This window comes from Vipera ursinii (genome assembly GCF_947247035.1).
Source record: "Vipera ursinii genome assembly, chromosome: 3".
NCBI lineage: Eukaryota > Metazoa > Chordata > Lepidosauria > Squamata > Viperidae > Vipera > Vipera ursinii.
Window position 1 is genome coordinate 23,367,278 of NC_139516.1, and position 66,035 is coordinate 23,433,312.

Below are 66,035 nucleotides of genomic sequence, written 5' to 3' on the forward strand. Positions count from 1 at the left end.
TTATCGTTACAATTATAATAAAGCATTGAACAATATCAATGAAATAATAATTTGGGATATATTTGCTGTTTGATAACAAACATTTGAGTTTTAAAACACTGGTTATATGATCAAATACTGTATAATGGTCAAAATAGGAGAAATGGAAAATATGAAGTGGTAAATTGACAAAGCACTCTGTAACTCATACATACTATGAACTTGTCTCACACATACACTGTTGATTCCTCTGTAGTCAACTATTGTCAATTCTAAATTGGCAGCATTCATCCAAGAACATAGGCAAATATCATTTTTAGTATGTGTCAGAAGGATTTCCAACTTAATTTTTATAGGGGATAAATTTAAAAAGTTCTACATTTAGAATGTGGTTTCATACAGCAAAGTGTAGCTGCACTAAGATAGTCCTTTTCTTTTACCTTTAAAAAAAGTATGACTAATCCAGCCCAAATGTTATTAAATGATAAATGGAATTGCAAGGGATTAGTATCACTGCAACAAACAAACCTAGGCAGATATCCATTTTATCTTAAACTTGTCTTTAACTGAAAGATACTTTGTCCTACATTGGGCTGTTTTCTGTGGTCCTTTTTAGTGAAGCAGTTTCTCTAATATATAATTAGAATTAGAATACACACACACACACACACACACACACACACATATATATATATATATATATATATATATATATATATATATATATATATATATATATATATATATATATACATATACATATATATATATATACATATATATATATAAAATGTGTGTGTGTGTAGATCTAGAGTCTCGGGTTTCTTCCCGCGTTCCTTTCATCTTCAGAAAGTTGTGGCGACGTTTCGACGAAATCCCATCCGTCATCATCAGGCCGGAGTGTTCCTCCTGCTGCTTCCAGGAGCAATGCGTGGTCTGGCTGTTCCTTTCCTTCCAACTGCCGGTGGGGCTGTGTTCTGACTGGGTGGAGGCGTGGCTGCTTTCTGATTGGGTGGGGGTGTCCTCCGACTGGGTGGAGGCGTGGTTGTCTTCTGATTGAGTGGAGGCGTGGCTGTCTTCTGATTGGGTGGATGCGTGTTTGTCTTCTGATTGGGTGGGGTGTGTTCTGAATGGGTGGGGTTTTTTGTTGTGTTGTAATATCCTGAGTGTTGTGATTTGGTGTCCTGAGGAGTGGGCTGTGTAGTGGCCTCCAGAGCTTTGGTTTGGCTCTGAGTTCAAGGACCTGCTATGTATCTCTGGTATGGGTCAGTCAGGTTCGTGTGTGCGTTCTTCTGCTTGGGTGATGGCACTTTTGCTTGACTTGTTCTGTCTTCTGTGTGGGAGAGTTTTTGTTCTGGGTGTGGATGAGTCTTGCTGGGGCTGGTGGCATTTGGGGTTGTTTGTTGGTTTTTTAAATCCTTGTTTGCTGAAATTCGTTTCTCTATCAATGCTGGTTTCCAAATGGCATGTAGGCGGGAGGTGTCGTCTCGCTTGTTCATACTGTCTGGGTGTTTTTCTATTTCAATGGCTTCTCTGATTATTCTGCTGTTGAGATGTTCTATTTTGGCGATTGTTTTTGTACCTTCAAAAATATATGTATATGTATATATGTATATATATATATGTTTTCTGAGGTTTATATATATGGTCAGGCACTTGGTAATCAGGCCTCTTTTACGAATGTTTGCAGCAACCCATGGTCACATGACTGCATTTTACAACAGTTTTACTGCAAGCTGGCATTTATTTCTGGTTTTCAGAAAAACCAGAAAACCTCACCCGTATGCTTAAAAAAGGGCATAAAATTGAGTTGGTCATATGACTGACCCATTTTAAGCCTATCATGACTTACAGTTGTGATGAGCAGGTTCCATTATGGTTATAAGTTGTCTATCTGTGTTCCTCAAAATATGTGATTTTTTCAATTGTATTCCATAACATAATTCCACAATTTAAAGTTTTACCGTACTTTGTTTTGCAAACTAATAGTTTCCATATATAACATGCAGCATTAAATCAGATATTCATACAGATCCATAATTAAGAAAGGTTTCCAAGATTTCAGTGCAATCACTGGCACTGTCAGGTTGTTGTTTTTTCCTGAAGTTCCAGCTGACCAAAGCTAAAATAAACACATAATAATAGAACTACATATGTGGAAAATTAAATCTATCTTTCCCAATAAGCAATTTATATAGTGAAACTCTCAAAGGATGTTCCTGTCAAAAAATATTACTTAACAGCATATAAATTCACTTACAATTATGTGAAGGAATAAAAATAGGAAGAACTTTTGAAATATAAATGAAACTCAGATTTAAATTCATGTAATCAAATGGTCTTCCCTCTAACTCTCAGAGGAATGCTAGATTATTTAAAACTTGTTTGTGTAAAATTGGGATATGCTAAAATTAGAGGTAAAAAAGGAATATTTATATTAAGATAAATAAATGAAATAGAGTAAAATCTAAAGCATAAACCCCAATTAGTTTTATGTCTTCTGTATATAATAGCTTCAGTCATTCCTTTTAAATATACTATAATTCAAGGAAGTGAATATACCTAATACTCTTGCTACTTACTGTATTTATCCTCAGCAACAGCCCTGTGAGGTGATAAGATATATCTTTAGCAGGATTTTTTTTTTCAGTTTTACTGCATGCATTTTTAAAACTATATGGATGGACGAGAAATTTGTTCCATCCCAAATTTTATATAAATATATTCATTTTGAATTTCTGAATGCAAGGACATACTGAAATCTTACTTTTCCAAGTTTTCACTGCAATTCACATCTTAAGACATCTTAAGAAAAATCCTTACAAATAAATATACATATTACTGGAAGAATATGTTGGAACAAATGGCGTTTAATCAGAGAATATTAACAATGAATATTCTTTAGCATCTTTTGAGCATCTTCTCATGATAAATGACTCCAATACAGAGGAACAGACTCATGTTTGTTCCTTAAAGATTCTGGGAAGTGTGGTTCTATGCAGGCAATAAGGGCCCTCCATAAATCCTCAAAGGAGAGGTCATGTCTATTAAATCAGTTTATATCATAAGACTATCCTTCACAATGAAATGAACAACTTTATAAAGATATTGGTTACCAGTTTGCTTCCGGGTCCAATTCAAAATGGTCATTACCTGTCATGGATCCAGGATATCTGAGGAACCATTTCACCCCAATGGGATTAGCCTGCCCCAGTTGTTTCAGGAGAATGTGTTTACTTCAGACCCATCATTATCTGCTAAGGAATTTCAGCTAGCATGATTGCGGATAGAACATTCTACTTTTGGAGGTGAGGTCTGTTCCCACCTTCCTGACCTTCCAGAAGGGTCTAAAAATTTGTTTTTGCCTGTTGGCTTGGTGTCCTGATGGGAGCATTCCTTGCTGGAGATGGTTGACACAATAAGAAGTCCTCAATCCTGTGTGCCATCCGTCTCCTTGGTCTTAGTTCTTATGTAGCATTTTAAATTGTAATTGTTTCCATATTTATCTTTTTTACCATTTGTAGGCCTCCTTGAGTCACCTTATTGGTGAGATGGGTAGCACATAATTAAATAAATAAATAAGTAAATAAGTAAATAAATATAGTGAATGAGATTATTATTGGGTTTATTCACACTTTGCAGCAGTTTATGCTAACTTGTGGTTCAACTTGGTTTGCCACATAAAAGGATATCCTTTCTGGAACAAACACTAGCTCATACAGCATTTGCTTTGCAGCTGCACATTAAAACATCTGGACTGACTTCATTGATGTAACTCAAGATAATAATCCTTACAACCTCCAACTACAATTTATATCAAAATTGTATTCTTTTACAGAATAAGCAAAGACTCATAGTTTGACTCATGGTGTTTTTATAGATATATTTATATAATTTATTTCACACCAATACTTTACTATTGTCTTCTCAATTTTTTTTATATTCCCATTTTATTCTTCAAATCTGGCATTTATTGATTGTCTTCCGTCTAAGTATTGCTTAGGTCCAATCTTGCCTAAGGTTAATGCTCAGGGTTGATATACTGTATGTCAATGAATATATATATATTTATGAAATTTAATATTTGGTTTCTGGATTATACAAAATTATTAATTACTTGTAGGGCATAGGCTAAACTCTGTCATGGTGGATTTTACATGGTGGTACATTTAATAAAAGGCCTCAAGGAGTACGTCTCTTGGATTATTGATTTTAACAGGTCTTATAGCCTGAAACTAGTTGTGAGTACAATAATCTGATAGAAAATCTGTTAAATTTATGGTGAGTTACTTTGAACTAAATAGACATACAGTCCTAAACCCTAAGAATTAAAAGGCCATTATCTGCATAACAACCGCTTGGACAGATTGAGAACTAAGGCTGAGATAAATCTGTCAGCTTTAGCTCTTTATCCCAGAGAAGACCTATTATAAACATAGAAGACAGAAGCTTCTCTAGATACCGTATCTATTTAGAGAACCTATATACCCTAGCTTTTCTTAGATGTGCTGGATTATAGCTGTCATCATCTTCAAACACTGCAACGGTGTCTGCTGGGCCTTGTAACCCAAGGCATCTGAATGGCAATAGGTTATCTGGTGACCATGAAACCAGGTTTTTCATCAGTGGGATACAAAATGCTTTACTCATTTCTTTCCAAGATCCTTTGATTCTTCTTCTGTCCTTGGGCATGGTTTCCTTTTCAATCCTCTTTAATTTCTCTGGTTTCCCTTGAATTTGAATATATTTTATTTATAAATAGGTGTAGAAGCAGAATTCAGGATTTGTAAAGAAACTGGAAAGGGTGAAAATCCCATATGAGAGACATACACATAAATATGCACACGAAGATAAGTACCTGACCACCAGAAGTAATTCAAGGCAGAAGAAAAGTTTATGCATGCACTCTAAGCCAAAATGTATTCAGATATTCCTTGATTCTGGTGTTTTTAGTACAGGTGATAAAAATGACTGGATGTTTGTAATGTGCAACAAAACTCAGTCCAGTACATAATATTTGTACTAAGAATCATATGTAACAAAACCTCACATGTTTTAAAATATACTTATTCAGAATGTGAAAAGGGTGTTAATTACTACTTTTCTATATTGTAAAAGCTATACAGGAAAAAAATGTGGGTAGGAATCAGTTGTGATATACAGCATGAACTTGGAAAGAGCTGAAGTTCATGGGAGTTCCTTTATTTGTCACACCAACACAACCTATCCCAATCAGTGTCCTTCCAAATATATCCTAGGTATTAGAAGCCCTACTGATGGATGGATTATGTGCCATCAAAAGGTACATCCCATCAGTTCTGTAATTGAGTTCATCCATAATGCTGCAGAAGTCCCATAATCTTTGTCAAATATAGCTAAACTTTGTGGACTGAGAACTTTGGGAAATGAACACATTTGATCAGTTTGGCAAAGTCTAAACTACCTGAAAAGATGTTTACTTTAGGTCCCACTGACAGTGCTAGATCAAATAGAAAAATGCTTTCAGTTTCATTCATACAGAGGAGTTTAGAAAATAAATTAAGAAACCCTGTACAATTCTAGAGTTTAGTAACTGCATATCTAATTGTGATTCAGTAATTGTTTAGAATTTGAAACTTTCTATAGTAGATACAACTTCTGATTCAAATCTGGTGTTACTTTAGCATTTTGAGTCACAGATGGTTGGTCTAAAAATCTATTTACTAAGAACTAAATGCCTTAAGGATTTTTATCATGCTTTATTTATTAATTTATTAAATTTATATACTGCTGATCTTGCTTATAATATTCTTTTTCCCTTTGCTCAAAGAATTTTTCAGAACTTCGAAGTGCTGACACTAGACATTTGTAAGCTGTCCTGTACAGAAATAAAATTAAGTCAGGGATTCAAAAGGGTGGCCATCTTACTGTTTTAAGGGCAATTTTCCACTGTGTACATTATAACGGAGTCCACATTCTGCAACTTCTATAGATAATTAATTTATAGCCTTAATGCTTTACCTTATGAATAATCTACCATGTGATGTCAACACTTGAGTGAAATGCCTGAATATAACCTAGCTAGATTAGTATATATTCTTGCCACATAAAGCAAAATGTATGGAGAGTTTTCTAACAATGTATTCCAAAACTAGAATTGTTCAGCTCTTTCAGTGGCAATTAAGAGAAAGATTGCTGGCTTATATATTTTTAATCATGTCTTCAGAGAATAAAAATCTCCATGTTGCCATTTGGCAAAACCTCTTTCCATAGTGATACCCTCATGGGTGCTGTTTTATTTCTGTTTACTAAGAGATGGAGAACTGTAGAGTGAAGGGAGTGTCCTACTTTCCTATAGACAAAGTGAAATTCATTTTCTCTCAGGTCAAGGATTGGGGAAAAGAAATTCATTTCTTATTTACAAAGATGAAACTCCTTAGTTTAATCTGGGAACTTAATGTGAGGACTCTTTGAAGGGAATCACTGGGATCTAGTAGAGAAGCCCGAAATCTGCCAGGCTTCAATAATGCAGTTTCTAAAACCTGGATAATCTCATGAAAGTGAACAACAGCACTCGTCTGAGACAGAAAATATCGAAATGCAAGACAGAATGGAAGAGAAAGTGACATGATTAATTCTAGTTTGGAGGTGAGCATTTTATGTTGTTCTTCTCCTAGGAGCCAGAGATAGTATTGTTGATGACATCGTGGTATCACAATATTGGGCAGAGGCAACATTTTGGGCCCATGTTCAGTCTTAAAGGGGTTGTGGGGTGGGGGGGGAGGACAAAAGCCTTCAGTGAAATTTAGCCTGAATGATAGTGATTTTTAAGGATGAAATGACAAAATTCCAAGCCACCTTAGAGAAAGTGGATAAATGGAGTACCAAGCTTGGGAGGGCCTATCATGATCTATTTAAAGTAGTAGGAGTGGTCCATTACGAATGGCAGTGTTTCCTAGTAGTAGACGCTGTTGCATACTTAGATAATTGGTGCCTGCTGAAAACTTTTTAAACTAAATTTCAGGGATTTCAATGAGAATTTTCTGCATACAAAATACTGTATTTGTTCTTCCACTACTGTAGACTTCAGTAAAGATCTACAGACCTATGGGTCAGAGGCTGGTATTTCTGAGATGCATATGTAAATAAGCACACTCAAATGGTATGCAAATCTGTTTCCCCTTACTATCTTTTAGGTGACACATTTCCTTTTGGAAAGAGTAGTGTATAATTGGCTAACCTATTTGAGGCTTAACCAAAATACAACTCAGATATTCTTTCTAAAAATTACAAATGTGGGTCTAGAGCAGGGGTTCCCAACCAGGGGTGGTCTAACCCCCTGGGGATGCAAGATGATATGCCAGGGGGTACAAAAACTTGGGTTTTCAAAATTATAGTATATATGCATAATTTGTTGCCGTTATTTCAAACTTTTGTAAGGGGGGGCTAGAATATATCAGAAGCGTTCTAGGGGTGCTGGGTATAGAAGAGGTTGGGAATCGCTGGTCTAGAGACTAAGTAAAGTGTTGTGTATGTAAATAGTTAGCAATAAGCCATGGAAGAGATTGCAAACACAGTGCAGCTTTGCAAGGTTTAAAGCGGGAAAATAAGGTGCATTCATTGGACGCCACAACCAAGGAGCGGGAAAAGAGACTGTTTGTATTGGTTACAGTTCAAACGCTTTCTCTATAAAAAGATTGCAACATTTGACAGTTGACAGTTGACTTTGTGTATTCAATAAACTCGTTCAGTGTTAACCACTCTGGGTCCTCGTCAATTCGAACCAAACAACTGGCGACGAAGGTGGGATTGACAGAAGACCAAAGATTAGGAAGAATTGTCGTGAAGGCGGCAAATTCAGAGCGAGTCATAGTCAACCGAGCGGCCGCGGCAGAATAGGAAAAAATTCTCCGAATGGCGCAAATCGGGTCACTGAAGGAATTCGACCCTAACTTCCCCGAAGATTGGGAAGAATACATCGGTCAGGTCGAAGGATTCCTGTTAGTGAACAGAATCACTGACGACCGGAAAAAAGCGGCGGCACTTTTGACAATCTGCGGCACACCGGTCTACAGAGTTGCTGTCGGGCTGTGCCAGCCACAACCAGTCTCCAGCGTGCCCTATGCCGACCTCCTCGCAAAATTAAAAGTTCACTTTACTCCCCGAAGGTCCGAACTCTTTTGGCGGCGCATCTTTGAAAAGAGAAATCAGAGACCGGGGGAGTCCATACAGAAATTCGTCGCTGCCGTCAGGGAAGCCGCAGTACGTTGCAAATACGATAATTTAGAAATTAGAATTCGGGACAGAGTCGTGCTGGGCTTACGTGATGAACAATTACAAAATAGAATAATCGCCAAACCTACCGGCGATTTACAGGAAGTGCTAGACGAACTCCTAACGTATGAGTCAACTGGGTATCGCGACCCCCCCCGCAGTAGCATGGCGGCAGCACCCGAAATTAACCAAGAGGGCTATGTGGACTGCGGGGAGGTGGATCAGCAGTGGGAGGAAGAGATCGCCGAAGTCTCCAGGCGATTCGGAAAGATGGCACCAAGACAACTCAGAAGCGAGGGGCCTGAACCTGGCCGCCGGCAACAACCCGCAACACCGCAAAGACCACCGACCGGGGCACAACGACCGTGGCGGGACACCGCAACCAGACCGCGCGACAACGAAACCCAGAACCGATGTGGCAGCTGCGGCGGCAACCATCCCCGCGCTTCCTGCCGATTCCGTACCGCCAAGTGCAGGGCTTGCGGCAAGACCGGCCACATCCAGGCCATCTGCAGAAACCGCGTTCGGGACACCCGTCTGAACGAAGTCGATGTGTGGCCAGAGGGTAAGGTAACCCCCAATGCTAGTGGCAAGGAGACCCCTAAAACCCGGGTGAAATTTCCAAACCTAAGGGAGGTGGCCCGAGTCAATCGGAGACGGCGGGGAAGGGGTCACAATTTTCCGGACGGAAAATTAAAAATCACAGTCCTTCTGCAAGGGGTCCCTTGCAGAATGGAAATCGACTCAGGGGCTTCAGTGTCGATAATTTCCACTGAAACCCTTGAGAAAATCGAACAACTAAGCAGAAAAAGAATTCCACTTAGTCCAACAAATATTCAATTAATGGACTTCCAAAAAAAGTCCAATAATCGTAAAAGGAAAGACCAGCCTTAGAGTAAACTTTAAGGGGTTTAAGGGGGTCTTAGATTTGATAGTTACGGAGGGGAATAGGACCAGCTTAATAGGGCTTAATTGGTTTCCTGCCCTGGGAATTTGGATTGGGGGAATAAATTCAGTGATTAGAAATAAGACCCTCGAATCCGTCTGCAAAGAATTTGCAGACGTATTCGATGGATCTCTAGGCAAGTACAAAGGGCCCCCCATTAATTTTAACCTAGACCCCTCAGTAAATCCAATCAGGCTAAAGGCCCGGAGGGTACCTTTTGCCTTAAAAGAAAAAATCGAGGCCGAGCTCGACCGGCTTGTAGGCCTCGGAGTTTTAGAACCTGTTGAGGGCGGTTTGTGGGAGACGCCGATTGTCACACCCCTCAAACCCAATGGGGATGTGAGAATCTGCGCCGACTACAAGGCCACCCTCAACATTGGAATGAAAAAGCATGCTTACCCGGTCCCGATGGTGAAGCAGGTCCTCGCCACGATCCAGGACGCCGCCATCTTCGCCAAGCTCGACTTGGCGCATGCGTACTTACAGTTGACTGTTTCCAAGGAGGCTGCAGAGGCACAGACAATTGTTACCCACAAGGGGGCGTTCCGAGTCCACAGACTGCAATTTGGAATTGCAGCAGCTCCAGGCATCTTCCAAGAAGTGATGGAGAGGACCTTAAAGGGCATACCTGGAGTATGCCCTTACTTTGATGATGTCCTAATAGCTGGAAAAGATGAAGGAATGTTAGTAGAGCGGCTGGAACAGGTACTGGGCAGATTTAGAAAGGCTGGATTAAAATTAAAAAAGGAAAAATGTAGCATAGGGGTTAAATCCACTGATTTTTTGGGGTTCAGGATTGACAAAAGTGGAGTCCATCCTACCCCTGAAAAAATTAAAGCAATAAAAGGGGCTCCTGAACCAAGGAACAAGGCGGAGCTACAGGCCTTCCTAGGCTTGGTAAATTTTTATCACACTTTTGTGCCACATAAGGCTGCCATTGCAGAACCACTGCACAGGCTTTTAGATAAGAAGACCCCTTGGCATTGGCAAGACAAGCACCAAGCGAGTTTCCAGACCTTAAAAGACATCCTTTCCAGTAGTTCAACTGTAACCCACTTTATAGAAAATAGACCAATCTACCTGGCGTGCGATGCTTCGCCTTATGGCGTTGGGGCAGTAATCAGCCATTTAGACGCCCAGGGAATGCAAAGACCCATTGCTTACTACTCCCGCACACTAACCAAGGCAGAGCGGAACTGTGCTCAAATAGACAGGGAAGCTTTAGCCATAGTGGCAGGAGTTAAAAAGTTCCACGACTACCTGTATGGCAGGAACTTTACAATACTGACAGACCACAAACCCCTGCTGGGACTGTTTACCACAGATAAACAGACTCCCCAAATTATGTCTCCCAGGATGCTGAGATGGTCCATTTTCCTCTCAGCATATTCATTTTCCCTCCAATACCGACCAGGTAAGGACATGGGTCATGCAGACGCTCTTAGCAGATTGCCCCTTAGCACAACAGAGGAGGACCCTGCCCCAGTGGGACAAGTAATGTCCCTACAAGATATTCCTGATTTGCCCCTAACTGCTAAAGACATAGCTGAGGCAACCAATAAGGACCTCATCTTAAGGAGAGTAATGGCCTGGGTCATGAGCGGTTGGCCCAACGCCAACCCGGACGTAAAATACAGTCCATTTTTCAGAAGGAAAGATGAACTATCAGTTCATATGGGTTGCTTACTCTGGGGAACTCGTGTAGTAATTCCGGAAATCCACAAATCAGCTATTCTATTTGAATTGCATGAGGGACACCCCGGAATAGTAAGGATGAAGGCCCTGGCTAGGAGTCACTTGTGGTGGCCAGGATTGGACCACGACATTGAGGAATGCGTTGCCAATTGCCATCTGTGCCAACGTTCCAGGCCTGAACAACAGCACATCCGCACACATAAATGGGAGCTAGCTAGGAATCCTTGGTCCAGGATTCATATTGATTTCGCTGGACCTTTCCAGGGGTTAACGTTCCTTGTAGTGGTCGACAGCTACTCTAGATGGCTAGAAGTAGTACCGGTCAGTTCAGTAACGGCAGGCAGAACAATACAGGCATTAAGGGGCCTTTTTGCCACTCATGGGTTGCCGGATTTAATAGTGTCTGATAATGGGCCACAATTCACATCTATTGAATTTCAGGATTTCCTCAAGGCCAACTCGATTAAGCACAAGACTTCTGCACCCTTCCACCCCTCCACCAACGGATTGGCTGAAAGGAATGTGAGGACCACGAAGGACGCGCTTAAAAGAATCATTCGAGGTGACTGGCATCAGAGACTAGCTGAGTTCTTGTTGGCTCAACACACAACCCCTTGTTCGGCTACAGGGAAAAGTCCAGCTGAAATGAGGTGGGGCAGGAAAATATTGACCAAGTTGGACAGATTACACCCTGACAGACTCCAACCAAACATTGAATTAGACATTCCTAACAGGACATTTGAAGTGGGGGACTTGATTTGGGCCAGGAACTACGCCCAAGGGGACAAATGGATTCCAGGGGTGGTAACTGAAATCTTAGGTCCCCTATTATACATCATTGAGGGGGAAGGGAATAGGATCTGTAAAAGACACATAGACCAGCTGAGGAAAAGATCTAGTGGGTGTGTGCCTGTTGAGGGGGACCAAAGCTCAGTAAGGGGAAACAGTACAGACAACATTAGGCCAGGAAGCGGTGTAGAGGTTGGGCAAGATGACACATTCCCTGATGCCCAACAACAACAATTCAGTCCAATTGATTGGGAAATACCCCTGCGAAGTAGGCCAGTGACCAATGAATCCCAAACACAACCTAATACACAAGACAGTACATCTGAAGCCAGTAACCCAGAGCCCAGGTCTAGTAGTAACCAGCAGCCAAGCAGTCAACCAGGAAGAAGTGTCCCTAATAGCCAAAGTAACAGATACCCGTCCAGAATACATAGGCCACCAAAATACCTAATGGATTTTGTAAAGAAATGACACCAACTGGGGGGTAAGGGGTGTTGTGTATGTAAATAGTTAGCAATAAGCCATGGAAGAGATTGCAAACACAGTGCAGCTTTGCAAGGTTTAAAGCGGGAAAATAAGGTGCATTCATTGGACGCCACAACCAAGGAGCGGGAAAAGAGACTGTTTGTATTGGTTACAGTTCAAACGCTTTCTCTATAAAAAGGTTGCAACATTTGACAGTTGACAGTTGACTTTGTGTATTCAATAAACTCGTTCAGTGTTAACCACTCTGGGTCCTCGTCAATTCGAACCAAACATAAAGAGTCTGGAAATTAAATCATATGATGAATGGCTAACATAACTCGGTATGGTTAGTCTAATGAAGAGAAGGCTTAGGGGAAACATGACAGCACTCGTCCAATACTTGAAGAGCTGTCACAGGGAAGAGGGGGTCAATTTATTCTTCATAACACCTGAGGACAGGACAAAAAACAATGGGTAGAAGCTTGTCAAAGGGAGATCCAACTTGGAAATAAAGATAATTTTCCAGACAGTGAGAATGATTAATCAATGGAACAGCTTGCCTCCTGGAGTTGTGAGTGCTATTACTGAAGGTTTTCAACAAAAGATTGCACATATATTTGTTTTGGATGATATAAAGACTCCTGCTTCAGGCAGGGGATTGGGTTAGATGACCTTTAATGTCCCTTCCAGCCCTATGATTTTATGAAATGACTTCTAATTTGAGGGGGGGGGTTATCTGTAAGAGAGGGATTGCAAGGAACATTCTGACTAAACTGTATACACAATTGCAGGAGCAAAACTGTTGTTCTGTCTTTATGATAATTTTCAGCATTGAAACTATCTGTCTTACAAGATCTGACAGGATGGGTATGATATGGGTCTTCTCTATAAAACAATGTCATAGCAGAACCCAGGAGGCATGTCTTTCCTATTATGATGCTATCCTTTGTAATACCCATCCCACTCCAGTTTTTGAAAGCTTTTCTTCTGGGCATGAGTGGTGAAGAAGCCATCTGTATTGGTTCATAGGGAGGGATTGTAGACTAGTATAGAATTTAAGGAAAATGACTTTGATGTAAATATGCAAAGTCTGTCTCCAGAGCAATAGAAGTGAAACGCCTGCCTCCAGAAGCTGTGAATGCTCCAACACTGGAAGTTTTTAAGAAGAGACTGGACAGCCATTTGTCCGAAATGGTATAGGGTTTCCTGCCTGAGCAGGGGGTTGGACTAGATGACCTCCAAGGTCCCTTCCAACTTTATTATTATTATTATAATTCACAACTGGCAGATAATACAGGTAGTCCCCGATGTAGGACCACAATTGAGCCCCAAATTTTTGTTGTTAAGTGAGACATTTGTTAAGTGAGTTATGCTGCATTTTATGACCTTTCTTGCCACAGTTGTTAAATGAATCATTGCAGGTGATAATTTAGTAATATGGTTGTTAAGTGAATCTGGCTTCCCCTTTGATTTTGCTTGTCAAAAGGTTGCAAAAGATGATCACATGACCTTAGGACATAGCAATGGTCATAAGTATGAACCAATCGCCAAGCATTTGAATTTTGCAAATGACTCTGTTCTGAACTGCAGAGTTTCAAGAGTCATGCGTGAACTTCAGGTGGCCTGACCATAGAAGTTGTTGGAGCTTATCTGCCAGGACATTTGAATGGGATGTACACAGAGAAAGGTCCACTCTCTGTGTCTGAAGTGGGATCAACAGGGCTAGGTTGATGAGGAAGGCAGTTCTGCAAACATATTTGCCCCAAAGCCAGGACAAGGCCTAATTAGAGTCCTGTTTTCCTCCTTTGGAACCAAGTCTTTGGTTGCCATGGCGCTCCCTTTATTCTGCAAAAGGCCCTCTGGAAAGAGCAGGGCCTCAGACTGACACTAGATCCTGCAATAATCAGGCCCCAGGTAAGGGTAGAAAATAAGCCTGGAACAGAGGGCATGCATTGCCAAGGGCACTCCAAAGCAGAGGCTGGAAGAATAACATGCCCTGCTGGAGAAAATAGTCAGGGGAATTTTAGAATGAAATGTCCGTTTTATTCTATATCTGTGCCACCCTTGCTGCATTTACTAACAGCAGCAATCTGGGAAAACACTGGTATTTGTGTACTTGTTTGGTCCCTATTTTTACTTCAGGGGAATCTCAGAAAAATTATCTTGATGTGGGTTGCTGCAATAATTCTTGGGGTTTAAACCCCTCTTGAGTTCATGAATTAAATTTGTCATTGGGAGAGAACCTTGTCTTAAGCCCTTATGGACAATAAGGCGGAATGTAATATGCATCGTGCACCTTTCATACATTTTGTTGCTACAATTTGTTCTGAATTACTAATGCTTTCCTGAATGATTGTCTTTTATTTATCACATACATGTCTAGTAAAAGAAAAGTAGTTTATTTTAGTAAAGAAGGCAAACTGGTATAGAAAAACGCACACACATATAAACGCACACACATACACAGAGAGAAAGAGACCTAACCCTACACATGACAATGTTAAACATGCTTTTGATAAAGGGTGTTTAAAACAATGACTTAAATTTTTGAGGGCAGAGCAGAAGAAAAAGTTTATTTGTTCAGGAGTGTCTTAAAGAGTCTTTTAGCATCACTCAGCAATTAATATAATAACTGTCTTATCATTTTACAGTGGCACAAAAATGTGGGTGATTCAAGAAGACATTATTAGCTGGGTTCGTGCCAGGGTGAATATTACCAGGGTAAAGTCATAATAACTATTTTACTCAGTCTCAGGAACAGAGCAACTATGACTATTTCCCTAGATGAGTAATTATTTTTAGTTTTGTTCTTGGAAAAAATGAAGATAGATTTCAAAGTCCAATGATTTGGTTGCCTACATTATGGTCTAGCAAGTGGACTTAAGCATGGTGAACTGTAACATATTATGGATCCTACCTATTAAAATGGATGTAACTGCTATGACCAAAATAACTATTATTTTTAAGTTGATGTAAGTTTTCCACATTCCCATTCACTGCAGTAAATCCAAGAGCTGAGTTGACCAAGTTAACATTTAGAATGTCTGAAAACAGAAAGGGAACTTTTGTCAAACAATGTCAGAAGTGCCATGTCGACAAGAATGGAGACATGTTAGATACAGAAGGTGTTTGTCTTCACTGCAAAACTGAGGAAAAAGAGGAGCACCCAAACATTCAGAACAGCAGAAGGTAAGGCAGAGTAAAAGAATAGGCTTAGATTATCTTACAGAAATGATTACAAAAAGGAAGGTGATAGCTAGCGATCATTAGAAAGCCTTTAAAATAAACAAGCAATAAACAAAAAAATCCATAGACAGGTTGCCTTTCATAGCGGTTGACAACACTGAGACAAATATTGATATTCAAAGGCATTAATTTATAACTCTAAATCAGGTGTGGACAACCGACCAACAGCATGCAGTCCCAAAGTCCTCTTTTTGCTGTTCCTGAAAGGAAGTAAAAAAAAATCAGGATATTAAAATTTTGTGCCAAGTCCCTAAATAATTTCCACCGATTTTGGGTGGAAAATGAGTAAAGGAGATGTTATTGCAATTTTTTTCTTTTTCCTTCAACAGCATATGAAGTTGTCATCTAGCAATTTTTAATTTCTATTTCTATTTCTTTATATCCAGTATTTCTCTTAATCCATTCTGTTAGTTAGTTAAGAAGTTGCCAGTATCCTATATGGTCATAGCACATTCCTTTCTGAATTTTGATCCACTAAATTGCTCCATATGCCTTCCTAGTTAATTGCTTTTTGGTCCTCGTTCAGAATCTTTAATAAGCAGATGTGATGAACTATCCTGATACTCTGCCAAAGGATATAGGTACATTTGGGCCAAAATTCCCATCCCCATCCCTACATTATGTTATTATTCCAATCCTTATTGCCCTTGGTAGATGGGTAAAAATATGGTCCCTGTCAACTAAAAGTTTGCTTTTCTCCTCTAATACAGTATACTCCTATATACTGTCTCTAAATACAAGCAATATTTTTTTGGTGGTGGTGGGGAGGAGAAATAGTTATTTTCTAGCCATGTTAATTTCTTGAAATCCTTTGGAATGACATACAATGCTGAATTCAAAGACTCTTCTGTCTGATTCAGGAGTGGTCTTATTTAAGGACGTCGAAAGAATCTTGATAAATGAGGCTAAATGTTGATTTGTGAACTCAGGGTTCATGATAGAGAGAAAAGTATCTACAGTTTCTTTGTTGACCAGGATCTAGGGCAAATGATATGCTCTTTGCAAGAATTTGAATTAATATTGACAAAACATGATGAGGAGGAGTAGCAGGAGGAGGAGCAGGAGGAAGAGGTGATTTTGGAGTAAACTCATTTCATATTGCAAATCGATTGATATAAGGTGGCTTCCTGTAAGATTTTCAAGTGACGATTTTCATTTTGTTAAGTTGTTAAATTGAGCCAAAAATAACTAAAATTAATCAGATCTTAATTGTTTAGTAGCTTATTTTCTTCAGATATCTTCTGAGAATCTTGCTTTGCTTAAGATTTCCAATCTTTGGATTCGACAATCTTTGGTTTCATTTTCTGGGATCTACTTTCTTTCTACCAATTTTGTTTGTTATCATCTCAAACCTCAGGAAAACGTGTTTAACACATGACACTAGATATGTAGATTTTCTTCCTTCTCTACTTCTGACATTACCAAGTCCTATGCATACATACAGTATTTCTGCTCAAAAACAAAAACATATTATCATTTCATATGGTAATCTATTTTCAAAACAGTTCCATACAGTTCAACCAGCTCATTTATTCTGCTTGTCAAGAGTAATCAAAACTGTTTTATGAAACATTGAGATTGAGTCAACATTCCACATATATTATAGTATTGGTTGTAGGGAGGAGAAAACAGTAATGCAAGACTGCCGTCTGCTGGCCAAACATGCAAGGAATCTAACATGTGAAAACTTACAACCACAATTTTAAAATCAAAAGCAGGATTTCAAAGTTGAGTCCAACATTTATCCTCTTAAAGAGTTATTTAAGAAGTAACAAACTTTCTATCCATCTCATAAAAATGCTGCTTCCAATAATATAGTCTATCAAAAGAAATGCATTAGTCTTTAAGATGCCATTAGTTTCTTGTTTTTCAAGTAACACATTGTCAATTACCACATATTTTAATATTTTTAAAACTATTGATAACTATTTAACTCTTAATATAATTAATATCTAGATAAAAGTACAATAACTTTTTAATACTACATTTTATAGTACCTTGAGAAGAAAGTGGGATGAGGCTTATCAATTTCATGAATCTATTTCTCTTCTCTGCAATTATTGATTTAAAAATGTGAATAATAATAATATAACAATTCAAAATTTGAATAAACTAAGTGCACATGAATATTAAGCTTGCAATTATTCTATTATAGCTTCTGAGACTACAATAAAACTATGTTAATCTTAAAGGTAAAGGTTCCCCCGCACATGCGTGCTAGTCGTTTCCGACTCCAGGGGCCGGTGCTCATCTCCGTTTCAAAGCCGAAGAGCCAGCGCTTTTCCGAGGATGTCTCCGTGGTCATGTGGCCGGCATGACTAGACGCCAAAGGCGCACGAAACGCTGTTACCTTCCCACCGTAGTGGTCCCTATTTTTCTACTTGCATTTTTACGTGCTTTCAAACTGCTAGGTTGGCAGAAGCTGGGACGAGTAACAGGCGCTCACTCTGCTATGCGGCACTCAGGATTTGACCCGCCAAACTGCCGACCTTCTGATCGACAAGCTCAGTGTCCTAACCCACTGAGCCACCGCGTCCCTATGTTAATCTTACCTATTGTGATTTTTTTGAAAAATAAATAAATAAATGTAATTGTAGGTAATAACAACTTTGAGTCTGTGGTTTTGCTTTTATTTGTAGTTTTATCCTACTTGAGTTCAGTGAATCATTTGCATTCCTTATTTTGAGCTCTGTACCTTCCTTTCAGTCTAAATGAAAATATTTTCCTTCTACCTGCAGGCTCATTATTTTTGTGAATTGTAGGTATGAATCATTTAATCTCCAAAATATTTCTTTGCATTCCTGTCCTATTCACTTCCTTTTGATGCCTAACTGGTGTTTCTAGGGCAAGAAGTTTTTTATTTCTTTTCCTGAACTATTTTATTGTCTTCTTTGCCAAGAGTGTTCATCTGTATTGTACTGACTCACAAGGGAGAAAAAATTGTGAAAGCATTTGAATTCTACAATGTGAGCACCTTATCTGAATTGTAGAGCCTTCTAAGTGCTCAGACATATATCTGAAATGTTGCTTTTTATATCACTGGTGGTGGCCAAGCAGAAAATGTAGAGTTTGAGGAAATTTCTACCAAAGACCTTGAACTTATATTTAGCCTCAATCATAAATATCTCATACTTGCCACATTTGCCTAACTAGTATAGCTGGGTAAAACCAGGCTATTAATTACTATAAGCTGCTTTTCAGATGTTTATGGATGTATTTTTCTTCCATGCATATATTTAAAATGACATTTGTTTGGATCTGAATGGCTATTTGAATTATTTATGTTCTGCTTTAGAAATAATAATTCTTCACTGTCTTCCTCCATGGATAGTTTCCCCAGAAACTCAAAACAGTACAGCTAGGGGAATAGCATTTTATTGCAAACTCAGAGATGAAACTTACTTCTAGTAGGTTGTTTACCTCTGACTACTGACTAAGCTATCATTTTACATTATAGTATAACACTTTGGGTTCAGTCTTGGTGACGTTCCCTCTCAGCTTTTCTAGAGATTAAATAGAAATCTTGCTTTACATTTTCCACAGCACATGGTAAGAGGCCATATATTGACATTCTCTAGTACTATTCTGAGAAACTATAGTTCCCAACACATTTCCCTTCACTGAAAGCCAGTACATAAATCTGTGACTGTAAAAGAGAATGCATTACAATAGTAGCTGTTTCTAATTATCCTTGGTAACATGTAAAGAAACCAACAAACTATTTCATGGTACTTGTACTTGAATAGAATATAAATGTTTGGCAAGCTGATCTTAATTTAATTGGGTCCTAAGACAGTTGCAAAATATTTTAATATTTCAGTTCTACATGAAAAGTTTTAATTTTGGAAATTTACTGACATGATAGGATGCTGTCACTCATAATGGTCTAACACAGTATCATCTTAATAAGCTGATAAACAATAACATAGCATAAGGAAACTCATAAATGACTTAGATGAGGGAATGGAAGGGGAACTTATCAAATTTGCAGATGATACTAAGCTAGCAGGAAGAGCCAACACCCTATAGGCTCAAGATCCAGATAGATCTTGACAGACTTAAACAATATCTAAAAAATGAAATTCATTGTAGAGAAAAGTAAAGTCTTATAGGCAAGAAAAACCAAAAGTACACATATAGATCGGGTGAAACCAGGCTTAATAGCAGTAACTGTGAGATGGATCTTGGAGTCTTAGTGGACAATCAATTAAATATGAGCCAACAGTGTGCGGTGACAGCCAAAAAAGCCAATGCAATCCTAAATTGCATTAACAGAGGGATTCAGTCAAGATCATGTGAGGTACTAATACCACTCTCTAAAGCCTTAGTAAGACCACACCTAGAATACTGCAACCAGTTTTGGTCTCCACACTATAAAAAAAGATGTTGAGACTCTAGAAAAAGTGCAGAGAAGAGCAACAAAAGATGATTAGGAGACTGGAGGCTAAAACATATGAAGAATGGTTACAGGAACTGGGCATGGCTAGTCTAGTGAAGAGAAGGACCAGGGGAGACATTATAGCAGTGTTCCAATATTTGAGCGGCTGTCACAGAGAGGAGGGAATCAACCTATTTTCCAAAGCACCTGAAGGCCAGTCAAGGAATAATGGATGGAAACTGATCAAGGAGAGATTCAACCTAGAAATAAGGAGAAATTTTCTGAAAGTGAGATCAACCAATGGAACAGTTTGCCTCCAGAGGTTGTGGAAGTTTCATCACTGGAAGTTTTCAAGAAGAGACTGCACTGCCATCTGTCAGAAATGGTGTAGGGTCTCCTGATGGGGTGGGGGTGGGTGGGTGGACTAGATGACCTACAAAATCCCTTCCAACTCTTATTATTCTAATTCTAGGGGAAAAGATAGGAAGTAGGATATAATGCTGACATTCTATCCTTTTTCCTCCCAGCAAGTTTTTTTGAGATTTTTTTTTAATTTACTGTATATTCCATTTTTTATATCAGTCATATCTTGTGTCTATCTAGGTAATTTCATGTGATTAATATATTTTAATAAGAATGTAACCTATACTCAATATCTTACTATTGTACACATATCTGCTACCTAGGGAGTCTGCCACATACAATGTTGGTGAGATGATGGAGACTGAGCCTGCATATGTTGACTTCATCAGCTGTGATCGGACTGGTCGGAGAAATGCAATTCATGATCTTCAGGGAGATGCAGCTGCCATTAAATTGGAGAAACTAACAAACACCATGGATATTTCTGTTGCAGATGAAGGTGAACTTCTTTGTTCATTCAGAGCTTTTCAAGGAGCAAGTGTCATTCAGGAAGCTCAGATGTAAATGTTATAATTCATATTGTGCTTGTTTGAATGTTTATGCAATCTGTGTATTATGCATTATCATATTTGCTGGCATGTCATTATCATGATTATCAGGAGGTTTCTGAGCCAATTATTCAAATTCCAAGGAGCATGCCACATCTTCCTACCTTTATATAAAGGGCCTATTATATGTTTTGTCACCTGTTCAGTGAAAGATTCTGTTCCTCTGTGGTTTCTTTTGTCAGTATCCCTTCTTTGACATTCCGAGTAATATTATTCTATTCTTCCTTGTGATGATAATATATTGGTTTTTATCTAGTTAGATTTTTTTTCTGTGCCCAATATTTAAATCTTTTAAAACTAAGCAATCTAATTCACATATCTTGTACTGGACTTCTCCCATTATCATATAAACTCATGTATGATAACTTGATCAATTTGCACCAGGCAGGCAATTCAGTATCCAATCTCCACAGTTATGAGAATTTCTAAATAAGAGTTCGCTCTGTTTTGTAGATAAAAGTCCTATACTGAATTAGCCAGTTTGGAATAAAATACTTCTCCCAAATGCAAATAACTGTAGGCAAATAACATTTATGTTCATTTTTTTCCCTGGATGCATTTGTTAGATCAAAAAAAAACTTCCACTTTTTTTTGGGCAGAAAATCAAGGAAAGGAAGCTGCTTGTGAAAAGGACCGTGGACTGATTCCTGAAAGGAAGAATGATAGCTCAAACTTCTGATTTAGGATGCAGAAGGTGGAAGCCTGGATAACAATACTTGATAGTACTGTATATGCTAAGAAATCAAACTGCAACAGAAAGATCTTTACTTAGAGATCTCTTCAGAAGCCATCTGGATGTCATAGTCACTTTGTGAGGCAAGTAACTGGTACCTCCAGTTCTTTCTATAATGCTATAAAATAAGATGCGTTCTGGTAACCTGAGCCACTTAGAGAGCCTTAAACAGCTATTTTATGTACAGATAAATAACATTTCCATAATATGTACTTCAGATTTTATTGTAAAATGTGCATTTTGCGCACTTAGTAAATTTAAACTATTTATTTCTATCTCTTGTAGATTTTTAGATGGTTTGTTGTGTCGTCCACAATAAATATATCAAAGCCCAGACCCAGTTGATCTTTTAAGCTGTGAACATGGGAATTATAGGATATAATATACCAGACATTTCACCAGTATGAACCTCATTAAACTGTTGAGCTTAATGCTGGCAACAGTGCTCTTGTATTGCTCTAGTTCAGTTCACCATATTCTGTTTTACACAAATACTATTGAAATGTCACCATTTCTACTATGGGTGTCACCAAGTGATTCAATATTTCTGAACAGGTACACTTTAACATTTGGTTTGCTTAGCTTTCAAAAAAAGAAGAAAAAAAGGTGATACAAGCTAAGGCATAACATTTGGTGTATACAATTCATCAGTGCATTTTTTCTAAAAAAAAAAAAAAAAAAAGTGCCGGATCTCACACGTCATACAACCCGCCTTGCCTACCCTACAAGTTTCCATCCAAAAAAAGGTGCCGGAACTCCGTTCTGGGCATTCTATGACAAAAAAAGCCCTGCAATTCATATAACTCTGATAGATTTGCATCCGCTGTTAATAGCAATTTCTTTTTAGGTAAAAGTACATTTCTCATGAGCTGAGGTTGACTTCTGGTGACAACATAGATTCACGTGTGCTGCTTTCTTTAGAATGATCCTTACATTTTCTTCCAGCATTTCTTGTGAATGTAATGCAAATCTATAAATTTGTTTTTCAGCAATTAAAATTGAGTATAATGCATTTTGCTGTTTCCTACATTTATCTCTGTAGGTTTGCAAAGTACTTTCCTGGTTTTATAATATGACATTAAAAATCAATATAACAAATATTTTTAAAGATTGGCATAGCATTTTGCAGGAACAAATACAGAAAATATAGAAATGTACACTACTGTAGAAATATATAAAACCAAAGTACTAGTTCTGTCTATCCACAGAATATGCCAGAGTTCTCAAATAAACATCAGAATGCACAACTGTATGCAGATATGAATATCAATTTAGCAGTGTAAAAATTGACAAGTTAAACACAATACCTATTTAAAACTGGCATAATGTACTCCCAGAGAAGGGTATAAAAAGATTCAGGCCTCAAAAATTTTTATTTGTGACTTCAATTAGAAAAATAGAGCAAAAGCTTATCAGATTTACAAATAATACAAATTTGTCAAGAAAGCTAATGCCCTAGAAGTCAGAAATAAAATTCAAGGTAAACTCGTCAGGGTAGAGAAATGGACTGGAAATAATAGAATTTAGAGAGACAAAAGCAAAATTCTTATTTAGAGAAAAAGTGATCAAGTGCAGAGATTCAGGTGCACAAAACGTTTCTCGGTAATATTACATAAGAAAACCTTAGATTACTATCAGAATACAAATAGTATGAGCCAGCAGTCTGATGTAGCTGCAAAAAAAGAAATTGTTGTTTTAGGCTATATCAACAGAATCAAAATATTTCATTGAAGAGAATGCTACCTAACCTGCTTCCAAATACTTTTTTGTAAAGTTAGACATTGTACAAAAACAGGCAGGTTTGACTGTGATAGCAAAAAATCAGGAGTCTAGTAGCATCTTTTCCAACTTACAATTTTTATTAGGCTCTCTATGCATTTAATAAAATGAGACATAGCTTATAAAAGCTTAAGCCTTGTTAGAAAATATGCTATACTGTAAATTATTATGTCACTGAGAGCAATATAAAAATTTAGGCCTCTTCTGGCTTAATGGAAGATTCTTTTGTTTCTTGTTTTACTAAAAACAATGAAACATCTATATATTTTCTAGTGAAAGTTGAAACTAAGACCCACACCCTCCTTTTCATTTTTTTAAAGTTTATTTTATTTGCAGAATCATAGCTGATTTTGGTTTGAATGCTTTTTTTCTGATATGCCAGATAAATGAAATATACCTTTAAGTGAAAATGGACTTTATTTCATTAAATGAAGAGTTATGTTCTGCTCTTTCCTCCAAATAATTCTGAAGATATATTGTGTTACACAGAAAGAACATGGATTACAACATTAAAACCATTTACAAACTGTATATCTTTACTGGTACTACAAAAATATTAAAACAATTGTTTTATATAATCCTGAATATGGATGATATGCCCATTGACATTAAGAACATTTTATTTAACATTCATATAAACCAGTATTTACTGGCTTGCTGCTTTCTGAAATAAGTAGTATGCATAACTAAGTGTATACCTTGCACACATATGACACTAATGTAAAAACTATTCCTCAGAGACAAACTTTAATGTTTAAAATTTCATTATTAGTAGTTACCAACAACATGGTATCATAAACATGTTTGAATTCTTCAGCATTGATTACAAACTTAAAAAAATACTACTAAATCAAATCAAATCACAACCATTTCTATAGACAAAATAAGTAATAACTGTCAGTTTGTGTTTGGAGACAAGTTCTAACAAATTACAAGAAACACAACATAACTAATGAAAGATACAGAGCAAATTATGAGAAATACAAGAAGGACTTAGATTCAATGCTTTAACCCCCCAATCAGTCTTGTTGAGTTATATAAAAATATTACAAATTAAATGTTTTAAGTTCTGGCAGCAATGTTAGATTTCTACTTTCATTTTTTTTTTCAAAACTTGGCTTAATTTTTCAAGCAATCTCTATTATTCACTTATTCAGCACACTTTCATAATGTCCTAAGCACAAGTCCTCAAATCTAGAAATGTGAAACCCAGAAAGTAAATAAAGTCATGTTTTGTTGATTGGGGGGGGGGAGAATGAAGCAAATTAATGTTAAGTGACTAGATTTGTCTCTCTGAATTGAAATATGCTAAATGTGCAGCTGCTCCTGAAATAGCAGTTGAGTGTTTAGCTTCCACTCTCTTTATTCTCAAGAATTACTGTGCTTTGATGTTGCAATGGTTACTCACTTGCAACATTCATGTTGTTGCTACTTACAAGGAATAGAGAAACAAATAACAGTGTGATTTGCATATAAGAGGTACTTGAGATCTAAGCCCCTTAGAACTTGTATTTTGGATTTTCTCCAACAAAAAATGTAAATCAATCTAAGAGACAAATTTCATAATACACCAGCTTCAACTCTGAATGTGCAAGACACTGACACTGTAATATAAAATCATGGAGCTAAGGTCCTGAGTAGATAAATGGGGACTTCAAAGATAGCTTATTTTTTAAAAAAAATAATAATTAAACATGCAAAATAAAAAAGTTACAATTACTAAAGGCATCTAGCATATTTATTGGGAATGAGAATTCTTGGCTTGATATTGCTATGATTTAGACTTGCATTTGGTACTGTATTTTCCTGTTCAAACTACGTATTTGGTTACAGCTTTCCTTAGATTCCAGTTAAAGTGAAGCATTTATACTTAAACCATTTTGTTTTTTCAGTTTCCTTAGGGAACAAATTCCAGCAAAATAGCCAGTTTGGTACTAGCTATTTAGTCTAATCTTTTCGGTGTTATTCCAGTTAAAACAAGGTAACCATCAGATAATGTTACCTTTCTGTTAATCTCAACAATAAAAACAAAACAAAACAAAGTGTCAGTATGCTTTAGTTAATTCACATAATTCCCAGTTAAACTAAACAGTATAGTACAGATAAGAAACAAGGCAAATGGCTCAGAAAATAGGTGGGAATAAAACTTTAAATCTGTATTTCTATAAAATCCTTATATGAATAGAAATTCTATAACATTCTATTTTTTAAAATACTGTTTTTCCCATGGCACATCTCCAGCATAAGACATTTTAACCAAGGCTGGTTTTTGAAAAGGCAAATGTTGAATCAGCATTACAAGAATTTCTCTCACACAACTTTCTCTAGAGTCTAGTTCAAACACTCTATTTTTACATTTTGATATCACTGAAATGAATGAAATGGGGAAAAAACATGAACTGCTATTTAGTGTAAGTAAAATAAAGTACAGAAATAAAATCAGCCTATAATCAAATGATAAGGTAACATGTTTGTTTTTCTAAATATAATTTTCTAAAAAAATACAATGGTAAAAATACTTATGATCTTTCTTCCTTTTTGATAATACAGGAGTGCACAGAAGACATCCCTTGTAGGTATATTAGTGAGGCAGATTATGTTTTTAAAAATGATTTTAAAAATGTCTGAGATAGGCTTTGTGTGCTGTTGCATATAAACAGTTCATTTGACCTACTGGTAAGTTTTGAAATAATAGATGGCCTTGCAGACTTGGTTTACCTGAGATGGAACTTAAATGAATGTAATTGCAATAAATGTATTCCTATTTCCAACCTCTAGATGTCTGAGCAGCTTATATTCCATCTTTAAAATAATAAAATTAAACTCACAGTAGCTACCATAAAGAATACTGTTTTGTACATGCCCTGTTCTATGGTTATTAGAGTAAACAAGGCAGTAATACTAAGTTTGCACATTGTCTTCCAAGAAGAAAAATAAGCATAACATTGGTCAAGAAAAAAGCCGATGCCCCGTACAGAAGAGTTCAGAATTCTTTGCTTTTTACCATCCCATAGGCTTCATATAGCTTGTACAGAAGCTCCTTTTTATCTTGCTCTTTCAAGAAGCTGGACTTTGCTGCATTTATATTCTGAAAAAAGAAGAAGAAACTTGAAGGCATGCTTGATCATATTCCACTAATGTGGGCTGTACCATTTTAATTAAATGGCTGACAATGTTTTATCTTTGAAAATGAAAAGAATGTGTTTTTACAAAAGTATAAAATGGAGTTAACAAACATAATGATGCCACAGATGGGTTTTTAGGCAAGCACTTTTCCAATTTAAAGCTCATTCAAGGTTGCTCAAATACTGAGATAAATTTATAAATATATTAGGCCACATGCTACAGATTTGACTGCTTTTATATTGGGGCAAAGCCAATAAGCAACCCAGTACAAATTTATAGACTGATAATGCTCTTTACTGCTATCAAAGATCATTTAAGCAATTAGAAGATTCACTGGCAGTAGCCCAAAACAATAGAAAGCTTGAAGGTCCTATTACTCAGCAAAATGCTCTAAGGCTGCAGTAATGCAAACTCAATAACAGTGAGGTCATGGGATAGTAAACTACAAATTTTCCAATCATATTTTGGTTGAGCTGTGGTGGCGCAATGGTTAGAATGAAGTACTGAAGGCTAATTCTGCCGACTGCCAACAGTCGATCTTGACCAGTTCAAGGGTGACTCAGCCTTCCGAGGTTGGTAAAATGAGGACCCAAATTGTTGGGGCCACATGCTGACTCTGTAAACTGCTTAGAGAGGGCTGTAAAGCACTATGAAGTGGTATATAAGTCTAAGAGCTATTGCTATTGCTATTTTAGCCTATTGTGTTCACAACTCCTATGCATATGCTTATAGTTCAGTGTGTTGTACCAACCCAGAAACTTGAGTTAACTGATTTAAACCAAAGATATGGTGTTAACAAGTTACATCTTTTTAATTTCGAAAGCAATTAAATTGGGGTCAAACTTAGTTTTTCACCTATTGTAGAAAGCCATGTAAATTGCAAAGAGCCATGGAAGAAACTATATCAATAATTAATTTTCTTGCTGAAAAAACAATCCAATATACCGAAACCAAATCTCTGTGAATATGCACAGATTTGTGAGAAATAAGATATGATTGCTAGGATAGAAGAAAAATTTGAGGGTTATCAATGAAAATATTTTAAGGAAGCAAAAAAAAAAAATTCCACCTGCAGATCAAGTAAAAAGACATGGAAAATGACCACAATAAAGTATAATATATTGTGAAATTAACAAGAAACAGTAGCTTATGCATGAACCTACATAATTTTATTAGCATTATTTTTTAATTAATTCCAATTTCTTAAGTATTTCTGATTAGGAATGCAAAGTGCAGAGAAGAGCAACAAAGATGATCAGGGGACTGGAGGCTAAAATATGTAAAGAACCGTTGCTGGAATTGGGTATATCTAGTTTAATGAAAAGAATGACTAGGGGTGACATTATAGCAGTGTTCCAATATCTCAGGGGTTGCCACAAAGAAGAGTCAAGCTATTTTCCAAAGTGCCTGAAGACAGGACAAGACACAATGGACAGAAACTAATCAAGGAGAGAAGCATCCTAGAACTAAGAAAAAAATTACTGACAGAACAATTAATCAGTGGAACAACTTGCTTCCAGTAGTTGTGAACGCTCCAACATTGGAAGTTTTTAAGAAGAAATTGGACAACCATTTGTCTGAAATTGTATAGGGTTTCCTGCTTGAGCAGGGAATTGGACTAGAAGATCTCCAAGGTCTATCCTATCCTATCCTATCCTATCCTATCCTATCCTATCCTATCCATAAATATATTCCAGAGAGATGTAAGGGTTTTATTTTAATCTAAATTTTCAGCTGACAGAGTTTGTAAAAACATGCAGGTTCATATGGCATATGGAGATGGCTATTTACTAAGAAACATCTTGCCAAAATGGGCATATAATTACATAAGAAGCCATTACTTGAAGGATGCATTTAAATGGTAATAAGAATATTAGCATTTTTCTACAAATGGAGTACCTAGGATGTTCCTTCTGTTCTCCACAGTAAGGTCTTGATGTGACCACCATGTTTGAAGCCTATATTTCCATTTCTAAAAAACTTGAAAAAATTAACCATGACTATGCCTATAATTTCAATTTATTTGGAAGATTTTACTTTAACACAAATTGATCAAAACAAGTTGTACATTACAAGGGCAAAATATTGCCAATATGAAAAGCAGTCCAACTTACCAATTTCTTGAATTCCTCTTCTGTAAATTTCATTTGATCCTGAGCTATTCTATAGTCTGTGTCAATCGTAGATCTGAAAACGAGTGGATCATCTGAATTCAAGGAATAATTTGCACCATCCTTCATAAATCTGGAAAGACAAAAATGGAAGTTAAATGATTTATTATCCATAGATAGAAATATAGAATAGCCAACTTTCCTACTGCATTTTGTTACACATTTACCAAAATCTAAAATCGTGCTGCTAGCTTTTCAAAATATTTTATAACAGAGTTTAGTGCAAATTAAGAAAGTAATCCAAAGGAATCATAAATGAGCTAAAGTATGATTTATGTGAAATAGTTATAGTAATAGCAATAAAACTTACCTTATTACAGGATGTTCTTCAAAGCTGGTTTTACATGCTCCAGTGAGATGACTGGACCAAGGACAGAGCTATATATTAAAGCACAGAGAAAATAAAGATGCTCACTATAGATCTCATTTGAAGTGTTTATGTGAATAAATATTTATTAAAATAATAAATTGAAAATGCTACTTCAGAAAGAATGTTTTCTATAAAAAGCTCGTAACAGCTGAGAGAAATTCAGACCAAATAATCTATTTTTCTTGTTTATCCTGAAATATTCCTTATAAAATTGTCTGAACTTCATGTAAAGTATACATATGAACTGAAAAATGCACATGATGCATTTGTTATTAGTAATCTGTACCTCTATAGTCAATTTATACAGTCTCCTCATAGAAAGATTATGGAGTAAACTAAGCTATCAAATTAAGAATGAATTGTTGTCAGTTGAAAAAGAATAATTAAATGCCAGTTAAAGAATAGTTAATTCAAAGATTTGAGATCATTCAGATACAGACCAAGAACCAAATCATGTTTGTCAAAAGAGTACATTTACAGTTATTTACAGTAAAATGCAATAGTATGGATATGACAGCCATCTTATCATTCTAGTTATATATGATGGCTCTAATATATAGATTTGTCTCTTGGAATCAAACTTTAAACATTGATACACTTCAGTGATATTCCCAAAAGCAAAACAATAAGACATAAAATGTTTACAGGTTTTGTTTTTTTTAAAAAAATTGCTTCATTAAGCAATCAAGTTTACACATAGGACAGTATATTTATAACCTGCACTGTGACAAATAAGGATCAGGCTCGCATTATGTATATCTTGTAATGTACAGTTGCATCCAAAAGTTTATACATGCCTGTCAAGTTGTACACTTCAATGAATCCCTAAATGAACAAAAACTGACACACCCTTTACATTAATAATGTATACAATGGGACTTGGGTATTCAACTGCTTTGAAAATCATCAAATTTGGTACTCAGTGCATTTTGACGTGAAAATGTTATCCCAATACTCCTAGTTTCTTGGGTACTTGACGCACAAGTTAGAACTGGTTGGTGTCAGCTGCCTTATGACTCACTACATTATTCTTTATGAGAAAAAAATTGTTTGGTACTGTTTTGGTATTCATTGCACCTCCCAGAATCAATTAACAATGAGTACTGAGGTACCACAGTAGAATTACATGCAACATACTTTGCATTTAACAATTGCATTTTCTGTGCAATTGTTTTCCTGTAGCTTACTGCAAGGCTAACAAATCAATCGCCTTTGGGCACCTTAAAAATATTATAGTTAAAAAGAAAAGAAGTGCATCCACCTGGAACAATGTCCAAATTTGTCCACTTGCCACTTTCACTATTTCCTTATTTTTTCTTATTTCTTATTTGTCCACATATAAAGAGTGGATTGTGAAACTATTGGAACGGGCAAAGACGATAGAACTGACTACTTTGATGAAAGATAAAAGTTTATTTAGCTTTGTTTCTACCTAGAGACCACTTTTGAAGTTTTTGCTTGAGAAAGATAAAAATGAAGTTTTAGTTTTAGGATTTGATAATTAGATTTATTATGATTACAGAAATATTGGTAATTATAATTATTAGATATATAGCGTCAACTCTAGAACCTGGCTGCAGCCATCTTGCTGTTTCTAGGTTGCCTCAAGAATGGGAAGGGGTGCTCAGGATTTCTGCTAGTGTAAACATTTTACTGTTCCCGTGGGAACCAAGGTCATTTCTGTCGGTTAGGTGGGGGCGTATTTGATTAGAAAGTCCGCCAAACTATTTATTGGTGAACGTAGCTGATTACATAGCATTGGGGTGGGAAGTTTAACTTTGTAATAGTGTTTCTCTTTGGAGGAGATTTCAGATTTGGTTTCACTTTTGACCGTGCTGATACTATGTAACCAATTAGCATGCTCTTGATGAAATCTCTAGCCTCGGAGTTCTAATTTGTTTCATCTCATCTATCAGAACCTTGACATATAGATTGTATATTTTTAAGGTTTATGCTTAAATTTAGAATAAGAATTTATTTTCTTCTGTAGTTTTGGGGGGAGTTGGATAATTTAGTTTCTATACTGTTTATATGATGTTTTTGTTATAATTTATTTATTTATTTATTTATTTATTTATTTATTTATTCGGTTTATATACCGCCCTATTCCCAAAGGACTCAGGGCGGTTTACAAGGCAAAATTTAAAAACAATCCAATATAAAATTAAAATAAATTAAAATAAATTAAATTAAGTCTAGCCACAAAAATTAAATCACAATTTAAAAACATTAAACCCCTCAGTCCAGACCAGATAGCTCAAAGAGCCAGGTTTTTAGGTCCCGGCGAAATGAATGAAGGTTGGGGGCAGTCCGGAGTTCCGTTGGCAGTTGATTCCATAGGGCAGGCGTGCCCACGGAGAACACCCTCCCCCTGTGGATCGCCCATCGGCAATCCTTGACCGGCGGTACCCTGAGGAGGCCCTCCCTGTGGGAGCGCACAGGACGATGGGAAATTGACGCTGGCAGCAGGTGCTCCCTTAGATAACCCGGGCCCTTAATTTAGAGTTAAGAGGTTACTCTATTATATATTTTTACTGAAGAAATCATTTTTTTCTGTTCTTTTTCTTTTGTCACTTTTTAATTTTTTCCCCTTTAATCCCTTCCCCTTTCTTTTAATCTTTTCTTTTTTAATTTGTATTTTATCTTTTTTTTGAAACTTAATAAAGTTGCTTTAAAAAACATTACAGGCTTGGAAGTTTTTTCTTTTAGGAAGACTGTTGTGCATGCTCTACTGCAAAATAAAGCTCATACTAATTCACAGTAAAACCACAAGATTTTATTTCAAATTTCCTCCATCAAGCTCCAGCATTTCTAAGAAAAGCCAAAAAAAAGCACAGAAAAGCAGACTGATTAGTGTTCTGACTCAGTATAAACTATTTATAGTTTTGTTTGTCCTTAACAGTTGTTAAGGAAGTACATACAGAAGATATTCTATTACCTCAAAATGTATATTTTGTTTCAACAACTGTTTGTAAAGTTGTTCATCTTCAAAGATGTGGTAGCCATGGCCAATTCGTTCTGCCTTAAGAACGTTGACTGCCTATAGTGATATAATGGGGGAAAATATGAAGAAAGGACTATTTGCAGATTAGGTTACTTACACCATTGACAAATCAATTCTAAAACAACGAAGTTAGGTGATATTTAATGAATATCTAGCACAAAAAAATTAAATAAAGTACAGTGTAAACACATTTATAGCAATTCAAGAGTATGGTTTAGGAATGTGGATGCCTTAGATTTACATACTACTTCTTTCCCATACTCATTTTTTTCAGACCAAACCTGAATTTCTCTTATACAGAAATTCTCAAATGATAGTTTATATTTCAGACTATAACCTCAAACCATTTTTGCACAAACCACTTAAGAGAAACACAGCAAAGCTAGTGAACACCGCAAAGCTTAAGTAGTTTAAAACTAAGAGAAATCATTAACTGATTTCAAGAAAAAAGTCCAACATTGTAAGTAATGAGATCTCCCTTTATCTGTACTAGTAGGGCTTGGGCATTTATAGTGTGCTTTGCCTGTGTAGCTAGATCTTTCTGATTCGTATTTAGAAAAGAATTGAGCTATAGTGTTCTGTAAGTGTACACCTCTGTATAACAGAAAATGATGGCAATATCTTACATTGTTTGCAGTATGATCGTAGAAAATCAGATTGATATTTTTTAAAAAATATTTTTTTAACAGAAAGTAGAATAATGGATGGAAATGGAAGGAGATGAGAATGAAGAGGTAATTACTTAATGATTAAGAAACAATTTGGGGCAAAGATTCAATTTGTTGGAAGACAAGATGTTTTGCAAAACTATCCTAATTACTGCTGCTATAAAAATCACCAAAAGGGTACTTAAATTACCTCTTCTTTCCTTTTACCTCCTTACCTAAAAAAATTGAAAACAAAGTTTTTTTTGTTAAAAAAAAATCACAAGATTTTATAATTTTTTATATTAGTTCTGGCTAGCAGCTTTCCAGATGACACCCAGGTTCTATGACACAATTTCCTACCTCTCTGATGACTTCAGATGTTCCAACCTCTCCGGCATGAACAGTCCGATGAATACCACATCTTTCAGCTTCCTGATCACAGGAAATAGAAACCATAATTTGCAATTGTTAAAGAAGACAACACATTTTTGAGGAAGGTATCTGCTATTTCACATTCTGTTGGTGGTAAACATGGAATTGCCAAACAAATAACTCCTACTAAGAACTGTTCTTGCTCTTAAAGAGGAAAAATGATTATTAAAAAGAATGCAAAGCTCAGAATGTTGATAGTTTTAGCTGAGTTTCACACACAGAGACACATTTGTGTGTGTGTGTACACATGTATGTATGTATACATATATATAGGTAAAGGTAAAGGTTTCCCCGCACATGTGTGCTAGTCGTTTCCGACTCTAGGGGCCGGTGCTCCTCTCCATTTCAAAGCCAAAGAGCCAGCATTTGTCTGAGGACGTCTCCGTGGTCATGTGGCCGGCATGACTAGATGCCAAAGGCGCACGGAACGCTGTTACCTTCCCACCGTAGTGGTCCCTGTTTTTCTACTTGCATTTTTATGTGCTTTCGAGCTGCTAGGTTGGCAGAAGCTGGGACGCTCACTCTGTTACGCGGCACTCGGGATTCGACCCACCAAACTACCGACCTTCTGCCACTTACATCATCATCATCATCATCATTATTATTTAGGAAAAAAATATTATTACACTTAGGAATGTTTAAAGATCATGCATCGAACGAGTCAGGAAGTATTTAAAAGAACACAGCAATGAATTCAAATATTTAATGTAATTTCTATAATGAACTTAGGGGCCAGATTTTTGGTGTTTGTGTGTGTGTATTATAGTAACACATTTTATGCATGAATTTTAAAGCCAATTATATTCTTATATATACATATACTGAAGAACAGATACCAAGAATAAGATTACAAGTAAGCAAGTAAATATTGTATAAAGATCATTTTTCAAAAATTATCAATTGCTTAATAAAAAGATACATAAAGAAGTTATACTATTGTAGTATTAATACACAGAAACCTAAGCAATTGTAGTTGAATTACTATTACTATTTTCTAATCATCTGGTACAATATTCTGAGCTTCTCTATCATCAATAAGCTAGAAAATATACAGAAGATTGATGCATTATTGCTCCCTTCAAGATACTGTTAAAAATATCTTAAAGCAAAATACACACCTCCCATTTTTTCACAAATTGTAATGAGCTTACTGAATGTTGGCACTTGATTGAGAACTATGGTTAATTCGAACTGAACAGTTTAATGAAAAATAAGGAAAATATTTAATTCAATTAAATATAAAAACAAGATTTTTGATATAAATCAAAACTTGTTTCTATATCTATTTGCATGGTCTTGAGTGCTCACTAATGCAATTTAAACTTCTTCATAAACATAGGCAGTTTTCTATTAGAGACATATAAACTATGGGATAGTCACTGGTTTGTTTTTTCCTTGTTGCCCAAACGAAAGAGTAGGAAGAGAAGAGAAAGAAAGCTGGACCTTTTCTTAGCTCATCTGGAAAACCAACAATTTGAATTGTTTTGAAGGCAACTGGGATTAGAAAACTTGTAACTTTGATTCCATTACAGTTCTATTTCCACCCCCCTCTATAAATCAAAGCCCGTTATGTTTCATAAATGTCACATCTTTTTAGATTGTAAATACAAGGAAATGGATTCTAAATAACCTTGGAAGCCTTTCCTGATCAAAAACTAAAAGGATGAAATAGAAATGGTTCAAATAATGAACCATTTGAAATCACAAGAGGGCTTGTGTGGAACAGTTTCTACAGAAACTTTTCTGAAATGAAGCGGATAGCATTTCCTCAAAGCACTATCCCAGCTTCAGGGTGAAAAACAGTCATATGTTATTTGTTTCAGTCCCACTGTTAATTCTCAATGGTCACCAAATGAGCTGTTGTAAGTCGAGGACTATTTTCCTCGCAACAACCACCTTATGAGGTGGATTGGGCTAAGAGTGACTGACCCAGAGTCACCCGGCTGGCTTCCATGGCTAAAGTGGGCCTTGAACTCACACTCTCCTGCTTCTAAATTTGATAGTTCATGGCAGAAAATATCAGCACATTAGAATGAAAAAGATTTATATTTTTAGTACTTTTGGAAACATGTAATTCAACTTTTCTCTAGAAGAAATAAACGCAGGATACTGCATGCCACGAGGGGCAAATTAAAATAGTTTGTGTCAAGAATTTTTTTTGAAAGAATAGCCATCTCACCCTGAATAATCTTTACTTAGAAGAGACTGGCTAATGATAAGTAGGTTACTTTCACATGTGGGAAAGTAATTTTGAATAAGAAACCTCCCAGTTCAAAAGATTAGGTTTGTTCCAGGTTCTTACTCATCATATATGCACTATGGCTATGAAGACTTGGAAAAGGAAGAGAAATCCACTCATTAAAGACAAAAAAACAGTAGAGAATATTTTCAGGCTCAGCCAAAATCTGGAAAAGTCAGGCTATTTCAAGGAACACAAAAGGAAGTAAAGGCATGAGGATTTCTTACAATCATTTTTAAACAAACACAACCCTAAAACATTTCAGTAATAGGCATAAATAGAAGGGAAGTCTAAAACAGAGGAGTGACCATATAAATCCTTTCCTCAGAGTTTTAGCCAGACATGTTTCAATTTGAGGCTGAAACGTTACTTGTAATTGAAATCTGGATATTGTATTCTAGTGTTATACATGGGAAGTAGAAATTTTGATCTGAACGTGATTTGGGAACGTTAAATGTGAATGAAAAATAAGAGCATGATTGGTCGTCTACCCTTACTGGGAATCTTAGGCTGATTATCTCTATAAAACTGAACATACTTCATAAGCTTTTCGGTGGTCTGAACAGCTCGCAATAACTGATTCATTTCCAGCTAAGTCTATAGCAACCACTGTATCGTTCCAATACTTCTTACACAGTTCCAGTACTTCTGGCGACCAGCCTGGAAAGAAAAACAAATAAGGGTCTTTTTTTTTACTTTTGGCAGAATCCAAGATCTTGCTTAAATAAGACTTGTAATCATTAATCAAAAATGGTTATACATAAATGACACTTTTATTTTGTTGACTTTCCCTTTGACAACTTCAGTAGAGATCAAACAGATGTAAATAGCACATAGCTACAAAGAATTACAATGTTTAAAATATATGTGTTTATTTCTGGCTGTCATTTCAGTATGATTGAAACTTCTAGAAGGGTGTGTGGTCTCTCCATAAACTATGCAACATATAAACGTATTACATTTCACTACCTCCTAGAATTTCTAACAAGATAATTGTTCAAGGAAAGTGCACAATCATAAACAAGAAGACAGAGATTCAGAATTGTGGCACACTTTTTTGCATGCTGTGCAGGTTTGGTGCATAAGTCAACTATAGTCTATATATCCAGACTTATGCACTGTTGTCAAAGCTTAACTTTTCCTCCACTGAAAGTTTATTAAGGTATAAAGGGACGCGGTGGCTCAGTGGGTTAGGACACTGAGCTTGTCAATCAGAAGGTCGGCAGTTTGGTGGGTTGAATCCCGTGTGCCACGTAACAGAGTGAGTGCCTGTTACTCATCCCAGCTTCTGCCAACCTAGCAGTTCGAAAGCACGTAAAAATGCAAGTAGAAAAATAGGGACCACTATGGTGGGAAGGTAACAGCATTCCGTGCGCCTTTGGCGTCTAGTCATGACAGCCACATGACCACGGAGACGTCCTCGGACAAGTGCTGGCTCTTCGGCTTTGAAACGGAGATGAGCACCGGCCCCCAGAGTCGGAAACGACTAGCACGCATGTGCGGGGGAACCTTTACCTTTTACACACACACACACACACACACACACACACACACGCACACACACGTATAAAGGTAAAGGTAACTGCTAGGTTGGCAGAAGCTGGGACGAGTAACAGGCGCTCACTCTGTTACGCGGCACTCGGGATTCAACCCACCAAACTGCCGACCTTCTGATCGACAAGCTTAGATTACCTTGCTAGGCCCCAAACATGGGACAAATCTTTATTTCCTGTTTCAGCCTAACCAAAGGCCATCGACAGGCAGTAGTCACAACAGTGACAGCTCATATTTGTGTAATTTTTTTTTTAGATTGCTAACAATTCTTTGTTAGCAATCTAAAAAAAATTTACAAACACACATATATGTATATATATGTATGTATATATATGTGTATGTATATATATATATGTATGTATATATATATGTATATATATATGTTTGGGGCCTAGCAAGGTATTCAAAATACTTAACAAACACTTAACATTATGTGTGTGTGTGTGTGTGTGTGTGTGTGTGTGTGTGTGTGTGTGTATGTATGTATGTATGTATGTATATATATATATATATATATATATATATATATATATATATATATATATATATATATATATATATATATATCTTTGGTCATTCGGGTTTTTTTCCACATAGAATTGAAGGTATAAGAATCTCATCCGTCATCCTCAGGCTGGTGGCTTCAGCTTCGTTCTTCTGGGAGAAGTGTGTGGTAGTGGCTGTTTGTTCCTCTTTTTTAAACTGCCAGAGGTAGTTTAAATATACGAAATCCCATGCACCACCTGCCCCACCAGTAAATATACGAAATCCCATGCCACACCTGCCACACCACATACATCGGACAGACCAACAGAAGAATAAGTGCACGCATTGAAGAGCACAGGAACTCACTCAGAAAGGGAGAACAAACTTCATCCCTGTTCCAACACTTTAAAGCCACAGGACATGAAACTGATTTTTAAAAAACCAAAACTATCGCCAAAATTGAACATTTTAACAACAGAATAATCAGAGAAGCCATTGAGATAGAAAAACGCCCCCACAGCATGAACAAACAAGATGATACCTCTCGCCTACCAGCCATTTGGAAACCCGCCTTGATTGACAGATGAGTCCCAACCACCAAGAATACCAGACCAAAACTCATGATATCATCACATGACATCACCACCACACAACCATTCAAAAAGTAAATCTGAACCCACAACGATAACGACACACAACCACAAAACAGAAACCTAACTACAGCTGCAACATCAGCCACTTTAATCCCCTCCAAACCACACAATAAGCAAACTGACACCCACTATAAAAACATGGCACCACCACAAACACGGAGCCGAACAAAAGCAGCACAACTCACCAGTTCAGGTCTAAGGCTGGCAGCTGAGACCAGCCCATCCACTCAAAACACACCCCCACCCAATCAGAACACAGCCCCCATTCAAAACACACCCCCACCCAATCAGAACACAGCTAACCCCCCACCCAATCAGAGCACACCTCCACCCACAGAACACACCCCCTCTGGCAGTTTAAAAAAGAGGAACAAACAGCCACTACCACACACTTCTCCCAGAAGAATGAAGCTGAAGCCACCAGCCTGAGGATGACGGATGGGATTTCGCCGAAACGTTGCTCTTATACCTTCAATTCTACGTGGGGAAAAACCCGAATGACCAAAGATCTACATACAAACACCCGCGAAAACCTCAGAAAACATATATATATATATATATATATGTCAAATGTTAACTATTTAGATTACCTTGCTAGGCCCCAAACATGGGGCAAATCTTTATTTCCTGTTTTCAGCCTTATCTCAAAGGCCATCGAACAGGCTGTAGTCACACCGGACAGTTCATATATTTGTGTAAATTACTAACAAAGAATTAAGGGAGACTAAGATGCATTTCTGACTCTTTAGTCTTCATGAGTCAGTCATACCCTTCTGAGATTCGAACCTGGGCTGATTGCACATTAGGCAGTATTTTTACCATGTTTGGGGCCTAGCAAGGTAATCTAAATAGTTAACATTTGACTCATATCTCCCCTTGCAGAAAGCTAACAGAGAGCGAGAGAGATCCTGTGGCTCAAGAGGTAAAAATACTGCCTAACGTGCAAGCAGCCCAGGTTCGAAATGCATATCAGCCTCCCTAAATTCTTTGTTAGTAATTTAAACAAATATATGAACTGTCCGGTGTGACTACAGCCTGTTCGATGGCCTTTGAGATAAGGCTGAAAACAGGAAATAAAGATTTGCCCCATGTGTATGTATGTATATATATATATATATATATATATATATATATATATAGAGAGAGAGAGAGAGAGAGAGAGAGAGAGAGAGAGAGAGAGAGAGAGAAATACTTTAAAGATCTTCAATTAAAAATTATTTCACCAACACTCTAAATCAGAAGCTAACAAAATAATATAATAGTTAATTGTAAAAGGAAAACTATACAGTATTACAGAGAGTAATGCGTTGGAGTAAATATTTTCTTGAGAAAACATTTCTGGGAATTTTATTACATACTGTTACATAAAAATGCAACTATTTTTAACCAATTGCAGTTCTGAATAACTGGAGCATATGCAGGAGTTATAGCAACAGTCAAATAAGAAAATAATTTGGAGATTCCCTTGACTCTGAGAAATAAGATTTAGTTCATTAAAATTATTCACTCCAATCAATCACTGAAACTTCCTTCTTATAAGCAAGAAAAATAGGAATTTCTTTCTTCAACTAAATAGACTGTATTAATCCTGTTCTGGAATTTCTCATTACATTCTATGTGATACCTCTACATGCATAGAAATATAGCACACAATATATCTAGAAATAAAGCTGTATCTAAAAGGCACTTTTCAGATTGACAACCTAACGCTGAAAGGTTGGTGTACCAGTACCAGCATCCAGCAGGATTATCATTGCAATCATTAGACATATTGAATTGAGTTATAGGGGCACATCTAATTTACCAATAAGAACTTTTAAGGAGCAAAGTCAAGTTCCTTAAAAAAATAACCCAGTGCTACACAGAAGCACTAAGTAAGCTGGCTATATTCCAACACATGCCTTTCGTTCAGACAAGGGCCCCAAATGCATGTGTTTCAACAAATGTGTTTTAGGGAGATATGTGGGGGAAAGGCAAGGTCATGGGCAGTGCTGTGGAAGAAGAGAAAAGAAATCACTGGGAAGATCAGGGGACAGTCAATTAACCAGCTGGGTATATTACAGCAGCCACATACCTTTGGCCTTTCTAATCCATCTTACATCCCAAAGATTTAAGATTTAATTTAATTTAATTTATTATATTTGTATACCGCCCTTCTCCCGAAGGACTCAGGGCGGTGAACAGGGCATATATAAAAATACAGAATACAAAAATTAAAAAGAATTAAATAGTAGCCCAGCTAAAACAATCAATAAAAATATAAAAATCCCCATTAAAACCCCAACATATCCCCCATCAGGCCAGGCCGGCTTGTTCAAATAGATGGGTCTTCAGACCGCGTCGGAAGGAGCGAAGGTCAGGTGCCATCCGGAGCTCGACCGGCAACTGATTCCATAAAGCCGGAGCGCCCACAGAGAAGGCCCTCCCCCTGGGGGCCACCAGTCGACATTCTCTGACCGGAGGCACCCTGAGGAGGCCCTCTCTGTGGGAACGCACAGGGCGGAGAGAAGTTGACGCCGGCAGCAGGTGATCCCCGAGGTACTCCGGACCCATGCCATGTAGGGCCTTAAAGACCATTACCAGAACCTTGAATCTCATCCGGAAGACAACTGGTAACCAATGCAGCTCGCGGAGCAAAGGTGTAACATGGGAGTACCGGGAGACTCCCAAGACAACTCTCGCGGCTGCATTCTGTACCAGCTGGACCCTCCGAGTGGTCTTCAAGGGAAGCCCCATGTAGAGAGCATTGCAGTAGTCCAGACGAGAGGTCACGAGCGCATGAGTGACCGTACACAGGGCATCCCAGTCCAGATAGGGCCGCAACTGGCGTACCAGGCAAACCTGGGCGAAAGCCCCCCTAGTCACAGCTACTATATGATCTTCTAGAGTAAGCCGCGAATCTAGGAGGACTCCCAAGTTGCGAGCCCTATCTACGGGGGTAAAAGCTCACCCCCCATGGAAAGAGGTGGAATATTCTGAATATCCCGGGATGCCGGAATGCACAGCCACTCTGTCTTGTCAGGGTTGAGCTGAAGTCTGTTCCTCCCCATCCAGACTCGAACCGCCTCCAGGCAACGGGACATCACGTCGAGGGCATCACTGGGGTGGTTTGGGGTCAAAATAAAAAGCTGTATTGTCACATATGCATTCTCTTTGGTATGAGCATCCTAGAATGAACACATTTAGGGAATTGCTAGAAAATGATATAATATTTGACAGAAAGAAAGAATCCTAACCATTTCTATATAGCTGGCTATTTAGACTACCATCCCTTAGCCACTGTGCCTAAGATCTAAATTGGGTAGATGGGTAGGTTGGCCAGTTGGATATGCTGTGCTTGGATTAAGGGTGGAGATGATAAGCAAGTTATTTATCATTGGCTAAATTTGTCTAGCATAGCGCTTTGGGAAAAAGTGATCAGTGGTTGACTCAGCAGCCAGGAATGTGGAGCACAAGAGCCTTGCTCTATTCATCCCACAAGATCCCAGCTGAAACCTGGAGCAACTAAGGTGCTTATTTCACTTCAGAGCCATTTGTTTTATTAACAAAACACTTTTACAACATGCATACCTGTTAATGTGGAAACACCCATGAGCAGTTTCCAAATTTATTTATTAAATTTAAATGCTGCCCATCTCATTCTCAAACAATTGTAAGGAGTCCATAAAAAGTCCTGAAACTTAAGTGGTTTGAGTTTGAAACCACTTTGCACTTATGTCTTCTGAATGAGCAGAACTCACAGACAACAACTAATTACAGTCTTCCTAAACATCACAACTTTTATGCTGGTATTAGCTAGTTTTTCAATATTGCATTATGAAATCTTGCTGTAATCTCAACTAGGGATAAATAATATTCTTTGATAAGTTACAGGATTTACTGTAAATGTGAACAATGTGAGGAGGCAGGAAGATAGAGAAAAAAAACTTAGAGAGCAGAACTACCAGTGGACTATGTAATGCATTACTTGGTTCGTTGCGTATGCAGCATAGAATAGACTTGACTTTGATGTTGAAATCCTTTTCTCCATCTTTTAATCCTTGATTAACAAAGCTAACTACTTCATCTGGAGTAAGGTCGCCCCTATGTAAAACAAATAATCAGTATATTATATATTATTATGAAACTGTTTATTAACATGAATATACAAGAGATATTAATAATCACGTTATTACTGTTAATTGGATTGGTTTGTTAATTCAATTATTAGATCATTAGAATATTCACTGTTCTCATCACCAATATCAAACACAGGAAGAAGAGATAAAGAATAGTTCATAATCACAATCCCTCCAGGGTCAAATTTATTTTACCATCCTTTTGTTTATTGGTACATTGCTTACATATTTTTGCATTTACTAAATTGTTGTTTTTATAACTATGCAATTAAAGTTTTATTTAAGCTTTCTTATTATAGGGCAAATAGTTTCTTTTCTATTTGGAGATAGCATTCACATGTCAAATAAGCTAATTAACAAAAAAATATAGCAAGCCAGGCTACCTTTGCAGGAATTTACAACCAACAGGAGCAATAAGTCTTATAGACTCCTTTAACCATTCAAGAAGTTTTCCTATAAAACTGGTTTGAAAGCTAAGTTTGCAGTTAGTTGTTAAATAATGCTTCAGTTCCACCTAAACAAATTGTAAAGTTGTGCAGAAGGACAAGATAACCTTTATTGTCATTTTTTTTTACTGTGGGCACCCTAGCACACATTAAAAATGGAATTCTGTTGCTTGCTCTCAAAACTTCTTCCTTTTATATCCTCTCCTCTCCCTCCCCCCCCCCCGCTCCACCTTTTCTCTTCTGGTTGTGCTGGAAGCCCCGATCAGCATGTAGCTGCGTGTGCCAAACCCCGGCAGCTCCAGCTGACTCTCTCACGCCAAGGCCTGTCTACTGCTCTCGGTGATAGCAGAGGCTGCCAGAAGCCCCAGCAATACCGCAGCTCCAGCTGGCTCTCCGCCGAAGACTGTATGCAGCTGCCAGCCACCCCTGGAAGCACCGATCAGCTGGAGCCACGTGCGCTGATCCTGAGCCCTCAGCATAGCACCAACCACACTGCAGCTCCATCTGACTCTTGCCCAGGCCTGTGCAACACTGCCGCCACTTCAACTCATCGGCACTGCTGCTGCTTCAGCTCATCCTCCAGCTACACTTGTTTAGATCGCGTACCACCTGCCAGGTGCCAAAGTACCTTCAGTGGTATGCCTACCACCGGTTGAAAAGCCCTGCTTTTAGAGTACTAGATTTCAACCGGACAGTAAAGCCACAAAATACATGATAGGTTTTACAGTTAAAAGAAGTTCACAAGATTGGAGCATAAAATGTTTAATCTTAGCATTGCACTGTGTTTATATTTTTTATTTGTCATTCTCTGCAAAGTGATAAAACAAATTATGTTCCATTTATGGAAATTACAATACTGTTAATCAGAGCTAAGTATGAACCAGAAGAACAAAATAGTAAAGAAATGTCCAATTTTTTAATGAGCAAAGTAATTGTATACTGATCTCTTATATGCTATGAAAATTTGAAAGATATGCAGAGTCAATATACTGTCAACATCACTATTGTGTTTCACTGAATGCAAATACAGTACGCCATTAGTCACAAAACTGCACATTTACTGCCATCCAGTAATATTTAATTGTTCCTCTTAGAATACTATAATTTATACCTTTTTGTGTTTCCAGGGATGTGACCTTCAATTCCCAGACCTCTCAGCGACTACCATGCTAGCTGGGGAATTCTGGGAAGTGAAGTACGTTAGGAAGTTGCCAAGACAAGGAAGCACTGTCTTATGCATTTAAACAATTACTCACTTTTTTTGGTTCCATGGGATAGGGTCTACTCCACAATTGGCAAAAAGATGAGGGCTGTACCTCACCTCAACATAGATCACACCCTCCTTTGCTTTCATTTCCACAAATTCATAAGCGATTCTTTGTATAGCTTCTCGGTCACCTCTGGAAATAAAAAAGCTTGTTTTGTAATAGGCTAATTCAGAGTCTGTAAACCATGGATCTTCAGAATCATCAGAGGTTCCAGGAGACAAAGTTCTAAATTCTAGCAACATATTATTTACAACTCTAATGTGTGCCTAACCAAAACAACAACAACAACAACAACAACAATATTCTGGTTGTTCAAAGACGTTTGGTAGTATATAATAAAGATCATACAAAAAGATCAAGATTCTGATTCAGATCCAATCTCCAAAATGTGATGCAATAAGCTATATTTACAAAATAATGCAGGAAAAAATACTTTCCTTATTTGAACATGAACTAAATAGATTCAGTTAATGGGAAAGTTCAGAATATTTAAATTTCCAGTTAGCTGAAACATAGAATCCTTACAGTCCTTTCTGCATCCAAGTCAAATAATTTTCTCTAACCCATGTATAGGTGACAACTCACATGTGTGTAGAATTCAGTAAAAATAGTTTTAATTTTATCTGTGCAAAAGAGCAACACACAAATGTATAATCAGGAATTATTGGCAATATTCCTTGCATCAATTCTGATTTGGAAACAGGACATTTTGTACTTGCCAATGTTCTTTTACTATCCATCAAAATCTGTCGCTTATGATTGCGTAAATTCTAAGAATGGCATCCAAAATCTATGAGACTGTTTCAAACTTTTGGGGGGAAATGAGCCAACAATATCAGTATTAAAGCAAGCAATGTATGGAATGCCAAGAGGTTTGTGGGCCCAAAGAAATATGCCATTCCTTCTTCCCAGTTTTTAAATGCTATGCTTCATCTAAATCATTATTAGCATTTATACCCAGTGCTAGTATTAGTTCAAAAATAACAAAATACATGACTTTGAGTTTTTTGTATGAGATTCACAGTCATGTGTTTCCTCTTTCATCTCCTTTTCCCCCTCAATTTCTCATCTTAGGTCTGGATTCTCAAAAAGTCATAATTTGTCTATTGTAAACTAGTATTAAAACCTAGGTTTCAGCAAATAGCTGCCCCATACACATGAAACTAAGGGACGTGGTGGCTCAGTGGGTTAGGACGCTGAGCTTGTCGATCAGAAGGTCGGCAGTTTGGCGGGTCGAATCCCGAGTGCCGCGTAGCAGAGTGAGCGCCTGTTACTCGTCCCCGCTTCTGCCAACCTAGCAGTTCGAAAGCACGTAAAAATGCAAGTAGAAAAATAGGGACCACTACGGTGGGAAGGTAACAGCGCTCCGTGCGCCTTTGGCGTCTAGTCATGCTGGCCACATGACCACGGAGATGTCCTCGGACAAGCGCTGGCTCTTCGGCTTTGAAACGGAGATGAGCACCGACCCCTAGAGTCGGAAACGATTAGCACGCATGTGCGGGGGAACCTTTACCTTTTACACATGAAACAGACTTTTTAATTAGCTGAAAATCATGATACAAGCTGGTGTCAGGGAGAAAACTGATAACAAAACCCAAAATAACACTATCTGGTGTTCTATCTAAGTTGATTCAATACAGACAAACTAGCTTTTATCAAAATGCTACTTCTACCCATTAGTTTTGCCATTCCTTCAGTTTGCTCTTAATCTATGAATGAATATAACAAAGACTGTTTTTCTTCTTCAACTCCTCCCCAAAATATTGTATTAAACTTTATAGTCTATGAATGCTAAACTCAACATTAAGAAATAATTACATATTAAAAGAAATTCAAATTCAAAAAGAATTCAAATGCCACAAAAGCTTCAAATAGAAAATACAAACATATATGGGTTTGACTGAATTTAATTTATTCAACAAAACCTGCACATCCTCACAACTTCCTCTCCAACAGAAATGTATCCTCAAATAAGTATGGGGAGCACTCTAAATGTTTGAAAGGCTGTCTATCAGGCAAGATGGTGCTCTGAACTTACTGTGGATTTTAAACCCATCTTCCTCAGCCAGCCTGATCAAAGATAAGACTGTGGAGATTAAAGTCCAAATATTTGGAGGACACCAGATTGCCTACTCCTGCTTTATATAAGTGCCAATCCATAATTCGCTATCCATAATTTGTAATCATGTCTTCTAGCAAGAATAAAATGTTACAGTATGTACTTTGGAGCCAAGCTTTAATCTGCTGTACTAGTATACCTGCTATAAGAATCCATTTGTTCCATTTGGATTCTTAAGGCAAGAACCCCATTTGTTGAACATTCACTGCCCACATTGGAACCAACTGGATGTAGTGACATCTATGAACCTGTGACTCCAATTAGCCTTATCCTCAGTCCCACCATCATTTACTGTAGTTTAAAGTTGAACGTCAGCAAATATCCCTCTGCTTTTCTATAGCAATATAACACAGATAAAAATGCCACGTTAAGACAGACTTTTCATGTAGGCAATCCCAGAATTGTTGTGGAAAAAATAGGAGGAGAAAGGAGCTATGTTTGCCACCCTGAGTTACTTATAAAAAATAATAAAGATGGGACAAAAAGTAAAAAAAAATCACAAACATATTGTCATAGGAAATTCTCTAGCAATACAAATTAAGACATATACATTAAAGCAAGAAAGTTTGTAAAGAGCAGTATGCAATTTTAAGATTGCACTAATCTCAATGTCACAGCAAGTTGTGCTGATAGCATGTTGTGCTGATCTCAATAAAGCTCTTGTGAAAGCAGAAGTGCCCACATGGCTTCAAGAAGTAGATAATTTTCGCATGCCCTTCAAAACTATTCTGCTTACTTGATACTTGATAAGCATAGAGGGTTATAATTTACAAGTGAGTCATGTACACTATTAGTATTCTCTCAAATGAACAGTGGCATTGATCTTTAAGCAGCCTTACAAATTATTGTGTGTGTGTGTGTGTGTGTGTGTGTGTGTGTGAGAGAGAGAGAGAGAGAGAGAGAGAGAGAGAGAGAGAGAGAGAGAGAGAGAGAGAGAGAGAGAGAGAGAAACACACCCACAAGTACAAACTAATATGGGCAGGTAATAAAAAAGAATAAGCACGACATAACAGATTGCTAGCCTAGCAAAATGAATATCAGTTCTAAGATACTGAAAATCTTTTTTTACAATCAGTTAATTGGAACAAATTATTTCACTTACGCAATAGCTGGCATGTACAAATCAAACTTTTTAAGAAAATAAGTGAGAGTCTTTGGTTCATCATAACTAATTTGTTTTAGAAGGCCGTCTACAGTATCAGCAGGGAGATGTATTCCTCTTTTCCTAGAAATTTAAAAAAAGTTTATGTATCAACTACTGAAATTAATTTGGGGTTAATTTTGTACAATCATTTCTATTTTGAGTGCATGTACTCATAAAGGAACTGAATAGTCAGATAGCCCTGGATAACTGTTATGCAATAAATTTTAATGTATCCTCAGCTAACTTCTAACCTTAAAAAAACAAAATATCCATTAAAAGTACATATTTCCTTTCTTGGTATAACTGTGTTTATAAATCATGTTCATGCACATCAGATGTTTCCTGACTCTTATTTCCAATTCTATTGTCTTATTTCCTTATGCCATGAAACAATGCTTTAATAAACAAAACCATCTTACTATTAGCAAGAATTTCTAACCTAATAGCCTTGCACCACAGCCTCAATTTCCATTGGGGCAGTAACTTTTTAGTTACTGAAGTTATATTATTATGCAACAATTTCTATTAGGATATGAACTCTGTTCTTACTGTTTTCCATTTTCCTAGCATTTTCCCATAATTTTGTGATACAATCTGTTTTATTCATAAGTGTCCAGTAGCTTTTAAATAATTTTTTATGTTCAAAAGTTTTAAAACAGTCAGATATAGTAGTGGGCTCAGATCCCAAGTTTTTGTATCCTACCCTTTTTCCTAACTTTCAGATTTTTCTATTGTACTGGGAATCAAATATGAGAAAATGATAGAAGATATTTTTTGATACAATAGGAACCATGATGGTACAACTGTGCTGCCCACTTTTTTACCTTTTCAATTTTTACCTTTGTTTACCTTTTTAAATTTAAACAGAACAATTGAGAAACAGTCTGCAAACAATATTGATTAATTTATTTATTTTATTTATTTTAATTCCATTTATATCCCGCCCTTCTCCGAAGACTCAGGGCGGCTTACAAGCTTAGCAGTAGCCTTCATTCTATGTATATGCCTGCTTATTAGGGCTTTCACACACACCCCAAGCGGCATTATTACAAAGTCAGTTTAATTGCCCCCAACAATCTGGGTCCTCATTAATGATACAGTACCAATGGCAAAGTACCAAAGGCATGGTTATTTTTTTTAAAAAGGAAGATCCAAAGTTGTTAACTTACTTGCCAAAGTATAGAATAGTTTCTGGTTTAATGGCTCCATCCAAGTGGACATGAAGTTCTACCTGCAACAGAGATAAAGAGTTATATAAATCTACTGTAAGTGGCATATTAGCCATCAATGTTCACATCCAGCTGCTTTTTCCCTTCCTTACAACAAATGTGTTCTCTGCCCCTTCATCAAAATGCAAGCTGTTTTAAAATTTGATGAAAATTGAAATAACCTTGTGAAACAACACAGGAAATTTCAAATTCAAAACAATAACAAGACAACAACAAAACACCCTCACTTACATACACATAAACTGCCTTGGTTTTATTGAGGTGTTCTGAACAGAGGCTCATGACTACCCATGACTATTTCTTATATGGGAAAAATGATGTGTAACTGAAGATACAATAGTACTTACGTTCTGTGAAAGATCTTTGTATCCAATAAAAGATAAAGGTTTTCCCTGTCCAGTTGTGCCTAACTCTAAGGGGAGATGCTTATTTCCATTTCCTAGCCAATGGAGCCAACGTTGTCCGAAGGCATTTCCATGGTCATATGACCAGCATGACTGTACGCCAAGGTGCATAAAAGAATGTTACCTTCTCACCCAAGTGGTATTTATTTATTCACATTTGCATGCTTTCAAACTGCTAGGTAGGCAGGAGCTGGGGCAAGTAAGGGGAGCTCACCCCGTTGTGTGGCGCTTGGGTCTCAAACCTGGGTTCTCAGCATTCCAGCTGAGAAGCTCAGTATCTTTAACCACTGAGCCATCACGCCCCCTTTGTATCCATATGTCATTTACTTATTGCATTTTGAATGTCCTGAGGAACTCAAGATATGTGATCCAAGCTTCAGTCATACAATAACTGTGTAAAGTACTTGATTACTAGTCAAGAAGATATATCTCCCTCAAACTGATCCTGTAATTGAAGAATTGAAGTATCATATTTTATTATCTGGAATCTTGTACTAATATGAAAATGGCTTTAGTGATATACATTATTGACAAAATGTCTTTTTCCCTCTTTTCATTCCTTTCACTCTTGCACAGAGTATTTGCAGACTAGATAAAAGATTCTGATGAATATGTAAATAACATCTAATCCAGATGAATTCTTGTTTTCCCATTACAGGTAGTCCTTGACTTACGACTGTTCATTTTACAACAGTTCAAAGTTATGATGGCCTCAGAAAAATTGATTTACCACCTGTCCTCGAAGTTATGACCATTGCAACAGCCTCATTGTTACATTATCACAGTTTGGATATTTCACAAGTGGCTTGCATTTACAACTAGTTGCAGCATCCTGCGATCATGATTTGTGACCTTCCCAGATAGTTTCAAAAAGCAACATCAATTGGAGAAGCCAGATTTGCTTAACAACCAATCGATTTACTTAATGATAAATAATGATAAAAATGGTAGCAGGTCTAGTCATGATATGACTTGCTTTACAATCACACTGACTTACCATGGAACTTCCAGTCCCAATTATGGCTGTAAGCTGAGGACAACCTGTATTAAGTTATATTAATTTTCCATAAATGGCACCAAGAAGCTTACTGTATACAAAGCAGGACTGGTAATGATATAAATGATTTTTCACAACAGTGCCAAAGACATAATAAAATGTACAGAATTATGAATTATGAAAGAAGCTTCTGGGAAAAGGTCTGTTTCAGTAGATTTTAGATTAGCATGTACAAATTACAATTTTTGTCATGTCAAAAGAATAAAAAGAATTTCCAAAAATAAAAAGTGCATATAGCTAAAAAGAAAAACTAAGCAAGGGTGTGTAAATTGTGTGTAGAGAAAAATGCCTATGACACAAGCAGTACTTTGACATTCCTGAATTGCCTGCAACAAATTATAAAAAAAGTAATGCATGTATTGCATTTCATAGTAAATAAATGAGCCTAAAATATTAAGTGAATAGGAATTTAGGATCATGTTTCTTCTCATCACCAAATAAAAATTTGTACTAGTCACTATCTACCAACAAATAGGCAGAACTGTAAGCAAATTCTTGAATTTACTAGAATAACATGGAATTATCATTAGGTTTTCCAGCTAGCTGCTAATTTCTTAGTGATAATCAAATGATCTCATATGAATGAGATATACTTTGAGTTTGTTTTCAGAACTATGACCCAAAATCAACCAGCTAGTGAGACTACAACTCACAGTCTCCTGGCTTCTAGGCCAGCGCTTTAACTACTAGGCCACAATGGCTTTCTAATATACAGATATACAGAAAGTTGATTTACATATAAAACATATATATCTTACATATAAACCATGTCTGTTATTTCATACATTATCATAGTATTGAGGAAGCCAAGCCAAATCTATCAAGTAATATAGATGTGTGTGTGGACAAGAATATCAACCTTGCTGTCAAGCAAAATCAAGCTTTTAATAGCGAGTGCCACACAAAGTGCACTAATCAAACAGGTGGTAAGAAAATAGGGGAACTCAGGCACCACACAGGTTATGTAGAAAGTAAACACAGGGTTAGTCATAAAGGACTCAAATGTCTATACACCAACGCACAGAGCATGAGCACCAAACAGGGTGAATTAAAAATTCAGGTAAATGAAAGCAGATATGATATTGTTGCCATTACGGAAACTTGGTGGGATGAAACCCACAAATGGAACACACAGCTAGAGGGATTTAAATTATTTAAAAGAAACAGACCAAATAAAAGAGGAAGTGGAGTTGCTCTCTACATAAGAAATAATTACATCTCTATAGAAATAGAGCACAACAATGATGAAAACTGTCTTGAATGCATTTGGGTCAGAATAAAAGGGGCGGGGGGGAAATGGCATTGCCATAGGTGTATTCTATATGCCACCTAACCAAACAGAGCTAAAAGATGAACTTTTTGCTAGTCAGGTAACTAAGGTATGTAGGAAGCTCATCACAATAGTAATGGGGGACTTTATTTATTTTATTTATTTATTTATTTATTTGATTTGATTTGATTTGTATACCGCCCTTCTCCCCAAGGACTCAGGGCGGTGAACAGTGACATAAATATCAAAATACACAAATACAGAAATTGAAAACAAATTAAACCCTAATGCCCAAATGCAGAAGATAAGTTACATTAAAACAATAATTAAAACAAAACCCGTCAGACCAGACCGGATTGCTCAAACAGATAGGTTTTTAGGTCGCGTCGGAAGGAGCGAAGGTCGGGAGCCATCCAGAGCTCAACCGGTAAACGGTTCCATAGGTCATGAGCGCCCACAGAGAACGCCTTCCCCCTGGGAGCCACCAATTACCCTGACATCAACTGGGAGACAAACTCTGCACCAAGTGGAAGATCAAACAAATTTCTGACAAACCTAGCAGACAACTTTGTCTCCCAAAAGGTAGAGAGGGGAACTAGGAGATCAATGATATTGGACTTAATTCTCACTAACAGAGATGAAATGATAGAAGGTGTTGAAACCACAGGAACCTTGTGGGGGACTGATCATGCAATATTGGAATTCAACATTATGCAAGCACAAGCAATAGAACACAGTTAAACTAGAGTCTTGGACTTTAAGAGAACTAATTTGAGCAAACTTTGAGACAGCTTGGGAAGGATTCAATGGATGAGAATCCTCAAGGGGAAAACAACTCAAGAAACTTGGGAAATTTTGAAAAGTGAGATTATAAAAGACAGTCTAGCACAATACCAATGAAGCTCTCAAAAGAAACCAGCATGGCTGCATAAAGAACTCTTTGATAAATTGAAAGACAAAAAGGACAAGTATAAAAAGTGGAAAGAGGGGCACATAACTAAGGCAGAATATCAGCAAATAGCCTGAGCCTGCAAAGATGAAGTGAGGAAAGCTAAGGCTGAAAATAAACTATGGCTTGCAACAAAAGTCAAAAATAACAAAAATGCTTCTTTCAACATGTAAAAAACAAGAAAAAAGTTAAGGGGAAAGTGGCAAGAAGGTGACAAGCAACAGGGAGAAAGCAGAACTACTCAACTCATTTTTTGCATCTGTATTTACACAAAGGGGGAAAAACAGTCCAACCTATCAAACAGTACTGTAAAAAACAGATTAAAAACGTAAGTTCAGATAGGCAAGAAAATGGCAAGTGAGCACCTGTCCCACCCTAGACGAGTTCAAATCACCAGGACCAGATGGATTACACCCCAAGGTTCTCAAGGAACTGGCAGATGTGATCTCAGAACAACTGAACTATATCTTTCAAAGATCCTGGAGCACTGGGGAACTACCAGAGGACTGGAAGAGAGCTGAAGTAGTTCCCATTTTCAAAAAAGGGAAAAAAATGGATCTAGAAAACTACAGACCTATCAGCCTGACCTCAATACCTGTGAAGATCTTGGAAAAGATAATCAAGCAACGAATCAATGAACACCTAGAGGCAAACAAAGTCATTACCAAAAGCCAACATGGCTTTGTCAAAAACAGATCATGCCAGACAAATCTTATTGCATTCTTTTACCAGGTGACAAAATTAGTGGACCAGAGGAATGCTGTGGATACAATTTACTTGAACTTCAATAAGGCATTTGATAAAGTAGACCACAACCTACTACTTGATAAGATAGAAAAATGTGGGTTAGACAGTATCACCACTAGATGGATTTGTAGCTGGCTGACTGGCTGTACTCAGCGTGTGGTCCTCAATGGGACTGCATCTACATTGAGGGAAGTGTGTAATGGGATGCCCCAGGACTCTGTTCTGGTCCCAATGTTCTTCAAGATCTTCATCAATGATTTGAATGAGGGGATAGATGGGGAACTCATCATATTTGCAGACAATACCAAGCTAGCAGGAATAGCCAACGCTCCAGAAGATAGGCTTAAGATACAGAAGGATATTCATAGACTTGAACACTGGGTGCTACCTAACAAAATGAAATTCAATGGTGAAAAAAGTAAGGTTCAAATGCACAGGAATAGTATAGGTGAACCTTGTTCAACAGTAGCAACTGTGAGAGTCATCTTGGAGTCCTAGTGGACAATCACTTAAATATGAGCCAGCAGGGTGCTACAGCTGCCAAAACACCCAACACAGTGCTAGGCTGCATTAAGAGAGGGATAGAATCAAGATCATGTGAAGTGTTAATACCACTTTACAATGCCTTGGTAAGGCCACACTTGGAATACTGCATCCAGTTTTGGTCATCATGATGTAAAAAAGATGTCAAAACCCTAGAAAGAGTACAGAGAAGAGCAACAAAAATGATTAGGGGACTGGAGACTAAAACATATAAGGAACTGTTGCTGGAATTGGGTACGTCTCTAGTCTAATAAAGAGAAGGACGAGGGGTGACAGGATAGCAGTTTTCCAATATGTCAGGGGCTGCCACAAAGAAGAGGGAGTTAAGCTATTCTCCAAAGCACCCGAAGGCAGGACAAGAAGCAGCAGATGGAAACTAATCAAGGAGAGAAGCAACCTAGAATTAAGGAGAAACTTCTTGACAGTTAGAACAATTAACCAGTGGAACAACCTGCCTCCAGAAGTAGTGAATGCTCCAACACTGGAAGTTTTTAAGAAGAGACTGGACAGCCATTTGTCTGAAATGGTATAGGGTTTCCTGCCTGAGCAGAGAGTTGGACTGGATGACCTCCCTTCCAATATTATTATTATTATTATTATTATTATTATTATTATTATTATTATTGTTATTGTTATTGTTATTGTTATTATTACTATTATTACTATTATTACTATTACTATTTTATTTTGTTGTTGTTAAGAATTACATCCAGTCTTTTTAGAACTAAAATCAAGAAATTTTTGTCAATTAATTGGTATACTGACACAGTATGGTTTCTAATTAATTAAAGGAAAGTTGCCAAGCCTAGAACAATATTATCCCACTAGCCTGCTCAACAGATTATCATGAGTCTGCTCGAACATTATTTTTTAGAGAAAACATTCAATAGTTTTTGAAGTTTTTATGTATTTTATTCTTCTAATAACAAAAAGATGAGAAATATATATTTTTGAATGCATTGTTTGTCCAGTTATTTGATCTCTGTACAAATGAATGAGTGATTGCACATTTCAAATTTAGGAAACTATTTAAATGAAATAAATGTGACACTGCTCATTTCATTCATTTTTTTCCAATGGAAGGAAAAGGTACAAAACTTTTGGGTGTAGTTTTTTGTGCATTTACTTGGGACTACATTCCACAGAGTCCACTAGGGAGTGACTTTTAGTTATACATGTAAAATTTTGGAATACCACTAGAGCAGGGGTCCCCAACCCCGGGTCATGGCCCAGTAGCAGGCCGCTTCCCATTTGGCACTGGGCTGTGGAAAGGGCAGGCAAGCAAGTGTGCATCCACAGCTCCACTTATGCAAGTGGCTGGCAAACATGCAGCTCTATTTGTGCGAGCAGCAGGCACACGTGCCCACCACTTGTGCAAATGGAGTTGCATGTGTGCCTGGCCATTGTTTGTGCAAATGGAGCTGCACGCAAGCATGTCTCATGAACCACTTCTGCAGCCCAATTTCATCCCGCTGCCCTGATTCACAAGGCCAAAAAGGCTGAAGACCACTGCACTAGAGAATGAGAACTCTTTCTGGAATGTGCTTTAATGGCTGAACAAGAATAAATCTTGTCTTATAGTCATGGTAATCTTACCACAAAATTGGTAATTTATCTGACCTCTCAGTATCATTACCAGTTCTATAATGCTTCTTTACATAAAGCTGACGTACCAAACATATGCATACATGAGCAAAAATGATCACCTCATCCCAAATGTGTTAGAATCCATTAGGCTGGGATTGATTTGTTCTTTTTAAATTACAAATTAGATAGCACAGTACATTTTTATTACAGACTCAAGTCCTTAGTTCATCAAAAGAAGATGACTAAGTGTTACAATACACATACTGTCACAGAGTGAGGAACACTTGAACATATTTAGTTATGCTTACATAAGATTTTAACTTAGTTTAGCTTCATGCAGGAAAAAGATTTAGCTACCATAAAAAGGCATGGTTTTCAGATTAAAAGGATATATAACATAAATAATATAACCTTAATTCAGAATTCCTTTGAACCAGGTTCTGCTAATGGGATTATTTTTAACGTTGCAATGGGAATTTTACATTCTCCTTTCAAATATTATAATTCTTCAAAAATTACTGTTGGGACTTGGAGATAAAGAAGGTGGTCTGGGAAATGTAAGAGGAAGGGGGAATTGGGGAAAAATTATTCAGAAGTTCCACTACACCACAATTCTTTCTATAGACAGAAGGGACCTTTTGTTTGCAGTTCATACACACTTTAGAGTTGTCTTTTGAACTGATCAGCACTGAAAGTGTCTCTAATGTTTAAGATGGAATTTGAAACAAAAAAACCCCCAAAGTCTCTGCTTAGAATATACAGTAAAGAACGAACAGAGCTGCACGGTAAAATAAGGGCAGAAGATAGAGAATTGTGATTCCTCTTCTCCCACAAATCAGTTTATAGTGCCCATTTGCATTAAACAAAAATAAAATGTTTACAATCTGTGCTGTATACCACATATTTAACATTCTAAGAAGGTCATTTTCCTAAGGGAAACAACTGCCCATCTTAATAAAAGTTTGAAAGTTTCACTATATGATTTTCATGATTCAACTGCTGACAGTTAATGAATCTTTCAATGAACTAATGTAGGGCCAAAGATTAATAATATGTTTAGATATTTTAGCTTAAATACATGAAGCGATCAGAGCATCTTTAAAACAAGGGTAGGGGAGATAGGAGGTGCAAAATATTGCATGTACAATGGAACAAGACTTCAACTATAGCAGCATTCATCGCTCTGCTCCTTCGCCCCTCCCCACTTAACTCTGCAGGGGATACTAGTGTCTATAAATTATGTCTGTTCATATATGCCGGCATCAACTTCCCTCCGCCCTGTGCGCTCCCACAGAGAGGGCCTCCTCAGGGTGCCACCGATCAGAAAATGTCGATTGGTGGCCCCCAGGGGGAGGTCCTTCTCTGTGGGCGCCCCGGAGCTATGGAATCGGTTGCCGGTTGAGCTCCGGATGGCGCCCAACCTTCGCTCCTTCCATCGCGATCTGAAGACATTCTTATTTGAACAAGCCGGCCTGGCCTGAAGGGGGATGGGTTGGGTTTTTATCTCATTTTTAATATCTGTATTTATTGTTTTTAGCTGGGCATATGTTTAATTTTCTTTTAACTTTTGTATTTTTGTATTTTTTATATATCTGCCCTGTTCACCGCCCTGAGTCCTTCAGGAGAAGGGCGATATATAAATAAAATTATTATTATTATTATTATTATTATTATTATTATTATTATTATTATTATTATTAATTATTATTATTATTATTATACTAATTATCAAGAATTTTCTAGATGATATTACTAAGTCTGTGTGAGGCAGCATTTTTTTGTTTCTTGGATACATCAGCAATTTTGAGAAGTTCTTTTTTTTTAATCCCCTTTGAGTCAAGCTTGATTTCTAGCAATTACAGGGACAAGCCTCTGCAATTTCCTTGGCAACATTTTCAGGCGTAGTTTGCCATTGACGTCTTAGGGGTTCCCTAGGGCTGAGAGAAAGGGTGATTTGCCCAAGCTTGCCCAGCTGACTTCTGTATCTAAGGCAGGATTATAACTAGTCCACCATTTTAACCACTAGAACTGGTTCTCTGGAATAGTCAGATACATAACCTGGGTATATATGATAACAGATCATACATTTCACAAAGCATTAAATATCAGAAATAAAATCTATTTTCAACTTTATTACTTATTATGGCAAACCAGATTATATAGATATCTGTTATAAAATCCTATAGCCCAGCCCTAGAGTAATGTTCTTTCATTCAAAATTAAATTAGATCTAAATAAGATCAGAGCTAAAACTTATATTTATGAAACAGATGTTTTTGATTTTGGTTAAATAATTCCATTAGTTTCACAAGACCCTGTTTGAAAATAATTAAGCAGATTCCAGCAAACGGTTTCAGCACACTGCAACAGCCCGTCCCAACTGGTCAGGCAGGGAGGGTCTGTTGTGGACTCCATCAGTTAAAGAATTTAGACTGGCAGGGTCCAGGAAGAGACCCTATTCTGCCATGGTCCCCACCCTTTGGAACATTCTCCCCCTCCCAGAGATGAGGTTTGCTCCCATTCTCCCAGCTGTTCAAAAATGACTGAAGATTTGGTTTTGGGATATAATCTCTGTGAACTTATGCAGAATTGACTTGGGAGGCCGGTGTGTGGTGTAGTTGGTTCACATGGTGTTGTAGGATGGAGGGTTTGTTGTCACTGTGTGTTGGGGGGAGGGAGCATGGGGAGAGGCTCAGCTAATCTCAATGTACACATGTTGTACTTTGACAATAAAGATTTTATTTATTATTTGCCAATTCACTTGGGGCTCTAAGAGGAACACATAGCTATGAAGTTTGTTAGCGCCTTGAAGGCCTCCCTTGCCTTTTTAACTTTCAGTTTTTATTATTCTATTCCTGTCTTAACTGCCCCCTGTGGGAATATATTTACATTTTTCATTTTAATTGTACACTGCTGAATCGCTCTGTAAGTGAGATAGGTGGTTTCCAAATTTGATAAATGCATCAAATAAAAGATTCAGATGCCTTGAACAGTGAGAAGGGTGGCAAATAAATATAAAAATGTTCAAATAATGCATATAAAAATCTATCTTTGAAACATCTTTCCAGATAGTAATTTAAGAGCACAGTAATAGAAATTGCTAAATTAGACATCCTATGGGTATGTAAGACTTACACTGTAAAATGTAAACACAAAAATTCTTACATATACCAGTTATGTAAATGTCTAGTCAAACATTTAGGTATCAGTGGCCACAAAGAATTCAGTTTTCCTCAAAAGTGAATAAACATTGCCATTCACTTGCATTTTTCAGATAAGGCCTGGAGAGATAAAGTCAAACTTCATTCCAGGTAATTTGAACACCACTCATCTTGGCAACAATGCACAATATCCTTGTGGGAGTTTCTTCCAGTCCAACACATAATCATATTTCCTAGTGGTGCCTTGCCCAAAATTGATCATAGCCAGCTCCAGTTTAGGAGCAAAAGGTTATCCAAGATCATCTAGATGTTGCTATATGGCTGAACAAAGACTAGGAATCACACGATAATTATTTAATTAAGCAGGCAGAAGAAACAAGAAACTGCAACAGAGTAAAATGATGGATAGCTGTGGGAAGTGACAGCAGAAAGGCAATGAAGACAGGAAAGAGATGAAATGTCAAAGGGTGAAATATAAAATGTAAGCAGCTTGTGCTGCCAGTAACTAAGGCAGGATGAGATAGCAATCTTAGGGCGTTGTTGTCAAAAGGATAGGAAACCACAAGTTAGGATGGCGACAATCAAGTGCAATTTGGATTACCTGATTCAGACATTAGCAAGTGGAGGTAGTCCTCGGCTTACAAATACAATTGAGCCTAAAATTTCTTTTGTTAAGTGAGACCTTTGTTAAATGAATTTTACCTCATTTTACGATCTTTTTTTTGCCACAGCTGTTAAGTGAATCACTGCAGTTGTTTAGTAACAGGATTGTTAAGTGAATATGGCTTCCCCCTTGACTGCTTGTCAGAAGGCTGCAAAAAGTGATCGCATGACCCCAGGACACTGCAACCATCATATACAGCAGGGGTCTTCAAACTTGGCCCTTTTATGACTTGTGGACTTCAACTCCCAGAATTCCTCAGCCAGCAAAGCTGGCTGAGGAATTCTGGGAGTTGAAGTCCACAAGTCATAAAAGGGCCAAGTTTGAAGACCCCTGATATACAGTATATGAGCCAGTTGCCAAGCGTCTGAATTTTGCCAAAGGGATGCTGCAAAGATCACAAGTACAAAAATAACCACTCGTCAGTCACTTTTTTCAGTGCCGTTGTAATTTTGAACAGTCACTAAATGGACTCTTAAGTTGAGGACTACCTGTAAACGCTCAGTTCCATCCAGTCGCCTCTACTCCACCCTGAATAGGCACCAGAGGGTAGTAAAAAGGGAGCTTTTTTTATTCAGTCATTAGGACCCTTGAGCTGCATTTTTGGCGAAAGTCGCTGGGAAGAGGCTGCTCAGCAACGAGGAAAATACAGGAGAGGGAAGAGCTCCCCCGGAGATGGGGGAGTGGACTGAAGCAGTTCTCCAATTACGAGACCCCCCCCGGCAGGCTCCGAACCAAGAAATCGCCGGAACGCAGAAGGGGGAAGTCCTCGGTCTCAGTGGGCGTCAGCCCCTCCACCTCCCCGTCGAAGAAGGAGCGGCTCCTCGGTGTCCAGGAGAAACGCCCAGCCAGACTCCGCACCAGCTGCTCACTCACCTTGGGCTTATCGAAAACAGGCGGACCGCTCTCCATGCTGCCGTCGCTGCCGCCTCCAACTGCTGAGTTGGTCAGGATCCCTGTGGTTGCACCGGCCCGTCCTGTCGGGCTTTTGCAGGCGTGGCTCCGCCCAGCGGTCGCTTTCGAGGCCGGTCCGCCCTCCCAGTGACTCTCCGGGAGTTGCAAGCGCGGCTGGGTTGAGAAAGTATTTGCGGTTGTTGTTTTTTTTAAAATGTAAATATAATTTATATGGCTGCCTGTCCCGCGAAAAGCGACTCTGCGTGGCGTGCAACAAAATTATAAAACAATAAATTTTCCCCGTGGTTTTGCTTTCCCGCCAGGAGGGTTGTGCCAAACTCGGACTCGGCCAAAGGCTTCAGAGACAGATTAAAGTACGGTAGTTGTGCATATAGATAGGAGTGTGTTTTGCTGGGGGGGGGGGCAGGAGGAGGAGCTTTAGATTAAATTCGATAGGGTGTTAAGAAGATGGGAGGAAAACATTGGTTTGTACTTAAATTGTAAGCCGCCCTGAGTCTTCGGAGAAGGGCGGGATATAAATGGGATTAAAATAAAAAAAACTAAAAAAAACAAAATAATGGTAAAGACACAAGGAGTTCCCTGAGGAGCACGTGTTGTTCCTGATTTTTTTCCAGGGATCCCGTTCAGCAATGGGGTTGATAATAGAATAGAGCACATGTACCTGATGTTCCAGTAAGAACTGGGTGTTTAAATTAATTCTTTTCCTATAAATGTTATATTTTTTAAAAAAATCATGCAAGATAAGTGTAGAGTACAGATGTTACTGAAAGCATTGTACAGGTATGCTTCTTATATCCGTACCAGCTAAGCAAGTTTAAATTAATCTTTACACAACTCAGAATGAAGTGTTTGAATAGTAAGAAGTCTTGTACAAATAGCCAATAACGTAACATATATTTAACTCCACTACAGGTATCTGGAAGCTGGTGCCATTGGAATTTAACATAACAATGTAAATAAAATGAAGATTACTTCAGTTCAGTCAAAATTATGAATAGCATTTAGGATTTTTTTCAATATTAAATTGAAATACTTCTCCAGTTACTCATTATCTGTGTTAGTAAGAAGATTTCAAATAATGATTTTGCTGTTGTCAGAGCTGCATAACCTTTGTGTTAATTATATAGATCTATAAAAAGGCTTAATATTTAAAAAGTTTTGTATTTATGCTTATTTTATACTGTTATTTAACTTATGTGTAAACAGATTCTAGTCTGTAGATTAAAATGTCTTTTTAAGAATATCCTGCTATTTGACTGCTGAGTCATCCTAGGCCTGCCCTAGGGCCTCTCCCCACCTGCAGCTAACTGCAGCCCTGGCAACTTCTGCAGTCATTCTTCCTTATGTTGGATCAGCATTAAAATAATATTTTCTCCTATTCAAGGGTAGCTTTAGCTTGGGAACAACCTGTTGGCATTTCACCTATTACCTTGAAGAGAAGTCAGGAAATTGGCAGTAAAATTAAGATAGGAATTACAGCAGTAATAAGAAAGCAGATTTCATCCCCATCAAATTATATGCTGATGCATTTGATTGCATTAGTGGTTTCTAAATAGCTCTGTAAGTTTATAAGGCACTTTCTATTAGACCAGAAGTGAAGTTGGAAGCTTAAGATGTTGCTTAATTATAGCTTCCAGTGCCCAATGGTAAAAGATGCTGGGAGTTGTAGATGTAGAAAACCATAGATTACTTATCCATGTATCAGAGTTTTAAAAGACACATATCTAGTGTTTGCTTTATCATGCAGGCAAGCCAGATCTTGGTGTTCATCAGTTTGGGAGCTCATCCTCTTCACTTCCAACATGGCAAATCAGTGGTGGGATCCAAATATGTGAACAACTGGTTCTCTGTGTGGATGCTGCTTCCAGAAGTCCGTTCTGGGTCTGGACAACAAAAAATTAACTACCGGTTGTGCCAAACTGGTGCGAACCAGCTGAATCCTACCACTGTGGCAAACTATAGTTCAGACATCAATTCATAACAGGAAAAAAGTCATATTCAGTTGTCCCACATCCTCTTCCATTCCTGTTTTCTCTTTTCTATTATCTTTATGCAAATGTATTCATGCAAGTCTATATTAATACATAGTGCAAAACCCTCATGTTTGTTACAATTTGCAGTGAGGTCTGAAGTGACACTTCAGACTATTATTTGAAATGGTTTTTAAAAAATATTTGGAACTTTTATTGTGGAAATTACCATTTATTTTCCTTGGGTATTTGGATTATTCTGAATTTGAATCTATTTTGTGATGTTAGTGGGGGGAACTATTCTGGGGAAACTTGACTATGAAGGATAGCATGCAATTAAAAATAAATAGATAGCATCATACATTGTGTGTTCAGGCTTCGGCCTAGCACAGTGTATTAACTGGTGTGTTTTTGTTAGTTGCAAAGTTGTGTCCGACCCATCGCGACCCCATGGACAACATTCCTCCAGGCCTTTCTGTCCTCTACCATCTTCTGGAGTCCATTTAAGCTCACATCTACTGCTTCATTGACTCCATCCATCAATCTCATTCTCTGTCGTCCCATTCTTCTCTTGCCCTCAATCTTTCCCAGCATTAGGCTCTTCTCATTAGGTGGCCAAAGTAGTTGAGTTTCAACTTCAGGATCTGGCCTTCTAAAGAGCAGTCAGGGTTGATCTCTTCTAGGACTGACCGGTTTGATCGCCTTGCAGTCTAAGGGACTCGCAGGAGTCTTCTCCAGCACCATAGTTCAAAGGCCTCAATTCTTAGGCGCTCAGCCTTTCTTATGGTCCAACTTTCACAGCCATACATTGCAACTGGGAAGACCATAGCCTTGACTATACGCACTTTTGTTGACAGGGTGATGTCTCTGCTTTTTAGTGTGCTGTCTAGATTTGCCATGGCTTTCCTCCCCAGGAGCAAGCGTCTTTTAATTTCTTGGCTGCAGTCCCCGTCTGCGATGATCTTGAGCCCAAGAAAATAAAATCTGTCACTACCTCCATTTCTTCCCCATCTATTTGCCAGGAATTGAGAGGGCCGGATGCCATGATCTTGGTTTTGTTAATGTTAAGTTTCAAATTAACTGGTGTAAACCAGTTCTAATGTTTGATCGTAAGAATCCTAGGATTTCCCTTGACCTCCCATTTCCATTAATATTGCTTCATTTGCTGCTTCTTTCTAATTCTAGTGGGAACCTAAAACAAGAACTATTGTAAATTAATGATGGTATAAACAAATGCAGACAAAACTGAGGAGACCACACTGGAAAAGGAAGTATGTTGTTCTTCTGCTTGCTTTGTGAAACTGTAAATAAATACCAAAATTAAAATAAGAGAGTTCCTGGAATTGATTTTTAAAAACATGATCACAGCAGTTAAATTCAGAAGGTTATTAATACTTTTCTAAGGAAGGACAAAATGCCATAGGTTTTAAAGAGGTGGTAATTGGACCTCCCTTGAAAAGACCACCCTAGGAAGAAGGCAGTGGCAAGCTCTTTCCAGAAAATGTTTTCAAGAAAATTGCATAGACTTATCCAGGTAGTTATGAAGACTGACTGAAAGGAAGTAAATAAACAAACATTACTGAATAAACATTTTTTAAATATAAATGTCAGAAACAATATGTGACAGCAACATTTAAATGTACCTTCCTAAGGCTTAAACCCAAATAGACATGTATGGTAGGGTTATAGGATGCCAACTTGGAAGAATTTTACAAATAGTCCTCTTTTAGCAAACACAATTGGGACCAACTCAGTTGTTAAGTGAAGTGTTCACTAAGTGAAACTATGACAGTGCTAAGGATCTTACTTCAGCTTTGTTTTAAAGACTTGTGAAAGTCATAAATATGAGGATTGGTTGCAAAATTACTTTTCATCACTGTTTTAACTGAACAGTCACTAAATGAGGGGGCCACTAAATGAGGACTGCCTGTAGTACGTTGTTCACAGGCTCCATGCAAACCTGAGAACAAATGTAACCAGTATGAATGGTGACTCCAACACAATCAAGTCAGTGCAGAAGAAACACAATTTAAATTCACTGGCTGAATGATATAAACATGCTGGCTGGGGAAATCTGGAAACTGAAGTCAACACAACTTAAGGTTGCTAAGTTTGAGAAACTGAACTATGCATAGGAGGAAATTCTGAACTATGAACTATTTTATAGCTATTTGATTATATGAAATATAAATATAATTTATCAGTTAGCTTGGTACATGGCTTTTATTGGCCTGGAAAATGGAATATGAAAGCAGATTTTATTTACAGCTCTAGAGCAAGGTTTGTCTTTATAGCTTTCTGCAAGTTCTACCTTGACAGTGCTTAGATGACCTTGGCTGACCTCAAAAAGCTCAGCAGAATTAAACCTAGTTAATACTTAGATGGAAGACAATCAGGAAATACCAGAATTGTAAACTCAAGTGTTCTTGTTAGGAAAGTGTACAAAACCCTCCAAAAACCTCAGCCCAGACAAACTAGAGTTTTGTAAAGTCAAATTAATAGAATGTTTCCTGTTCAGTTATTCTGTGTACATCTAAAGCTTCCTGTTTCTCTTACACTAAAGATGGTTTGATGGGAATTTGGAGCATCTCTGGCCATACCCAAGAACTTGGAAAGGTACTTGTACCCCAAGGGTTGTGCACATCTATTTTACAAAATAGAACTAAAGATCAGCACTTTCTTGGCTTTCTAAATAGTTTACTAGAAAGCAATAGATATATTTTTGATGGTGCTTAATGAATTCAGCTTAGCAACCTGAATAGATCCATTCAGCGTGTGGCTGGCTTTCAGTTAGGACTTGTCCTTTGTTACAGCTGCTATTGAAACTGATAGAAATGAGTTGGATCTCTCATTTGAGCCTAGAATTAAGAGGAGAAATTAAGGCTTCCCCGACTGGTTCTTGTTCAAATGTGCTGGACTTTATTCTCAAAATCCCATTGCCCATAGGAATTCTGGGAGTTGGAGTGGCTGGTTAACACACTTGTTCCACTCAGGAAACTGAGAGAATTGCTAGAAACCAATATTGTAATTGTTCTTAAAATGCCACTGCTAGTTCTGTAGTTCATTTGGATGGCAGCACTTATTTGTACTCTATAGAGTAGGCATGTCAAATTGCCGGCCCATGGGCCAGATGCATCACAACGAAACCTCACCCTCCCCATTGCCGGCAATGGGGAAAAAGTCGCGATACATCGCACAACGTCACGTGACATCACGAGTTTGACATGCCTGCTATAAAGAAACTTCATTAATAAAATGAATGAATAGCAGCAGAAATAATAGAAATAGAGTAAATAGCAATAGAATAAATAGCAACAGGGCAACACAATTGCTACTGAGATACAGGACACATCTTCACACATTCCTAAATGTAGCAAAATAATGCCTCACTAGCTGATGTGGAAAGACCCATTCTTGTGGGATGGCCTTTGTCTCAATCCCAGCCTGTTTGTAGAGACAGACTATATCACATTGGTTCTTAGTTGTTTCACTTTAAAAGCATTTTTAAGCTTATCCTACCTCTGTACCTCATTGGTGATACAATGACCGACATACTGCCATAATGGCATCTGACTAGCAGGATAGCTTTAGACCATGAATATCAAACTTGATCACTTCACGTGAAGTATCATGATGTATTGTGACATTTTTTGCCTTTGCAGAGCCAGGGTGGGCGTGGCCTGTGCGTGACACATTCGGCCTGTGGGCCGTCAGTTTGACACACCTGTTTTAGACCATTGGTTCACAAGCTCAATAACATTAACGTGTGTGGAATTCAGCTCCCAGAATTCCCTATCCAACATTTTTCAAATTAGGCTGCTATAAGCTTCAAGAGTTGCTTCTCTGCCCCCAACTCTAGTTCATCCAGAGGAGGTGAGAGTCTCCATGAAATTAATTACCGAGGGCAAAACTGATCATTGTGTCCTGTTCCTTCTGAGTGATAAGGCCAAGGTGTAGTGCTGTTCTTGTTTAATGCTGGACAAGTTAAAGCAAGATGCCTTAATTTGCCCTCCCACCAGAGGTCATCAGCCATCAGCAAAAATATCCACAAAGGTGGGGTGGGGAAGAGACAAAGTTTGATAATTGTCCAGAGTGACAGGTTTAATCAAAGTCCAACTTCGCTCTGGTTCTGCACAAATATCTTGCAAACTAAGCCACTGCATTTCTCTGTTGATTTAAGGACTGGAGGAAAGCATCTTTGAAGAAAGACACATAGAGGCAAAAGTGATCACACTTAATAGCATTTTTTTATCCTGGAGTCAGATTATGTATTTTATTTTTCTTTATTGATAAGGTTGCAAGACTAATTAATAAACTATTACATTAATAGCAAATGATTAAAATCAACTGAATCACATAATTCTTTTAGAATTGTTTTTCTGTAGTTTAAAACAAATTTGTGCCCTCCCCTTTTCCATCCTTTCAGTTTAGCATTCACCTAGTGAAGATTTCTTGGGAAATCAAAAGCCTCTTCACTTCTCTTTTACGTCTTTAGCTTAATGATTGTAGCCCTATTCTTCCAAGGAAGCCT

The 66,035-nt window shown here is 37.6% G+C and overlaps 1 protein-coding gene across 4 annotated transcripts; it reads right to left on the reverse strand.

Annotated features, from left to right (window-relative positions):
- Positions 1 to 15,509: 15,509 nt before the first annotated feature.
- Positions 15,510 to 60,181, reverse strand: ADA (adenosine deaminase). 4 transcript variants are annotated; one of them, XM_083358023.1, is made up of 12 exons: positions 59,496 to 60,181; positions 48,181 to 48,242; positions 46,970 to 47,092; positions 43,737 to 43,880; positions 41,884 to 41,999; positions 35,762 to 35,883; positions 32,913 to 32,984; positions 31,840 to 31,941; positions 28,842 to 28,909; positions 28,475 to 28,604; positions 26,210 to 26,322; positions 15,510 to 15,573 (listed from the first exon to the last, which is right to left on the reverse strand). In XM_083358023.1, the coding sequence occupies exons 1-11, from the start codon at positions 59,529 to 59,531 to the stop codon at positions 26,218 to 26,220; spliced, it is 1,080 nt and encodes a 359-aa protein (XP_083214149.1). In that variant the 5' UTR covers positions 59,532 to 60,181; the 3' UTR covers positions 15,510 to 15,573; positions 26,210 to 26,217. The 4 variants fall into 4 exon arrangements, with proteins under 4 accessions (XP_083214149.1, XP_083214148.1, XP_083214147.1 ...); XM_083358022.1 differs by lacking the exon at positions 15,510 to 15,573 and adding an exon at positions 22,199 to 23,127; XM_083358021.1 differs by lacking the exon at positions 15,510 to 15,573 and having other exon boundaries at positions 23,750 to 26,322.
- Between the last annotated feature and the right edge of the window lie 5,854 nt (positions 60,182 to 66,035).

Bases quoted from the DNA above. Each gene is read 5' to 3' on its own strand.
- ADA (XM_083358023.1), bottom strand. From the start codon at position 59,531: ATGGAGAGCGGTCCGCCTGTTTTCGATAAGCCCAAG. The intron at 32,985-35,761 runs GTATGTTCAGTT...TCCTGTGATCAG, and splicing joins ACCACCGAAAAGCTTATGAA to GAAGCTGAAAGATGTGGTAT. The intron at 28,605-28,841 runs GTAAGTTTTATT...TTGTCTTTCCAG, and splicing joins GAAGAACATCCTGTAATAAG to ATTTATGAAGGATGGTGCAA.